This window comes from Gossypium hirsutum, chromosome A10 (assembly GCF_007990345.1).
Source record: "Gossypium hirsutum isolate 1008001.06 chromosome A10, Gossypium_hirsutum_v2.1, whole genome shotgun sequence".
NCBI classification, from domain to species: domain Eukaryota; kingdom Viridiplantae; phylum Streptophyta; class Magnoliopsida; order Malvales; family Malvaceae; genus Gossypium; species Gossypium hirsutum.
The window spans coordinates 77,533,482-77,605,570 of NC_053433.1; the positions used below are offsets into that span (position 1 = coordinate 77,533,482).

The 72,089-nt window shown below is 32.6% G+C and overlaps 3 protein-coding genes across 3 annotated transcripts; 2 read left to right on the plus strand and 1 right to left on the minus strand.

Moving 5' to 3' along the window:
- The first annotated feature begins 16,091 nt into the window (after window positions 1–16,091).
- LOC107896967 (transcription factor bHLH128) lies at window positions 16,092–21,914 on the plus strand. The gene is made up of 6 exons (XM_016822289.2): window positions 16,092–16,631; window positions 19,598–19,920; window positions 20,117–20,248; window positions 21,004–21,069; window positions 21,242–21,310; window positions 21,570–21,914. The coding sequence occupies exons 1-6, from the start codon at window positions 16,274–16,276 to the stop codon at window positions 21,621–21,623; spliced, it is 1,002 nt and encodes a 333-aa protein (XP_016677778.1). The 5' UTR covers window positions 16,092–16,273; the 3' UTR covers window positions 21,624–21,914.
- A 3,522-nt stretch (window positions 21,915–25,436) lies between these two features.
- On the minus strand, window positions 25,437–27,237 carry LOC121208024 (zinc finger BED domain-containing protein RICESLEEPER 2-like). Its single transcript, XM_041078552.1, has 4 exons — window positions 27,107–27,237; window positions 26,407–26,519; window positions 25,830–26,301; window positions 25,437–25,629 (listed from the first exon to the last, which is right to left on the minus strand). The coding sequence occupies exons 1-4, from the start codon at window positions 27,235–27,237 to the stop codon at window positions 25,437–25,439; spliced, it is 909 nt and encodes a 302-aa protein (XP_040934486.1).
- A 17,542-nt stretch (window positions 27,238–44,779) lies between these two features.
- Window positions 44,780–47,045, plus strand: LOC107896968 (ras-related protein RABA5c). The gene is made up of 2 exons (XM_041079209.1): window positions 44,780–45,245; window positions 46,482–47,045. Exons 1-2 carry the CDS (start codon window positions 44,912–44,914, stop codon window positions 46,793–46,795), a joined length of 648 nt encoding a protein of 215 aa, XP_040935143.1. The 5' UTR covers window positions 44,780–44,911; the 3' UTR covers window positions 46,796–47,045.
- Window positions 47,046–72,089: the final 25,044 nt, after the last annotated feature.

Here is a 72,089-nt window from a genome sequence, read left to right on the forward strand (position 1 = left end):
CAAGATGCAGAGTGTAGAAACTCACATGATGCTTCCTTGCCTCCTCAACTTAACTTTTTCGAATGCTAGAGCCTCATTCATCCTAGAAACTAAGCATGACAACCATGTATTAGTTAAACTAAGTGTGTTCAGCCTTTAAGACTTAGAATCCACAATTATTCAGAAGCTTTGGCAGTTCTGACTCTACTTCTTTTCTTTAATTCACAAGTATAGAGAGATAAAGAAACTTACTATTTCCTCAATTTCTCCCTCACCATACATAAATTCAAACATCCGCTATGACATATAGAACTTCCTTCATTTGCATCATTTTCTTCTTCAAAATGACTAAAAAATATGATGTTATGGAGAGGAGAATATTTATATACAGAATTGAGAAAATTTGTATCTCCACTCACGCCTATATATGCTCTTTGGGCATGGTCTTCACCAATCATTCCAACCATCCACTTTTAATCATTCTGTTTCCCACTTTTGAACCAGCCAATTCCAACCTAACTAAACTAGAATTGGAATCCAACTATTCATAAATCAGCTACTAATTTTTTACTATTTTTTTACTAGTTAGACAATTTACTAGTTCTTTCAATTCAATCCTAGCTTACCCAAATTTCGTGTCAATTAGAATAACCGGTTGTTAAAATTTTATTTAAATACCCTAAAGGTGGATAAATATAATGATATATAGATATATGATCTTTGTTGAAAAATTTAGTATTTGGTTTAGCAATATATTTTAATGCTAATATAGTATGTTTTTTTACCATATGTTTTTATGTATTGAAATCAAATTGTGTTAACACCACTAAGCTTTCAATACTCAGCATGTAAATATGTTTATTTTCATGCGTAGGTATCAGGTGACATTTGAATTGATCGTGTAGTTCATTAGCATCCAAAGGTATACATCTCAGCCCAACAAAGCCCTTATAATGTTCGTTTTAAAATTACTAAGTAAATGGCATGTACCTAAGTTATTAAGGAGCTTATTGAGTCTTAATGATGTTACGCGTTGTGGGTTACATTGTGGGACATGTTTTAGTCATTTTGTGAACTTTGATGATTGATTTATGTCTAAATATGGTTTGAGGTTAATAAAGTATTAATTATGAATATGTTGATGTTTTGGTTTAGCTACCGTGATATTAGAAGCTTTGAATGTTAAATTGATGCATATAAGATCGGTGTCATTTCAGTCTAAGTTAGGTACGGTTGGGAAATCAATTGCATGGCTTAAAATGTACATTATAGATAATTTTACATAGTGTCTCGAGACACTAAGAACATGTCTTAAAACACCAATAGTAACAATGACCATTTTGTGCAATTCTAGGTAAATGTCTCGAGGCACTAAATCCTAATCTCAAATGTCTTGAGACATGGAAGCTATTGTCTCGAGACCATAAATGTCGAAGCTAAGGGTCTAAAACAGGAGAGCTAAGGCTCAATACCTCTCTTGAGAGATAAGAGTGCAACTCTCGAAACCTGAACCCTATTGTCTGGAGGCAACATAGCTCAAAGCAAAAATACTAAAATAGGGGAAGCATGTCTCAAAACATGGCTTCATTGTCTTAAAACGCAACCTTCCACTTTGATAATTTGAGTTAAGATTCGTGTCCTAACTCCGTGTTTGACCCTAAGTCACTATGTGTGGGCCCATTTGACCTCATGTATGTGCAATCCACTTATATAACTTGAAATATCTGAATTATATTATGTTCACTAGTTTAATATTAATAAAAATGAATTATCACAATTTGAGTTGCTCTGGCAATGTCCAAGTTGGGTGTGGAGTGCCACAATGAGAATGTAAATTTTCGTGATAAATAAATAATTCATAGAAACTCAAAGTTTCACCAATTGTTTAGTAAATTATATCTCATTTATCTAAGTTATGGTTCACATTCTAAAGGACATTATAATTATTGCATTATATTAAAGTACTTAGAGTACCCAATTAAAATCATTTCTATTATTCTTTGAAATATGTGGGGGATTGTTAGGAGTATAGTGTATTTTAGAGAATCTCACATCCCTTAGTGAAGCCTTTTAAGTTTTAATTATATAGAATTACTTGGTATTGGGCTTATAAGAGCTAAAATAAGAAGATAGGCACTTGTGCACGAGAATTGAGCCAGAAAGCTCAGTCAAGCGAGAATCAGTCAATCTCCCTAACAATACAAGGCCTAGTCTATTTTTTTTCTTTTTGATTTTACTTTATTAATTATTTTTGTCAAATGAGATTATTTGAAATTCTATAATTTTCTCAACAACTAACACTCTAATTTCTAACATACATATTTTGCTAAATTTAGGCATGTATGGTGCTTATAAATACCATGCATTACCAACCTTCTAAATCATTCAACATTGAGCATTCTTCTTCTCTCTCGAAATCTTCTACCTTTTTCTTTTCTCTTATATTTAGCTAAATGATTCTTGGTTCGTTCTTCATGCTCCATGTTTTCTTTTTGAAACAAAAGTGGCTGTTGAATCCTAGGGGATACACTATCCGCAAAATATCCTTAATGACAGTGCTAGTTATGCCTCAATTATGCAACCACCTTTTCACTTTGACCACCTTTTTACAAGATTGGGTGCATTGTCTATGCACATGTTCGGATGCAAAGAGAAAGAAGCTTTTTTGTTAAAGGCAAGATATATGTCTTTCTTGGTATTAGTAAGAAATCTAAGGCATGCAAGTTGTTCATTCCATTAACAAAAAAGATTATGACCAGCAGTAGTGTTGTTTTTTTATGAAGAAAATACTTGGGAATAAAATGAGAAACTACTTACTAAAGTTTTATGTGATGATGAAGTTGAAAGAGTAGCTTTATTACCTAAAATTCCAACAAATGCTACTCCACTAACTATAAAAATTTTTCCAGCAGGAGAAAAAAAATAATGTGGTAGCTCAAGCACATCGTCTTGTTCGAAAAGGCCTACATGGATACATAACTATGAGACAACTAGAATTGACGCTAAGGATGATGCAATTACCCATTTTTCACTTATTGTGATTATGATCCAACAACTTTTTAAAGTGCTACCAAATAACCAAAATTGAGGATGACAATGGATGTTGGAACTAAAGCCATTGAAAGGAATGATATGTGGGAGCTAAATAACCTTTCGAAAGGTCATAAAACCATTAGTGCCAAGTGGGTTTACAAGACGAAGTTGAAGAAAAATAGTGATGTTGATAAGTACAATGCACGATTGGTGGCTAAAGATACAAGCAAAAGTATAGTGTAGACAACATGAACATTTTTGTTCCCATTATAAGATGTGACTTCGTTGTATCGGTAGACTAAACCTTTCAAATTGTTTCCCTTCAAAAATTTAAGAAAGTTGATAATTGTTCGTTCTACGATGTTTAATATAAACGAAGCATAAGAGCTTTCAATTTAAAGGAGGATTTGTTAAAAATTGTTAAGTGAATAACAACATATCTCTAAAACTTTCCTTTCTTAATTTGTTACAATTTTTTTATTTTTTTATTTTTTAAATAATGTAATACTTTTAAATGAATGTAAACTAAGTGTGCCAGATTATTATTTCAATGAAATATAAAACTCTTCTCTCTCTCTATGTCTATCTCTTTATACAAATGCTTAGTGTCACGGGGCTAGAACTTTAGTCTCGTAATTTGTACCGCCTTAGGCAATTATTTTGTTTCAAACACGCCTAAGTCAGCCTAACCACCAAACAATTAAGGATTCACAAAGAATTCCTCTAATACACCAATTTATATAGCGGAAGCAATACAAATCAAAAGAAGGTTTAATGAACAGAATAGCCATAGAAAACAATGCACGATAGGTGTTTGAGTAAAGGCTCTCAATAACTTCTTATTCACAAAGAATAATGAAACAATGGATGAATGGATGACTTACAAGTGAGGGAAAGGCTCTCTATTTATAATTGAGCTTCCCCAAAACTAACAATCTAGATCATGTTACATTGACGAATGAGATTAAGTCTATCCCTACAATTAAGGGATTTACAAGAATTACAATATCAAATCACATCTAATCTTACAAGATATGATTCCCCTCAATCTTCTAAGATTAGTTTCCCCAATTACCAAGGTAGCCTAACTTTTTATATTCGCATTATTGGGCCACCAAGGCTTCAAATAGACAAGATATTTCAATAGCTCTTTGAATCGAGCCAGCTCTTGTGGGTTTAAATGATCTCTATCTAAACGATAGACCTCCATGGGATGCATTTTGTGTTATGGTCACAGGATTTGAACTACGGCCCGTGACATTCTACCCCACTCATTCTCGTAACACCCTCGTTGTGCCTTCAAAATGAAACTGACTTGATTCGCATCGGAACTCTCTCATCGCCTTAGCTCTTTCCTGAAGAGTCTCACAATCGAGTCATCTATTCCTTCGAAACTTTTGTCTTGGCTTTCATCGCCTCTTAACTTGAACTATCCCACTTGTTAGTGCATCTCGTTGGCAAGAATCCATGGCTCTCACTTGTCCATATTCTGAGTCATTTCGATTAGAACCCTCTTGATTCTCACAACTAGGCTTCGGCATGCCCATAGTCCCTCAGCCTCATCACTTAAGAACTTTGAAAAAGTGCTTATATTCTTGCCAAGCCAACAAGTTAAAATGCAAAACACTATCAAAGTGCTTGAGATGTACCTTACTTGCAGCATTTACTTGAGATGTACCTTACTTGTAGCATTTACTCTGGTCAAGTGTCCAATTTGCATCACTACTTTTGCAAAGTCTGATACACAACCCACCTCTCCCATAGGTGGTAGCTCCTCTAATGAATCAATAGAAATAAGCCTCATTGATCCTAGCTTCAAAATTTACATCACTACTTTTTCCTCTAAGTTTGATGCACAACTCACCATTTCCTTGGGTGGAAGCCTCGTCAACGACTCAGCAAACTCCGTTGCTTCCCTCAAATTGAGCCTTATTAGTCTTAGCTTCAATGTTTGCATCGCTACTTATTCTTCTAAGTTCGATGCCAAACTTACCTCTTACTTAGGTGAAAGCCTCTTCGATAACTCAACAAGCTTCGATGTGCATTTTCCTTGACCACAGCTGAATTGGATTGCTTTGGACAGTTTCTCAACTCATGTGAACCATGGCACAAGAAGCATTTCACTCACTTCTTCTTGCTCTTATTTTCCCTCTTGGCTTCAACTTTTCCTTCACTCAGACCAAGCTTCTTAGGCACTTTGTCTGACCCATCGTCCCCTTTGATGATGAACTTCTTCGAACATTTTCGCAACCTATACAGACCATGACACAAGAAACACTCCATTGACTGCTTATTGCTTTTGGTATCTTTGGTTTTGGCACCTCTTGTGCTCAACCCAAGTCTCACGGCCTTACCTTCCGGCTTGTCCTTCTCAAAAAGCATGGATTTCTTCGGACAATTCTTCAACATATATAAACTTTCATAAAGAAAACTTTTGATCTTGCCCCTCTTTTGTTAGGTTTTATCTTCCCAACTCATGGTTTCCCATTACCACCATCACTATTACCATTACTATTATCTCCCCCATGGTTCCTGTAACACCCCTCGCCCGCATCCTACGCCGGGACAGAGTTCAAGGTGCTACCGGACTTAACTCAAGCATACACATATAAAATCGGGCCATAAAATTTCTTTTAACTTAAAACTTCTCATTCATATGCATTATGTCCCTTAAATAGGCTCACGAGACCCAAAACATACATTAGAGACGGTTCAGGACTAAACCAAGAACTTGAGAAAACTTGAAAAAAATTCATGCTTTAAAGCTCCACACACCCATGTGGGTATAGACCGTGTGGTCACACACGCCCGTGTAGCTTAGGACATGCCCGTGTCCTTAGCCCATGTGCAACATTGACTTTAAAACACGACCATGACACACGCCCGTGTGGCCTACCCATGTACAACACTGACTTTAAAACACGGCCATGACACACGCCCGTGTGGCCTACCCGTGTACTAAACTGACTTAAAGTTTTCAGTGCAGGGGACGCACGGCCATAACACACACCCATGGGAGTGAGCTGTGTGTCACACACGGTCTAGACACACGCCCGTATGCTTTACCCGTGTGGGCAAAAGGAGGCCATTCTTCCAAGCCATTTTTTCACCCATTTCATCCATAGAAAGAACATTATATGCATTATACTAATTTCACCACAATAGACACCAATTCATCCATAGAAAGAACATTATATGCATTTGCCAAAATGAATAATAGCCATTATTCTAGGCTTGATACAAAATGAAGGGCTTTTGACTTAAGCCAAAGTACATAACCAATTTCTCATTAAAACAAACATCCTAGTCTAGCCCTATACATGCCATACTCAAAAGAAGATTTATACTATACCAAGTGCTTCGATTGATAGTGTGATCGATATCTCTGAATTCAAGGGATCCTTGAGCTAATTAATCGGCACTGAAAAAAAAAGGGAAAGGAAAGAGAGTAAGCGTAAAGCTTAGTAAGTTGCATATAAATAAATATACAACAACAGTTTCACAATTAGTCATCATACTCATAGCTCAAAGGTAAGCATAAACTTGACTTACTCATTACTGTCTACTCAAATCACATTTTCTAATTTGAGCTCATTACTCATGCATACCAAATAGGTACCTATACCACTCACAACATTATTATACTTTCCTTATTAAATCACTTTCGTAATATTAAAGTCGAACCTTTCGAAATACTACTGGATATTCTATAAGCCTCAAACATGGGATAAGTTGTTGGTGCCATGTCCCAGACATGGTCTCACACAGGCTATCATCATCGAGGCCGATGCCATGTCCCATACATGGTCTTATACTAGCTCTCGTATATACGTGCTGATGCATGTCCCGGACATGTCTTACACTAGCACGATTCTTAGTCAATACATGTCCCAGACACGTCTTACACTGGCTATCATCATCGAGGCCGATGCATGTCCTAGACATGTCTTACACTGGCACACAAGAAATCCGAATGTTATGGCTTGAATATCCGGTTTGTTTCCTAGGGTCCGAACTAGATCTTTCTACTATCTCAATTATTAATATGCATCTTCAGTTCCCAATCTAGCAATTCATATGATATCAATTCAAAGACAATTCGAATACATACATTAAAAATGTAGTTGTATTATTTACATACAACTTACCTCAGGTTACAAAATGTACTCGACTAGTTGGTTTAGTCAATTTGCTTGGCTTTCCTCCGGTCTAGGTTCAGATTTGGCAATTCTTGATCTATGATGAAAAAAATACGCTCATTTAGTCACTAAACAAAATTAGGCAATCTAAAATTCACATCTTAGGTAAAATGACTATTTTGCCTCTAGACCTTGGCAAAATGACCATTTTGCCCCTATGCTCGAAATTCAATTTTTATTGAATTTCTTCGTATCTTAGTCCTAGCTGACCTTTTTTTACTCTTATAGCATCACCAAATTCTCACTATTTTACACCCTTATTACCTAATTTCACAAACTTTGCAAAATGGTCCTATAAGGGTTTTCATGAGAAGTTCTTTCACAAAAGTTGTCTATTACACAACTAAGACTCATTTTCTTCCATAAAATCAGCAAACATCACAACTATTTTCATGGTAAAACCCTAAAATTTCAATCATTTTTCAAAATAGACCTCTCATTAGAAAGCCTATGCTTCAAGGAGTCCAAAAATGTAAAAATCATTAAGAGAAACTTTCAAAATCACTTACTTGAGAGGCTTAATGTTGCTGAAATTTTTGAAGCTTTCAAAACCCCATTCTTTTCTAAAAATTTCAGTGGAGGAAGAAGATGGAAAGGGATGATATCATCATCCTTTCATCTATCTCTATTTTAGTCAAAATAAGTCACCTAACCCACCTAATTTTAAAATTTTTGTGTCCTCTTGACCCTATGGCCGCCTATACTCCTTTAAAAAGGGTTTAATTGCTCTTTAAAAGCCTCAAATTTTAGTTCTCTAGCTAATTGACACATTTGGGTACTAAAATGTAACTTTTGCCTTTTATGCGATTTAGTCCTTTCTCGCAATAGGGCTCAAAAACATTAAAATTAGCTCCCTATATTTCTCATGCACTACTATAATCATACTATAACCTCATAATAATAATAATAAAATAAATTTTCCAAACTTCGAATTTGTGATCCCGAGACCACTGTTCCGACTAGGCCCTAAATTGAGTTGTTACAGTTCCACCCACATACACCCCTTTCCTCAAATTCGAAAGACTCAAGCTTGTCTTTCTGTAGACCCAATTTGGCTATGGACTTTGCTACCAACATGGCTTTCGACAACTCTTGGACACCTCCTCGTTCTAAATCCTATCTGACTTACGGCTTTAACTCATTCTTAAAAGCAAGAAATGTCTCAATCTCGATCACATCTAAAATTTGAAGCATCAATTTCTCGAAATCTCGAACATACTCCCCCACTGTGCCTCATTGCGCAAGCCATTACAACTTTGCCTGAGCTTCATTCTCAACAAATTCGGGATAAAATTGCCCCTTCAACTCATGTTGGAACTCTTCCCACGTCCTAATCTCACTATGCCTTTTATCTATGGACTTGCCTTGCCACCATAAAAGCGTAATATTAGTAAGAAACTTAGAAGCAATGTTTACCTTAATTGCATCCTCCATAATGCTTTTGGCACAGAAGTAGTGCTCTACCCTCTACAAGAAATTGTTCACATCGCATGCAAACCTTGTCCCCACAAACTCTTTCAGCTTCGAAACATTTACATCGTAATTGAGTGCTGTACTTGACACTCCATTCCCCACTACTGCTCGACACAAAGCAAGTTCTCCATCGAGCTCCTCTATTCTTGTGGCCATTGTTTTCTTCTTCAAAGCCATCACTATGGCCTTGAGAGCTTCATTTCTCTCCGTCAGTTTATTCCTAGTGGAATTTAACAAATCTTGTACCTTTTCCACATTGGAATTAAGAGACATCATCACATAGTCCCTGAATTGTTTTTTCCAATCCTTAAGTGATTCTTTCACGTCCCCCATAGACTCCTCGAGATTGACTACTTATTCCTCTGTAGCCAAAAAAATTTCCTTCAATAGGATTGGTTTTCTGGCCCACCAATAGGTCTCCTTTGACTCATTTTGATCGGCAACTTCTTTCGACATCTAAACGGTGCCTTCACAACCCAAGCTCGGATACCACTTGTTATAGGGCTAGAACTTTAGTTTCGTAATTCGTGTAGCCTTAGGCGATCATTTAGTTTCAAACATGCCTAAGTCAACCTAACCACCAAACAATTGAGGATTTACAAAGAATTCCACTAAAGCACCAAGTTATATAACGGAAGCAACACAAATCAAAAGAAGGCTAAATGAACAGAAACAGAAAATAATGCACGAGAGGTGTTTGAATAAATGCTCTCAATATCTTCTTATTCATAAAGAATAATGAAACAATGGATGATTTACAAATGATGGGGAAGCTCTCTATTTATAGTTGAGCTCCCCCAAAATCGACGATCTATATCAAGTTACATCGACGGATGATATTAAGCCTATCCCTAAAATTAAGGGATTTAAAAGATTTACAATATCAAATCACATCTAATCTTACAAGATATGATTCCCCTCAATATTCTAAGATTAGTTTTCCTAATTACCAAGGTAGCCTAGCTTTCCATATTCGCATCATTGGGTCACCCAAACTTCAAATGGCAGGCTTCTTCAACAGTTCTTTGAATCGAGCTAGCTCTCGTGGGTCAAATGATCCCTATCTAAACGATAGACCTCTATGGGATGCATTTTGTGTTATGGTCACAGGCTCTGAACTGTAACATGTGACACTAAAACTACCTATAGCCTCTGCCTAACCTTAAATGGGAGGATAAATGTGCTTTAACGCTTTTGAACCCACATCCTCTTGCACTAAATAATGTCAATGCCAATGCCAATGCCAATACCAACTAAGCTAAGACTCAATCAACTCTTTTTCTCTCTAATATTGCATAAACCTTCATGTCTATATTTCTATATGCCTCTTGGTTCAAAAAAAATTTTCTATACACCTCTATTCTTTCTTAGGCGATCATTTAGTTTCAAACATGCCTAAGTCAGCCTAGCCACCAAACAATTGAGGATTTACAAAGAATTCCACTAAAGCACCAAGTTATATAACGGAAACAACACAAATCAAAAGAAGGCTAAATGAACAGAAACAGAAAATAATGCACGAGAGGTGTTTGAATAAATGCTCTCAATATCTTCTTATTCATAAAGAATAATGAAACAATGGATGATTTACAAATGATGGGGAAGCTCTCTATTTATAGTTGAGCTCCCCCAAAATCGACGATCTATATCAAGTTACATCGACGGATGATATTAAGCCTATTCCTAAAATTAAGGGATTTAAAAGATTTACAATATCAAATCACATCTAATCTTACAAGATATGATTCCCCTCAATATTCTAAGATTAGTTTTCCTAATTACCAAGGTAGCCTAGCTTTCCATATTCGCATCATTGGGTCACCCAAACTTCAAATGGCAGGCTTCTTCAACAGTTCTTTGAATCGAGCTAGCTCTCGTGGGTCAAATGATCCCTATCTAAACGATAGACCTCTATGGGATGCATTTTGTGTTATGGTCACAGGCTCTAAACTGTAACATGTGACACTAAAACTACCTATAGCTTCTGCCTAACCTTAAATGGGAGGATAAATGTGCTTTAACGCTTTTGAACCCACATCCTCTTGCACTAAATAATGCCAATGCCAATGCCAATGCCAATACCAACTAAGCTAAGACTCAATCAACTATTTTTCTCTCTAATATTGCATAAACCTTCATGTCTATATTTCTATATGCCTCTTGGTTCAAAAAAATTTTTCTATACACCTCTATTCTTTCTTAGGCGATCATTTAGTTTCAAACATGCCTAAGTCAGCCTAGCCACCAAACAATTGAGGATTTACAAAGAATTCCACTAAAGCACCAAGTTATATAACGGAAGCAACACAAATCAAAAGAAGGCTAAATGAACAAAAACAGAAAATAATGCACGAGAGGTGTTTGAATAAATGCTCTCAATATCTTCTTATTCACAAAGAATAATGAAACAATGGATGATTTACAAATGATGGGGAAGCTCTCTATTTATAGTTGAGCTCCCCCAAAATCGACGATCTATATCAAGTTAAATCGACGGACGATATTAAGCCTATCCCTAAAATTAAGGGATTTAAAAGATTTACAATATCAAATCATATCTAATCTTACAAGATATGATTCCCCTCAATATTCTAAGATTAGTTTTCCTAATTACCAAGGTAGCCTAGCTTTCCATATTCGCATCATTGGGTCACCCAAACTTCAAATGGCAGGCTTCTTCAACAGTTCTTTGAATCGAGCTAGCTCTCGTGGGTCAAATGATCCCTATCTAAACGATAGACCTCTATGGGATGCATTTTGTGTTATGGTCACAGGCTCTAAACTGTAACATGTGACACTAAAACTACCTATAGCCTCTGCCTAACCTTAAATAGGAGGATAAATGTGCTTTAACGCTTTTGAACCCACATCCTCTTGCACTAAATAATGTCAATGCCAATGCCAATGCCAATACCAACTAAGCTAAGACTCAATCAACTCTTTTTCTCTCTAATATTGCATAAACCTTCATGTCTATATTTCTATATGCCTCTTGGTTCAAAAAAAATTTTCTATACACCTCTATTCTTTCAATGTTTATTTTCTTTTTCTTTTATTGTAAAAGGAGCTAACATATTTATTTCAATGGCATAATGACTTATTTGGTCCTCCAACTTTACAAAAAAAAAGTCATTTTAGCCTTCTATTTAATTTTCACCTATTTTGGCCCTAAAACTTGCATTGTTTGTAAAATTCCTCCAAAACGGATGAAAAATTTAACGCCTATTAATTTTTCTAATGTGGCATATACGTAGATGCCACATCAATAATTAATTAATTTTTTTAAAATTTTTTACCTATTTTGACCCTTAAACTTGCATTGTTTGTCAAATCACTCCAAAATAGATAAAAAAAATTAATGTCTATTAATTTTACTAATGTGGCATATACGTGGATGCCACATCAGTAATTAATTAATTTTTTAAAATTTTAAAAATTAAAAAAAAATTTATAAAAAGTATTTTTTATAAAGATTAAAATTTATTTAAAAAGTATAAAAATATAAAAAAAATATTTTTAAATTATTAAAAATTAATTAATTGCTAACATGGGATTTACATGGACTATTACACGGATGTCACATCAGTAATGTTAATAAACGTTAACTTTTTTATTTATTTTGGGGTGATTTGACGAACAATACAAATTTAAATATTAAAAAAATTAAATTAAGAAATAAAAAAAATTTATAAAGTTAAAGCGCGAAAAAAATATTTTTTAAATAAGTCTAGGGACTTTTCAATTCAACATTCTTAGTCTAAAATTTGATATTGTTTTATTAATAAAACAATTATTTAATTTTAAAATATTAACATCGATCACAATAACATTTAGAATATGGGGAAGCCGAATTTGATGTTAGACTCAACATTTAAAACTACAAATCAAATCCATAAACAATTTAAATTGAAAATTCTTTAGTTATATAAAAGTAAAGTAGAAAATTATTTTATAAAACTTAATCAGAAGTCCAATCAAAAAAATTAGCCCATTTTTTTTGTTTTCTCATGTCACGTCTAATTAGACCAAAACCTCCAAATCACCAATTTATTTTTCTTTTATACAAAATCAATTAAAAACCCTAATCGCACATGATTTTAGAACCCATAATTTCAATTCCAAAATTCATCTTTCAAGCAATATTAGAAGTAGCAAATTAAAATACGTAAGTGTGTTTTTTTTTCAATTTAAAAAATTAAATTTATTTTTAAATTTTGAGTTAATCAAAATTGAATTATTCTATTTTTTTAAATTAATTCAAATAAGTAATTCATTTTATCGAGTTTGAGTTTAGTTAAATTTTATAATTCGAATAACTCAAATAATAAGTTGATATAAATATATCTTTAGTCCCTATCAATTTCGAAAAAAAATAGTCCCTTTAAAAAAATTATAAAGAATATATAAAATTTAGAACTAAAAATAATAATAATAAATTTGAGGATCTAAGTAGCTTTGAAAGAGATTACAAATATACATGATTTCAAATTTATGTGCTCTAACATGGAATTAATTATGTTATAACAATATTTTAATTTGACATTTTTTATTTTTTTTAATTTAACTCAAACAATTTCACTCAATTTGACTCAACTTGAATTTTATTTTACTTGAATCGATTTGAAAAAAAATTAAATTAAATTAGATTGATAAAATAAGGCTTATAAACTCAACTAACTTGAAATTTGTTCCTCCAATTCTATGGAATGCTCACCTCTAAATTTAAGAGGCAAAGAAAATAATGGTAGAAATAAGCAGTATACTAAAAAAAAGTAATTTTTTTTTGTAAATTTTTTTTATTTGAATAATTTTATTATAAGTTATAGATTCCGGTCATATTTGCTTTTTTTGACACAATGTATAGAACTATTCATAGTCTCTCCCCAACCCATAAATAGGAAGATAATGAGTTTCAGTACACTCGAACTCACGTCCTCCTGCATTGACAATAATATTCATATCAATCGAGCTAAGACTTTGTGTAAACTTATTACCAAAGTGATTTGGAGATGTTTGTCCTAGAAAGTAAATGATAAATATATAAATGAAAAATTGGAAAGAATCTAAAAGATGAATTTGTGGTGTGATGATTGAAATGGTATCTTATATATAAAAGACCCTCAAGACTAGTAGTTTGAAATGGTCAAGCAAATAGTTGAAATTGTTAAAAGAAAGTTCCTCCAAGATTGTGAAGTTTTGATTGGTTTATAGTTGTGAAAGTACATCACATGCACTTAAATTTCATTGGACTATGACATAAATAGACAACTATTTTTCCTAACACAAGATTTTTGTTAATGTTATCTTTGTTTCTAATTATTTTGTCCAATGGGAAAGGTAGTAGTGAGTCCACTTGGTAGTAATAAAATGGGGATGTTTGTTAATGAATGAATAAATAAATAGAATGCTTGCTAGGTTAACTCAACTTTCTCATAAGTTAGGTTTAATTCAATGTATGAGTATGACTCTTAAGCATATGGTCCCCCTTTCCATTTGTTTTGACTTCTTGGGAACACCATTTTTTCTATATAAGATTATGAATGCTCAATTATATGTGGGTAATTTAATTATAAGTTATGTGGAAATTAGATTATATTTCTTTTAATTAAAGAAATGGATGATTTTCAACCCAAATTAAGTAAAGATACTAATACATGAGTTTAGAGTGGAGAAGGAGCTCTAAAAGATTTTCTCTTTTAGGAAAAAATTAAGGGAAAAATATTTTATCAAATACTACTTTTTTTAATTATTTAAAATGATGATACATGAATTAATATACACTGATACATGAATACTTGTTGATTTGACTATTTTTAAATATATAAATGTATATTTTAAAAATAAATAAATATTACCAAAATTATATACTACTATATATGGAAAGCCCTGAAGTCTTTCTTTCTAGACACCAGGCGCTTTCTTCTTTTTTACATTCTTAATAACAATGGTTAATTTTTAATTTCGGTCCCTCTTCCTTTTGACACTTGCCTTGCTTCTCTTTTTCATTTTTGACAAATGACTAATTTTCAATTTTGGTTCCTTCTACTTTTTAATTATATAAAAATAGTCAAATTTTAATTTTAGTCCCTATACTATGTTAAACTTTGAGATTTGATCTTTATATTTGAATTTTTTATACATAAGTTAGTGTCTCAACGTTTATAAGATCATGAGTTAATCTAAATATTTTATTCTAATCAAAATGCTAATGTAAATTTAAAGAATTGTTAACATCGTTAAATTATTTGTTAAATTTAAGTCCATTTTTTAGTGACATGATTATCAAGTGGGTACTTTCTTTTTCTAAGTTTATAATGTCACACTAACAAATTTAAGTGAAGAATTTTAATGGTGTTAACAATTGAATCTAAATTTTTATGTTTGAAAGATAAAGGAACTAATTTCTTTAAAAAATGGAGATTAAATTTCAAATATACAAAGAGTATAGAAACTTGGAGAATGTTGTAACCATTAAAATTTAACTAACTAGTTCAAAATTAATTAACCCAATACGAAGCATGAGTTGAAAACCATACTAGTTATTATTAACATGTAAAGTTTATTTTATATGCAAATGATATCTTTTGTGAAAAATGAATTAACAAATTAGAATATAAATCTAAATATTACTTTTTTGCCCATTAAATTTATTTACTTTGTAAGATTAATGAAATTTTCTACATAAAATGGATTCTATTTTTATTTATAAAGTTTAGTTTTTAACTTCATCCCTTTGAAAATTGATAGCTTCTTTGTTAGAATGCTGTCTTTATAATTTATAAAAATTTAGAATTTAGTCTATATGGGTAATACTTTTAAACAAGTGCAAATAGAAAAATTAGCAGGGTCGAGATTTAATTATAATTTTTTTCATAAATTAAAATATAAGTTTTAAATGTATCAATTTATAATTTTTTTTATTGATAAGAGGATTAAATTAAAAAAAATTATTTTAGGGGACAAAATACAATTTATAAGAAGACTCAATTGAATTTTTTATTTGTTATTTTTGAGTTACCTATCCCCTTAGATTTACCTCTGCTAACTTAAAAATTAGTACGTAATTCAACAATTTATATATAATTAGTAAAGATGAATAATTTAAGAATTTATGGACAAGAAATTAGCAAAAGTAGAGGAATTAGATTAAGTTACTAATTTTTTATAAATTACGAGAAATTAAAGTAAATAAAAATTAGATGTAGTTATAATATAAAATAATAAAATAATTTTATTAGAGTGAGTGTTAAGCACGACTCGAATCAAAATTTGACAGTAAAATTATTTAAATATATTAATAATAAAATCAACAATAGTCCAACTCGGCAAAAGAACAAAAACGGAAAATCAAAGAGCACGTGAATTATGCCAACTCAGATAAGAACTAAAAAACAATTTAGTTGTGGTGACGTAACAAAAATCACCACCGTGTGATGGAAGCATAACCTCCATACGACATTTCCCCATCAAGCGTCCAAGCCATCCCTCCATTTTATGTACTCCTTTGAGCTTTGAAAAAAAGAAGATTTCTCCTTTTACTTGTATAATTTCCCTTCCTAGTTCTCCCATTTCTCCACGCTACCAAAGCCATGTATCCATCATCTTCGTCTCAAAAGCCCATGGGTCAATCCGGGCTCACCCGTTACGGTTCTGCTCCCGGCTCCTTTCTGGCCAACGCCGTTGATTCCGTCATCGGAGCGGACCCTAACCTCGTCGGCCACTACTTCTCCGCCGCTGACTCCTCCTCTTTAACTTCAGAGTCAACTTGTAAAGTCAGCTCATCCAACGATCCGCGAGAGCCTAAATCAGCTGCTGCTGCTGCTCCTGCCCCTCCTCATCCTCCTCCGCATCATCCCCATGGATCTTACCCTGCACCTTCTTCTTCCTCTCTGCTCAGACAACGCAGCTCCCCCGCCGGTTTCCTTAGTCACCTCACATCGGAAAACGGTAACGCCTCCTCCCTTTTTTTTCCTTTTGAAAGCGACCGTTTTGTCCTTGTTTATCTGATTAATCATTATCTACTTAGGGGTATTTTTGACTTTTCATGGCTTCCTTTCCTTTTGATTGGTGGCTTTCCTTGGCCTGAATAATTCACCGCCATTATTATGCTAAGCGTTGACGAAATGTTTAAGTTGACCCGAATGTCACTTTCTATTCAGTTTAATTATGAAAATTAGAGTAATAATGAATCTCACCTTTAAAGAAAAGATTGCTTTAATTTGATTTGGTGTCTTATGTAACTCATGATTTACCGTTGCAGATTTATTTTTATTAATCCTAATCTAGTTTACTTTGTTGTCTTTAATAATTATTAATCTCCAAAATGTTATATTTCAACGTCCATTTTCAATATTGATTAAACATTTTAGTTCTTGAATGAAGCAAAGCAAAACTGGGTTATTTCCATTTTAAAATAAAATTCCTAGCTTGTCAAAGTGGGTTTTTAATACTGAATTTGAATTTCCGTCTTTCAATTTTAATTTTATAAAATAGGGTTTGTTTTATGATTTTTTTCACTCTTAAGTTTTAATATTTTCTTCATGAATATTTTTACCAAAAAATAATTTTTCAAACAAATAAAAAATAATAAAGAAATTTTATATGGTATTTTTAAAAAATAATTTTGTACGTAGTATTTTAAATATAAAATATTTCTTTTTATATCATAAGAAAAAAATAAATTAATTATAAATTAAATAAAAATAGAATTTGATTTGGTTTGATCCAGTTAATCGGTTTGGATTGATTTTTATTTCTTCGATAATTTTTTCTCCACCCTAAACAGAAGTTGTCAAGTATCTTTAAATTACACTAAAAATAAAAATTAATAAATAAAATATACGTTAGCTTCTTAAACTTTGCTGATAATTATTTTTTAAATAGATGAATTAATATTTGATACTACTAATAATTTTTTTAACTTTTTTAGTAAGTTTTAAATAATTTTTATTCACAAAAGTTGAAATGATATAAAATTATACTATTTTCTTTTTGATCTATCTTTAGACTGCATAGTTAAAAAGCTAAATGTTGCAAAAGACAAAGGCACTTTGAAGTAAAGAAGTGTATATCAACATGGGGTGTTGTAGTTTACACTTTTAATCCTTCAAAAATTCATAATTTGTTTCATTTAATATATTAGAAATGATAGATAAAATTGTCAATTACTGTATTGAATGTGATACTTATTAATCTGTATATATCTGGCGCACAGATCTAATAAAAAAACATAGAAATAAATAATCCAAAAGCTTTGATATTGTGTTTGTGTGTTGCTTGAATGAATACAAAAAGGTGGGTAAAGAGCAAAAGAGAATGAAAAATAAAAGAAAGAATGAAATTAACGGTTGGTTAGGGAAAGTTATAGATAGCCAATCAATGCAACCCACAATGGTTTTTTGCTGGCCGGTGAGATCTTACAGGGCATCAATCACGTGCCACACATGTCCCCACCAATTTCTTAGGAATCCAAACATTATGCTTTTATTTTACTTTATGGAAATCGATAGAGATGCATAAAATATATATAGTATATTATGCCTTTTATGGGGGTGAATATTTTATGATGTGCAAGTTGGACAAGTTGAAATAAAGTAAAGATAGATGAGCTTTGTAGCTCGATCTGACATTACTTCAGTGGGGGTGAGAGGGACTTGAAGCTTAGAATTGTTCATATCGTCTAAATGCCCATTTGCACGAGGATGAGAGGGATCCCACTATACTATAATGTTTAATGTACCCTTTTTACTCATGTTATTCGGATTTGAAATATAAATATTAGATATAAGTTTGTGTTCTATACGATAGATTTCTCTTTTTTATTTTTTAAAATTTTTATGTTTTTTTAATGTTTATATCCTCGTTTTTAATCTGGATATGAATGTCGAAAATAAATGTTTCAAAACAATAAGGGTGAATTATATTAGTAGTCATTCAAGTATGTTTTCTTTTATCACTTAATTATAAAAAATTATAAAATAGTCATCCAAATATTAGTAAATTTATTTTTTATCACTCAATAATGAAAAGTTACAAAATGGTCACTCAACTATTCAATTTTGTCTTTTTTGGTCATCCAATTATCTTAAATTTTTTGGTGTTTCCATTTTTATGTTAGCTAGTTAGTGATAAAAAGAGACAAAAATTAAAATGTTGGGTGATCATTTTTCAACTTTTTATAATTAAGTGACCAAAAAAGAAAATTTCTAATAGTTGAGTGACATTTTATAATTTTTTTATAATTTGAAAATTATGAACTCAAGTTTGCCCAAAAATAGAAAAACTCATATTCCTCAGCCAATCCATGCATCCAAAGGGATCCTAGGTCGCAAGCCGTACATTTTAGAAAAAGTTATGTGTAGGATATTTCAGAAGATTATATTATGTCATATCCCTTCTTCACTTTTCTATCCAATATATATTTGGATTTGTGTATAAAGATGTAATTACTCAAGGACTTTCAAGTATATTAAAAAACTTTTAAAAAATTTTGTAAATATACCTGTATCAACACATGCTCATAATACTTAAAATTCAAATTCAAGTATGATATTGAATATATGCACGGCTTGCTACATATCTATTTAACCAGAAATTAAAAAATATTAAGTTAAAAAGTATTACTTAAATGGGCAGTTGTCATAAATTAAACCATGCCTATACCTATTAAAAGTTTACTACATATCTACAAGTCTAAAGTTAACTTTTCTGCTAGATTATAGATTTTATTGGTTCATATGAATTTCACAAAAGCGGATTTGGGTGTGAGTATCAAATTTGGATATGTATCCAATATGAAATATGTCTATACCTATGTTCAAGCAAAACATAATATATTTCAATTGTTCCAAAGCTATCTATATTATTTTTCTATGAATGACTGTTGCAGCAAAAACTAAACATGATCATTGCAGGTTTTTCTGTTACAATGGGCAACAGAAATTATAGCTCTCAAGGCAGTGGTAATGGTGGCCATGGAGTGTCAAGGTTGAAGTCCCAGTTGAGTTTCACTAGGCAAGATTCTCTTTCTCAGATCTCTGAAGTGAGTGAGAATCTTGTGGATGGTGTTAGCTCTAACAGTAACCACCAAAATCCTGCACATTCGTTTGCTGCTGCTGGCTTTGGAATGGATTCATGGGATAATACAAACTCCATTGTGTTTTCTGCCCCATCAAGCAAGAGAGCTAAAAATCTTGATGGCGATATTTATAACTGTTTCAATGCCTTGGAAACTCAGGTACATACTCCATCAAGAATTACTTAATGTTTTCTGTTTCCCAAGAAAATGAACATTCAGGAGGCCATTATATCTTATTCTTAGCTTAATGGTTCTTTGCCAAATAGGAACATGATTTGCAGTAAATAGTAATGTGCTTTGCAGTCATTTACTTCTTACTATTGCCTTATATGCTTTCGTTCGTTCTTTATTTCAGTTTAGCTTGCCCCAAACGACACTCGAGATGGCCACAGTTGAAAAGCTGCTACATATTCCTGAAGATTCCGTGCCCTGCAAAATCCGAGCCAAACGTGGTTGTGCCACTCACCCTCGAAGCATTGCTGAAAGAGTAAGTTAAAATTCAATAGCTGCCTACAAATCGAATTGTTTATTCTTAGTAAAATCTGTAGATGTATAGGTTCATAAGACCAACCTATAGTCTTTTAAATAGCCAGTTCTGTCTCATAACATTTTTCAGGGCTATCCCCTATAGTTTGTATGATGCCGATGAGTTTATTACATCCATGAATCCCATCCTTCATTATTTCTAACATAGTTTTCTAGGATGAAACGTTTGAGATTGATAGGCATGATCCTGTAAGGAAGAACCAGTTTTAGATATTTTTATTTCCCTTTATATATATATACCCTTGTCTTTTGACTCGAAGTTTTATTTGATGTGCATATAAATGGAAGTTACCAATGATATACGTGAAAGAAAAATGGCAAACAAGGTACTTGATACATTGCATAAATCATATATCCTGATGCATCACTGAGGCATGAAATTATGGTAAAATTTCTGCTCCTTCAAGGTGTAGGTGACAAGTATGATAAGACAAGACTACTTCTAATGAGTGCCAGAACATTATCTGCATTTGTATTTGTTGGTTCTATAGGCATAGTGGACAGCTTGTCTAATAGTCATAAATAAATAGTGGTCCGATAATTGATAATGCTCGTCGCCACTTGCTCGTATGGTTGACTTGAAGAGTATGCATATAATTATAGAGTGTACATTATTATGATACATGAGGAAAGAGTAATCCTCTAAAGAATGAGAAATCATATTGAGCATCATTAAAACTTCTTATATATGTACAGGAGAGAAGAACAAGAATAAGTGGGAAGCTGAAGAAATTACAAGAGCTTGTTCCTAACATGGACAAGGTAATCACGTATTTCTATTCTAGCCCTTAGATTGAATCTATATTTAAGTTGCTTCAAATCATTCATTACCTTTGTGATTTATGGTTTTCAAGTTACCATGAATAGGATACAAATTGTAATGTATATATATTTTTTTAGACAATGATGACATATCGTTAAAATCTTCTTGCAGCAAACGAGCTATGCAGACATGCTGGATTTGGCTGTGCAGCATATTAAAGGCCTTCAAAACGAAGTTCAGGTTCGTAAATATGTCATGCTGAGCTTCAAACAAGATCGTTATCATGCTTCTGAATATTATATGGATAATGATACGGAATCTATATGCGTGTGTGCATGTGCATGGTAGAGTATATTCAATTTAATTTTCTCATGGCCAAAAAAATAATATCATTAGGGCTTGGAATCCAAGGGCGTTGTACATGGGGACTTAAATCCTTAATTTCCAAGTGTTTTTTGTGAGACAAAATCTTAAGACATTTATGGTTGTACTTTCGCAGAAACTCCACAAAGAATTGGAAAGTTGTACATGTGGGTGCAAACAAAGCTCATGATGATGAAGGCTAACCAGGTTTAAGGAAACAAGAAGTTTGTCTGATTTCCAAATTTTGAAGCCAAGACTAATTTAGTTGGCTTAGTTTGACTTAATAATGAAAAAGTAGAGGTAAACAACTCGAAGATGTATATAAATGGAGTCACATTGTTTCCCTAGTTTGAGAAGTGATTGAGTTGGAAAATGAAAAAAAAGAAGCAAATTGTTAGTTTTACCTATTAAAGTTCAGTGTCTGTAATGTAACATATGTTTTGGCTTTTGTATTTTAAATGGGAATGAAGAATTCAGTTTACATGTTTGGGTATTTAATTTAATATTTTGAGTTTCTTATATGTATAAAAAAGTTGCAATGTTTTGAGATTTTTCAGGGTAAACTATAATTACAGTTTTGATTTTATTTTGGTTATTCAAATGTTAATTTTTTAGATTTAGTTATTTAATTTTTTCAAATTAAATATTTTTGTCATTCTGCCTTTAGTTGCTATTAGTTGAATGACGAAAACGGTGATGTGGTCTTTTTTTATTAGTTTAATAATAAATTTAGTTCTCTAATATTTATACATTTTATTAATTTAGTCTTAAATTTAAAAAATTAAACAAATTAATCATTACAAAATTTATAATTTTAGTTTTAATTTTAAAAGTTTCAATAAAAAGGAAAAATTAAAATAAAATCATTTTAGGATTAAAAAAATAGAAAAAGTGATTTCAAAATTAAAATGTATAAATAAAAACCAAAACATAAATACTAAAAAATAAAAAATATATATATCAAATAATTCAAAAAGAAATGACACTGTCGAAATCATTTGTTTGAAAGAAAAAGGTTGACTTAAAAAAACGAAAATGGAGTCGCCACAAATCATTTTTATTTAGGTGTGACCGGATCATCTAGAAATTTGGTCGTTTTAATAAAATATTTCGATTTATTAAAAGAAATAATTTTGGTCTACGAAAATCGAGAAAACGGGTTCGGGAGTCGGTTACGTACGAGGAAGGGTTAGCACCCTCGGTACGCCCAAAATTGGTATCTAATTGATTAATTAAAGTCTTAATGTCGAGAATTGAAAAGATTTTAAGAGAAAGTTTAAAATACGATTCCTTTTTATGAATGTTAATTTTAAAACACTTGAATTACATTGAAACGAGCATCAAAGGTCCACTTGTCCCGAGATAACAAAACGCCACGTCCCATAAGTTAGGATGTGATACTTGAACCCTCGGGAATTAGTTTGCCTTTAATTTTTATCGAAACTTCGTATGTTTTGAAATCTAAAAGGATATTTAGCTATTTAGGTTTAACAAGAAAATCGAAACCCCATAAGTTAGGGTACGATTTTTCGAATTCCCGAAATGCAAACTATTGCCTTATTTCGAAGATTTTCTTTTTGAATAATAACGAGTGCAACATTTAGTGATGTGCGTTTATTTTGTTTGGAGTAAAATAAAATGATCCATATTGGATAAGCATGTTGGAGCTTAATACACGATATGATGACATGAAATAAAAATATAATAATGTGCATAGAATAATAATGCACGGATACAATATTATACAAGTGAATAACAATGATATGAAAATACGGATGAATGAATTATAAAACACACAATGGCAATAATCACATGGCATACGTCACTTAAATACCAACAATAATAATCAAAAGAATGAAATAAATAACATAAAACCATTTAAAATAAATAATGAAACAATTTTAAATAAGTAATACATAAAAAATGAGTTTAAAATAGATATTATAAAAAAATAATTTAAAGTGAATAGTATAATACAATCTAAAATAATTAATACACAAAGTAATTTAAAATAAAATAATGCACTCTTAAAATAAATAATATATATAACAATTTAAAAGAACACATAGAAAGTCTAAAATAAATAATACGTGAAAAATAAATTTAAATAAATAATATATATAAAAAAATATAAAAAAATAGCTTAATAAAAGTAATGTATGAAATCTTAAAATAAATAATAATAAAAGGTTTACAATAAATAATAAAAGAATTTAAAATAGTTTACATATAAAATAGTATAACAAAATAACATATAAGAAATTTTAAAATAAATAATATACTCATATAATAGTTTAAAATAAAAAGATATATAAAAAAATTCCAAAATAAGTAATATGTTTAATAGTTTAGAACAAATAATACATGTAACATATTTAAAATTGACAATAATTTAAAATACATGATATGTAAAAAATTAAAAAGAATAACATTAACAGTTTTTCTTTTTTTTTAAATAAATTAATTAATTAAACAGAGGACTAGGTTGAAATCGAATTAAAAATTAAGGTACAAATTATAAAGTAAAAAGCTAATGAGGATCAAAATGAGACGGACTGCAACAATCATGGACCTGATGGAAAAATAAACCAAAATTCGGACACGTGCCCGTTTCCAAGAGTTCAACGTGCCAAGGGACTAAATCAAAACATGCGAGAAATATTTGGGCAAATTTTAAAAAGAAAAGAAAATAAATAAAAAACTAAATCAGAACAGCCCATAAAGCGGAGGGAGCGAGCGCGCAAATAGACCATAAGTCTAAAACGCGAGAATCCCCTCCGGTTATGGGTCGGGTCACGCGGGTTCCCCTCTAAACGACACCGTTTTGAGTCATGTTCGGGGGTTGCAAAACGGTAACGTTTTGCATGGCTATTAAAGCTATTTTTTTTTATTTTCATTTCATTTCAGCCCCATTTTTAAAAAAAAAAAACCATAGAGCCTTTTTGCTCTCTCCCTCTCCATTTTCTCTTTTCTTTTAGGGTTTTGAACTCTAGCTTTTTACGCCGCCACCATGGCTTCCACCTAGGGATGTTCATTCGATTAACCGACCGGTTAACCGACCCAAAATATTATTAACCGAATTAACCGACCTTTCAAAAATTTTAACCGTTAACCGAACCGAATTTTTTTAAAAAATATTAACCGAACCGAAATTTTTCGGTTAATTAGGTCGGTTAACCGAAAATTATATTTTTTTATTTTTTGTTAAAAATTAACCAAATTACCCGGATTAACCGAATTAACCGAATTAACCGAATTGACCGAATTAACCGAATTGAATCACTACACTACATAATTAAAAATATTACATAAGTCTTTGAATTACTACATAATTAAAAACATTACATAAGTCTTTGAATCACTAAATAATTAAAAACATTACATAAGTCTTGAAATTAACACATAATTGAAATGTCAGTCTTTAATATTTTCCATTTGTATCCATTTCTTCTCTCCAAAATATCTCAATTTGCATTAAACCTACAAAAAAAAACATGTGCAACAATTTAGCATATAATAGAAATATATGCATTTAAAAAAATCAAATAATATAAACAAACAAATAGATTATAAGTTAACAAGAATAAGATAGTAAGCATACCCTTCAACTCACGAAAGCTCATGAATTTAGGGTAGGCTCTAATGCATTCCAAGAAAAGTCTAAACATTGAATCAAATAAATAAGTAGGAGTGATAGGAGTGATATGGTAAAAAAATTGAAACTATTAAAATAAAACAATAAATATACCATTTTCAATCTTGTCAAGCTTTTGGATTTGTTCTTCAATCTCTTTGATGTTTTCTTGTGATGATGATTTTCGAATCCAATCTTGAGTACACACAAGAGCTTGTACAATTTTAAGAGTTAAAGAACTCCCATATTGATCAAGCACACGTCCCCCGGTGCTAAATGCAGACTCTGAAGCAACCGTGAAACTAGTATAGCTAACACATCTCTGGCCATTTTTGAAAGAGTGGGAAATCTAGGGCTATTCACTTTCCACTACAATAAAATATCAAAATCTTCAACAAATTCCTCATTAGCCTCAGCTAGATATTTATCCAACTCAGATGTTTTATCCTCACCACAAATTTCCAACTCACGCTTTTTATACAAAGCTTGCATTCGCCTTTTCATTTTTTGTTGTGGTTCGCCGAGAGAAACATGTGTTGGCACACTCGATTGGCTACAAGTACTATGAAGTGAAGGCTTATACTCATCAAACAATTCATACAAAGATTCCTTCAACTTTGCATCATTTCAGAAGCTTTTTCAGAACTAGACATTTCACTAAGTGCAAATTCAAGATACTTTAGTTTTTGTCTAGGATCTAAAACACAAGCAACAAACATAAGCAAATTCATCTTATCAATATCACCCCAATACTTATCATACTTCTCTTTCATCTTGATGGCCATAACATTGAAATCAACATTACTATTTAACTGAGCATCTCGTAAAAGAATATCAATTTTAGAAAGCTCATCAAAAAAATTATTGGATGTGACATATGAAGTGCCAGATATACTCAAAGTGACTTCGTAAAAGTGTTCCAAGAAATCCCTCAAGTCTCTAACATTAGCCCAATCGTCCACACTAGGCCAACCCTCTCCCCTTTCAAGTTCAGCCCTAAAGTTTGTATCTTGCTCCTGAAATCTCTCAAAAGCTCTCTCAAAGTTTTGAGCAGTGTCTAACATTAAGTAGGTCGAGTTCCACCTAGTAGAAACATCAAGACACAACATCTTCTTGCACTCTATCTTTTCCACCACAACACACTCTTTAAACTTTTGTAATCTAGCTGGAGATTGTCTCACATGTCTAACAGCCCCCCTAACACGTTCAACAGATTTATTCATTTCTTTTAAGCCTTCAACAACAATCAAATTCACAATGTGTGCCATGCATCTCATATGAAGATATTTACCATTTTGAACTAAACCCCCTCGAGGGTTAAATTTCTTTCTCAAATAACCAATAGCAACATCATTTGAACTTGCATTATCAACAGTAATAGTAAACAACTTATCAATCCCCCAATTCAACAAGCATTTCTCAATCATCATCCCAATGGACTCACCCTTATGACTAGAAATTGGACAAAAGTTTAAAATCTTTTAATTCAATTTCCAATCGTTATCAATAAAGTGAGCAGTGATACACAAATAATTAACTCTTTGAAAAGAAGTCCATGTGTCAGTAGTTAAGCAAACTCTAGAACAAGAACTTTTCAAAAGTTGTTTTATCTTGACCCTTTCATTTAAATACAGTTGATAAACATCCCTAGTCATAGTAGTTCGTGAAGGAATATGAAACCTAGGACATGCCACAAACAAAAATTTCTTAAAGCCTTCACTTTCAACAAACTTGAAAGGTAATTCATCAATCACAATCATTTGTGCTAATCATTTCCTACATGCTTCTTGATCAAATCTCCAAGTTGAAAGATGCCCTTCCCCCCCCCTTCAACTCCCTTTCTAGGTAAAACTAGTTGTCCTTGACTAGTGTCAACAACATTGCTAGGATTTTTCTTACATGCACCAATATGATATTTCAATGACCCTGTACCATTTCTTTTCACATCACAACAAAATTCCTTTTGACAATAATTACATTTAGCCTTACTTGCACCCTCACTATTAATAATCTTAGTGAAGTGAGACCAAACTTCTAACCTTTGAGGAGTGGCTTTTCTTTTCCCAGTAGTCACATTTGCTTGGCTTGAAGCTCCAACTCTCGAATTTTCAAAATCTATCGAAGTAGGAGGTGTAACACTACCCTCAATAGATGTTGGTTCGGTGGACATTCTGCAAGAAAAAAAATTATATAATAAATTAAAATATATTAATAATATTAAACATATTTTTATACTGCTTTCCTTTATTATGAAATCAAATCTTTCATTTGACCAAAAGAAAAGTACAAAGATTAACCTAAAGTACTATTACGGTCTTATACTATAAATATTAACTTATTCAATTTTAAGTAAAAAGAACAAAAGTACAAACTCTCTTTTAATTCTTTTACCTATTACTTTATACATATATATATATGTATAACCATTATTTTTTTTCTTTTAAATATATAACTTATCAAAAGCTGCTGTTTGTTTTTTATACTAGAAGGTATTTTAATCTTTTTATTTTAATAAAAATTAATAAAAATATGCATATGATGGAATTTGAACTTAAGTAAATTGGATTAATAAACTTTTAAATTTATCATCCAATCAAAACTTAATTTTAATATACTTTATACATTATTATTTTAATATACACAATTCACTATATTCATCAGTTGTATGTCTAATACTATTTATTAAACCCTTAATTGAGTTAGTGTCACCCTTAATCGACTTACAAATTAGTAAGCAAATTATAAAAATGTACTTCTGTAATTAAAATAAAAATGTACAAATTAAATATTTTATTTCAGATTTAATAAAAAATAATCTAAAATATTATATAAAAAACAATTTTTAAATATTTAAAAATTTGATTTGATGCAATTATATATGATGCTTAATTTGATTTTTTTAAATTAAAATACTAAATTTGAGAAAATCAAAAACATGAGCCGACTGTGAGTTAATATGTTATGGCCCAACTAGCTTGTTTTTTGTGCAGATATAATTGAGCTATATCCTTAAAAGTTAAAAAGTGGGGGTTTAGTCAAGGAAAATGGGCAAAGTCGCATAGGAGCAGAGGCAGAGGCAAGGCAAGGCATGCTTTTTATGTCTCTATCATACTATTGTTTTCTAGTTACTGTTCCAGTTCTTGTTATCTCTTGCTTTTACATTGTACTTTTGTTTTTGTTGGGTGTTTCTTTTACAATTTTAATTGCTCTTTCATGTCTGGTTTCTTCTTTAAAGAAAGGATTTTTGGTGTTCTTTCTCTTGTAGATTTTTTCATGAGAGAAACTTTATAATGGCCTAAATTCAAGGTTATCGGAACAATGGTTTCGTAACCATAGATTCGATTTAAAGAGTAATTTATTTTAATATTTTTTCTTGAAAATTGATATGATAGGAAAATCGTATGAAAATATTGATAGAAAAATTTTACCAATTTAGTGATTAGATAAAAAAAGAAATTATTGAAGAAATTGGGTAAAAACAAGGTATCGAGACCTCTATCTCATAAAACCGAGTCAAAAAAAATTTTATAAATATTTATGAAATGTTATTAATGTGGTATTAAAATTTCGTTAGGAAATTTTAATGTTTGGGTAGTAAATTAAATGAAAAGAACTAAATTGTAATAGGTGTAAAAGTTGCTAAAGTGATTAAATAGCTTAAGAGTCTAATGAGAAAGGATTTAAAAGGAATTAGACCCAAAAGTTATTTGGGCTGGACGGCAAGGGTATGAAATCAGCAGAAAAATTGATAAATTCGGGGAAAAATTGGAATATTGCAATATTAACTAAATAAAGCTAGGACTAAATAGGAAATATCTAGATTTCTCTTCATTTCTCTTCAATTCCAGCAGCTAAAAATGCCATAGGAGGGTTCTATAAGCTGATATTTCATAATTTTTGCACCAAGTGAGTTAATCCTTGCCTTTTTCTTGTAATTTTTGTGTTTCTAAGACTTTTACAACTAGGTCCTACTATTAAATTCATTAGTTTTTGATTTCATGGATGAAATTGAAAGTCACCATGGTTGAGTGTTGTAAGTTTATGATGAAATATAATTAAATTAAAGCTTTAATTTGTTTATGAGATGATTTTATTAGGTAATTTCAATAGAAATTGATTTTTAGGACCTAATTGTGAAAATGCTTGGAATTAAATTCTATTGCTGAAATTCTGATTCCTAAAGGTTATAAACTAGTTTAAGGTAATATAATAAAATGTTAATTAAGAAAATCAGCTCAATTGAGAGGTTAATTGAGTAGGGATGAAATTATCATTTATTAAAAGCTTAGGGGAAAAATGGTAATAAACAGCTTGCACAAAAACAGTTTGGACAGCAGCAGTAGACTAACTTTGAAAAATCACCATAAATTGTAGAAATCGAATTAGAAGATGAAAAAAATATGGGATTAAATCTTATTGAGTCTAGTTTCTCATATAAGAAATAGTGTAAGCAATGGATTTGTAAATTTTGAGATATAATGAATTTTGTGAGACAAGGTCAGAATGAATTCGGGTTCCCCTATTCTGACTTTGAAAAATCATAAAAAATTTAAGAAAAACAATTATGGGCTTAAACTTATATGTCTAGAATCCTTAATGAGTCTATTTTTAATAGAAATAAACGAGAACATTATTTTAATTCTGTATGAAGAGATAATTAATTTTTAGTGAATAAGGGTCAAAACTGTTGACAGCAGAACAGGGGTGACTTTAAAGAATAAACTGTACTTATTGGATAAACCAAAAATTCTTAAAATTTTATGGTAAAAGTATATATGAGTCTAGTTTCAGGGAAAATTATCGGATCTTAATTTGGAGTTCCTTAGCTCAAGTTATAAACAATTTAGTGACTATGACTCAAGTAGACAACTTTGAATGAACTATAAATAATAGTTGAATTATAGAGAATGTTGCATATGAACATGAAATGTATTAAATTGATAATTAATTTATTTATTTAGATCCGGAAGATTCAAATACGAAGCTAGATCGAGGAAAGAAAAAAGTTCGGGATTAGTAGATTTTTACTGTTTACAAACAAGTATCAAGGTAAGTTCGTGTAACTTGAATTATATTCTTAAATGCTTGAAATGCATGTTTTTGATATGAATATGATTTGAATGTTCATTATATGGAAATTTATGAAACATTGATATATTTGATAAAATGGGAAGAAATCTCGTTTGAATGAAAGGAAAATTCGATGGATCTCTGAAAAGGAATTGACGGTAAAAAGGATCTAGCCCGGACGGGTGATCCTATCCTGATATAGCCCTCCCGAAGAATATGTGTAAAATGGATTTAGCCCGGACGGGTAATCCGAATTAGGGTCTGAATCTAGCCTAGACTGGTAATTTAGATCCAAGCTCATTAGAGTAATTGTCGTTGCAGGGGATTTAGCCTGGACTGGTAATCCCGACAATACTCTATGAGTTTATATTGCAGGGGATTTAGCCTGGACTGGTAATCCCGCTGCAAGGTTGAGGTTCGCGGGACTGTGCTCTCTGAAATGGATATGTGCACACATGAATATGAATTGACGGACCCAGAATTGTACAATAAATGTGTACCTCTGAAAATCCATCGAAATTCCAATAAATTCAACGGGATAAATATGGAAAAATAGCAAGGAAATGGAAATCATGGTATTGACGAGCTCATCAATCATGGTATATATATTATTGATACATGGAAATTATTGTACTAACTTGAATGTTGAGTTTGTGCATGTTAGGGTAATAATGCATTGAATGGATATATGAATGTTTATTATATTGTATTGAAAATATTAGGTAAGTATAATTCTTGTTACATGAGCTTACTAAGCACAAAGTGCTTACCCCGTTTCCTTTTTCCCTGTTTTGTAGTGTTAAGAGCTCGGAGGTCGGATTTGGTCGGAGACACATCACACTGTCAACCTCAGGATTTCGGTATATAAAGAAACTTTATTTTGGAAATCAATGGCATGTATAAGCTAACAAAGAAAATGTTAACGTGAAATGAATGTAAAGTTAGCCATTAGTATGGTTAACAAACCTGGTTTTAGATATGTGATGATGTTATCTTATAAATATGCATGAATTTATCTTGAAAATATGTTGAATTGATTTGGTTGAGTGGATTGGTCTCGATTTAATATTGCAGGGAAGGTTAGATATTTATAAAGGGGCTATATTGAATATAAAAAAAAAATTAATTCGTAAACTCCGGTAATGCCTCGTACCCTATTCTGGCAATGAATACGGGTAAGGGTATTACAAACTTTGAGTTGAAAAATGGGTATTTTGGTTTTGCTTGTATCTGCCTAGTTTTGGGGTTTTCTTTTAATTCACTTCTCTAAGATCTATGACTATAATGGTGGGTATCTCCATTTTTTGTCTTTCACTTTGCCGATTAGCTTGAAATGCAAGTGAAAAATAAAGTTTCTATTTTTATTCTTAATAAAGTTCAAATCTTTTACCAAATGAAGGTTATTTCTAATGTTAAGATCAATTTAATTTGCGGATTGTTGAAGATGATGGCCTTTTTTATTTTTTAGCTCAAATTTATGTTTATGTAACTTGCATTGCATTTTCTTGTAGGACTGTAAATGAATCAATGGGATTATACTGAATAAACTGTATATTGAAACCTGATTTTAAATTTTAAATACATATATGATTAAATATCATTATAAAAATATTAAATAAGATCATAAAATACCTCAAAAATCAAGAAAACAAAGATTTTTCTTACCTGTAGGTAACAGAGTTGCTTGCCTGCTTCCGTGCTTCGACGACAACACCAGCGGGCAGCTATAGCCTCAGCCTCCAACTATGATACTTTTGAAGGTTTTTGGAGATTTTGAAGGTTTTGAAGGTTTTGAGAGATTTGAAAATTTCAATTAGGGGTTTGAAACTTGAAAAGTTAGGGTTTTTTTGTTTTTCTGTCGCGCGCGCGTGTGTGTGTGTGATTAGTGAGTGAGCAGGGAAGTTTTAGTTTTACCATAGTTTTACTTTTAGATTTTTATTTTTATTTAATAAATTATTTGTATTTGGTTGGATAATTAGGTTGGGTAAATAGGTTGGGTTGGGTTGGCCACTTAAGTTTAATATATTAGATTGGGTTTTATGTTGGATTGGGTTTGGGTTTGGGTTTTATTTATTTTTTTTGGTTAACCGAAAAAATTCGGTTAATCGACATGTTTCGAACTGAATTAACCGTTAACCGAAAATTCAAAAAATTATTAACCGACCCCCGACCGAAAAAATTCGGTTAACCGATCGATTAACCGAATTGGGTCGGTTAACCCAATTTTTTTCGGTTTTAACCGAATTGTGCACACCCCTACTTCCATCGTCGACGATGGTCGAGGCCGCATGAAATCGGGTTTTTTAACCCTTTTTAAAATGAACTCGAAGTGAGGGCTTCCTAAACTGAAAAAGATCAAAAGAAAAGGAATCCCCATCCCTTCTTTGGGCTGAATCCGACGACGAAGAAGAGGTCTCCGACAACAGGGCCACGAGGATTCGGGTAAGTTTTTCTTTCTTTTTCCTTTATTCACTTTTTATGTTTTAAAGTAAATTAACAAATAAAAATAAAAGAACGTAAAATAAAATAAAACAAAAATAAACAAGAAAATCGAGATAACACAGAAAAAATCAAAGTTAACCTTCTAAGTTTCTATTATGTTTTTATTTCTGATATGCGTAAAAAATTACAAATGAAAATCATGGCCTTTATAGCTGATTCATAAACTGTTAGTTTTCATTTTTTATCTTTTTGCATGTTATTTCTTCTGCTTGTTCTCTTTCGCTTGCATGTTGCAGGTGGTTGTCAGAAAAGTATGGAGGAGGCGTGCAGAGGAGCAGCGCGTAAGGTGGGGGGCTAGGGTTTGTTGGCTGAAATGTTTTAGGATAGTTGGGCTAGGGTTTAGTTCGGGCTTGTAATTGGGTTTGGGTTATTATGTAATGGGTTATTGTCTGATTTGTAAATTGGGCCCTGATATTCGTAAAAATGGACTTTTATTATTTATTTGGTGGGTTTTTATCTTTTGTTTTATTGGTTTGGGCCAAAATTGGCTATTACAGCTGCCCCTCTTTGCTCATTGTCGTGTAATGAGAATGGAGCAAAGACTTCAAAAGGGCCAATTTTGCCTAGTCTCGTTGAATCTTGACTTCTTTGGTGCTTTTGTTCTTCGAGTAGCCTCATTCTATCCCATTGTATCTTCAGGGGTATAGGAATTGTTTGATCCACTCCATTGCAACTTTAGAGAGATAAGAATCGTAACTTCAACCTGCCCCACTGCAACTTTAGGGGGATAAGGTTTGAGGCTTCAATCTGCTCCACTTGAACTTCAAGGAGATAAGATTTACTATCTTCGATCTACTCCACTGCAACTTTAGGGAGATAAGACTTGTAACTTCGACCTGCCCCACTACAACTTCAGGGGGATAAGGTCTGTGGCTTCAATTTGATCCATTACAACTTCAAGGAGATAAGATTAATGGCTTTAATCTGCTCCACTGCAACATCAGGGAGATAAGATTCGTCATGATAGATTTGATCCGACCTACTGCAACTTCAAAGGTATAAGACTTGTAACTCGCAGTTTTAATCTGTTCCACTGCAACTTCAGTCTGCTCCACTGCAACTTCAAGGAGATAAGACTTGTAACTTAAACCTGCTCCACTGCAACTTCAGGGAGATAAGGTTTGTGGCTTTAATCTGCTCCACTGTAACTTTAAGGAGATAAATTTCGTCATAGTAGATTTGATCCGACCTGCTGCAACTTCAGAGGTATAGGATTTATAGCTTTAATCTGCTCTACTGCAACTTCAGAGAGATAGGATTCACTATTTTCAGTCTGTTCTGCTGTAACTTCAGGAAGATACGACTTGTAATTTCAACCTGCTCCACTATAACTTTAGAGAGATAAGGTTAGTGGCTTCGATCTGCTCCACTGCAACTTCAGGGAGATAAGATTCGCCATGGTAGATTTGATCCGACCTGCTGCAACTTTAGAGGTATAAGATTTATAGCTTTAATCTGCTCTGCTGCAACTTCAGAGATATAAGATTCGCTATTTTAAGTCTTCTCCGCTGCAACTTCAAGGAGATACGACTTGTAACTTTAACCTGCTACACTGCAACTTTAGGGAGATAAGGTTAGTGGCTTTAATATGCTCCACTGCAACTTCAGGGAGATAAGATTTGTCATGGTAGGTTTGATTCGACCTACTGTAACTTTAGAGGTATAAGATTTATAGCTTTAATTTGCTCTACTGCAACTTCAGAGAGATAGGATTCGCTATTTTCAGTCTGTTCCGCTGTAACTTTAGGGAGATACGACTTGTAACTTAAACCTGCTCCACTGCAACTTTAGGGAGATAAGGTTAGTGTCTTCGATCTGCTCCACTGCAACTTTAGGGAGATAAGATTCACCATGGTAGATTTGATCCGACCTGCTGCAACTTCAGAGGTATAAGATTTATAGCTTTAATCTGCTCTACTGCAACTTCAGAGAAATAAGATTCGTTATTTTCAGTCGTCTCCGCTACAACTTCAGAAAGATACGACTTGTAACTTCAAAGTGTTCCACTGTAACTTGAGGGAGATAAGGTTAATGGCTTTAATTTGCTCCACTGCAACTTCAGGGAGATAAGATTCGCCATGGTAAATTTGATCCGACATGCTGCAACTTCAGAGGTATAGGATTTATATTTTTAATTTGCTCTGCTGTAACTTCAAAGAGATAAGATTCGCTATTTTCAGTCTGCTCCGCTGCAACTTCAGGGAGATACGACTTGTAACTTCAACCTATTCCACTGCAACTTTAGGGAGATAAGGTTAGTGGCTTCTACCTGCTCCATTGCAACTTCAGGGAGATAAGATTCGCCATGGTAGATTTGATCTGACCTGCTGCAACTTGATTTATAGCTTTAATCTGCTCTACTGTAACTTCAGAGAGATAAGATTCGCTATTTTCAGCCGTCTTCGTTGTAACTTTAGGAAGATAAGAGTTGTAACTTCAACGTGCTCCACTGTAACTTCAGGGAGATAAGGTTAGTGGCTTTAATATGCTCCACTGCAACTTTAGGGAGATAAGATTCGCCATGGTAGATTTCATCCGACCTGCTGCAACTTCAAAGGTATAGGATTTATAGCTATAATTTGCTCTACTGCAACTTCAGATAGATAAGATTCGCTATTTTCAATCTACTCCGCTGCAACTTCAGAGAGATACAACTTGTAACTTCAACCTGCTCCACTACAACTTTAGGGAGATAAGGTTAGTGGCTTTGATTTGTTCCACTGCAACTTCAGGGAGATAAGGTTAGTGGTTTCGATCTGTTCCACTACAACTTCAGGGAGATAAGATTCGCCATGATAGATTTGATCCGACCTGCTACAACTTCAGAGTATAGGATTTATAGCTTTAATCTGCTCTACTGCAACTTCAGAGAGATAGGATTCACTATTTTCAGTCTGATCCGCCGTAACTTTAGGGAGATAAGGTTAGTGGCTTCGATCTGCTTCATTGCAACTTCAGGGAGATAAGATTCACCATGGTAGATTTGGTCTGACCTGCTACAACTTCAGAGGTATAGGATTTATAGCTTTAATCTGTTCTATTGCAACTTCAGAGAGATAAGATTCGCTACTTTCAGTTGTCTCCGCTGTAACTTTAGGAAGATACGACTTGTAACTTTAACGTGCTCCACTGCAACTTCAGGAAGATAAGGTTAGTGGCTTCAATATGCTCCATTGCAACTTCAGGGAGATAAGATTCTCAATAGTAGATTTGATCCAACCTGCTGTAACTTCAGAGGTATAGGATTTATAGCTTTAATCTGCTCTACTGAAACTTCAGAGAGATAAGATTCGCTATTTTCAGTCTGCTCCGCTATAACTTCAGGGAGATACGACTTGTAACTTCAACTTGCTCCACTGTAACTTTAGGGAGATACGGTTAGTGGCTTCTATCTGCTCCACTGCAACTTTAGTGAGATAAGATTCGCCATGGTAGATTTGATCCGACCTGCTGCAACTTCAGAGGTATAAGATTTATAGCTTTAATCTGTTCTGCTGCAACTTCAGAGAGATAAGATTCGCTATTTTCAGTCTTCTCCGCTGCAACTTTAAGGAGATACGACTTGTAACTTCAACCTGCTACACTGCAACTTTAGGGAGATAAGGTTAGTGGCTTCGATCTGCTCCACTGTAACTTTAAGGAGATAAGATTCGCCATGGTAGATTTGATTCGACCTGCTGCAACTTCAGAGGTATAAGATTTATAGCTTTAATCTGCTCTACTCTAACTTCAGAGAGATAGGATTCGCTATTTTTAGTTGTCTCTGCTGTAACTTTAGGAAGATACGACTTGTAACTTTAACGTGCTCCACTGCAACTTCAGGAAGATAAGGTTAGTGGCTTCAATATGCTCCATTGCAACTTCAGGGAGATAAGATTTGCCATAGTAGATTTGATCCAACCTGCTGTAACTTCAGAGGTATAGGATTTATAGCTTTAATCTGCTCTACTGCAACTTTAGAGAGATAAGATTCGCTATTTTCAGTCTGCTCCGCTATAACTTCAGGGAGATACGACTTGTAACTTCAACTTGCTCCACTGCAACTTTAGGGAGATAAGGTTAGTGGCTTCTATCTGCTCTACTGCAACTTTAGTGAGATAAGATTCGCCATGGTAGATTTGATCCGACCTGCTGCAACTTCAGAGGTATAAGATTTATAGCTTTAATCTACTCTGCTGCAACTTCAGAGAGATAATATTCGCTATTTTTAGTCTTCTCCGCTGCAACTTCAAGGAGATACGACTTGTAACTTCAACCTGCTACACTGCAACTTTAGGGAGATAAGGTTAGTGGCTTCGATCTGCTCCACTGTAACTTCAAGGAGATAAGATTCGCCATGGTAGATTTGATCCATTGCTACCTCATTGAGATAAGATCTGTGAATTTACCAATGTTGCTACACTATCTTCTAGGGACATGATCTGTAAAATCGGTTTCATATACCTATGCTTATGCCAAATGATTAGAATGCTATGATCGAAATGAATCAAATGTTCCTAACTAGATGTGTTATGAATGATTTATGAATGCAAAAATGAGAATGATCATTTTTTTTAAATGCTTAAGGTATTATCGCTGACTATTCTTTCAAATTTTACCCAACCAAGGCCATTTTTGTTCAACAAGTTATACAATGGTCTAATTACCATTTAAGGACCTTCGATTTAAAATTTCATAAAAATTAGACACTTCTAACATGTAGAACTCAACTTTTGCACTTTTTATAATTTAGTCCTTCTGACCAAATTGAGTGCCCAAACGTCGAAATTTCTGAACAAAATTTTCACGAAATCATTTTGTGAAATTGTAAACCATAAAATATAATAAAATAAATTTTCTTACATCGAATTTGTGGTCCCGAAACCACTGTTCCGACTAGGCCCTAATTCGGGATGTTACATGGGCGGTTCACACGATTGTGTGAGATTGGGAATTAAGGATTTGGACGAATATTGGTTCTACACGACCGTGTGGATGAATTTTAGGGATTTTAATCAATTTTCACATGGGTGTGTGCCTTGGTCACACGGTCGTGTCCTTTAGCCACACAGGTGTGTGAGATTTCCACACGGTCGTGTCTACTTTGCACCTTGTTTTATCAATTTTGGACAAAGAGTTACTTGGGCTATTTACCTTTCCATGTAACTAGGTCACACAAGCATGTGTCTCCTCCACACCAGCATATACAACTTGCACATGGGCGTGTAGACCACTACATGGGTATGTCGACCTCCACATGGCCTAGGCACTTCCACCCGGCTGGGGCACATAGTCGTGTGGTCCTGTTTCACAAGTTTTTTTTTTGTGTGTTAAAATTTAACTTATTTTGTGTTTTTCTATATTCCGGCCCTCGGTTAAGCCTTAGTAAGTGTGTTTGGGACTCAGTCAAGTTTGGATTCGTGATTAATTATGTAATTATAGGCTTTAATTTAATTGTTCTTATATATGGTGTAGAAGTTTGAATTTATTGTTGCTTTCATAACTGAGCATTGAAATATTAGTGCAATCAAATCTGATTCTATGCAACTGGAAACGTGAATGTCTATTTCTGTATGTATGTCTGCATACTGTCTGCATTGCTGCCTTAGCATAAAAACTTTGGAGTTTGGTTATAGAGAGAAGGAAGTCTGATCCAATTTGGCAGTTTAACTGTAATACATCTGTACAGTGGTTTACCGCACTGTACTATACATATGCTAGCTCAGCTACATTTTGTTAATTTAGTGGCTTAGTTTCACATTGTGAAGTGTAGAGTTGATGAGCCTTTTATGGTTCTATATGGTGTGCAGGGTGGACGGGCCTTCTGTAGCCCCTATGTGGTGTGCAGGGTGGACAAAGCGGTGTTTGGTTGGTGGGGTAGGATTTTTGACTCGTTACATCTGTTGCGCATCTGTATATGTATATCTGATTATGTGGCCATTGGAATATTGACGAAATAGTTAATATATTATAACAAATGTGTTACTTAATGTGTGTTTAGAATGCTTTGAATACAATTTTGTATATTGAATGTTATCGATTTGAGTTCCCTTCGTATGTGATTAGTGTGCAATTACTAATCTAAAATACTTAATGTGTTACTCTGTTGGCTAATTACTTTTGGTTTCTAACTCATACTGAGCTCGTGTACCTTCCCTTAATGTTTCTTCCTTTCAGGTACTGTCTGTGTTTTGGAAGCTGGACTCGGTGTATTGAAGGTCTCAGAAAAATGTGATTTGTTTCGATTTAAGTAAAATTACATAAGTTTTATACGTTCGGTTTTAAGTCGGTTGTGAAACGATTATATAAACTATGGTACAAAATTTTTATGCGAGTCTTTCGTAAAATGTTATCTAAACTGAACTTTAGAAAATGTGGTTTTATTTCTGAATGTTTCGATGCCAGTTTAAGGTTGTTTCAATCATAACGAACAAAAAGGGTTTTCTTGGTGTGAATTAAAGTTTTTGTTTCCGCCACTTTTGGTGGCCAATGTAACCTTCGGAATATGGTCTAAACTTCTAGGTTGAGTTTTGGGGTGTTACAATTTTAACATAAATAAGCTCTTTTATATCTATTTAAGTTATTTTTTGGCTTACTTTAAAGTTTGGTTACAAACGGGGTCATTCTGGGTTTAATCGGAACAAAACAGGGTAAACAGGGTTAATGTTACGACACTGAAAACAATAGGCTTAAACTCACATGTCATGACACTAGCTTCGAATGTCGCGACACTGACTTGGATGTTGCAACACTAAAGGTTGGATGTCGCGACACTGAGACAAATTATCCAAAACACCTAAAACTAAGTCAAAACCATTTTCAAACACCTTATATCATATCTAAACACTTTTTATGACTTGAATTATGTCATTTTAACATTCAAAAGTTCCATATAAATCATAAGTATACCTATCTAAAGAATTTCATTCCAAAGTGAAGAGTTTATTTTTCCCTGTATATGTTGTGTTCAAAAAATGTCAAAAGGGGAGAATTTTGACAAATTTGGCAAGGAAAAATTTTGTGGTTGTTTCTGTGGTTGAATAGTGGCCACAACTTCAGTCACTATTTCATTGTTGTACTTGCCTATTTTCAGAGTTGGAAAATTTTAGAACAAAGAATTGAACTATTTGTTCTGGAGATATTTGAACGAGTTAGAGCCCAAAACATGAAGATTAATTGAGTTGAAATTGAAGATTTGAAGATTGATAACTTGCAAATCAAGTAAAGTCACTTTCTATATTTGAAGACATTGAATTACACCAAGACTCTTATGAAATCATGTCAAGATTATTCTATGTTGATTTTTAACTTTACTTAATAGAAAAGTGATTAGACTATGACTCTTATGTAAGAAAAAACTAAGTAGTATATAAACTTATGTTTTATTTAGGTTAAGAAAAGATCGAGAGATTGAGAGAGCACAAATTTGTTCAAGTAAGGAACGTTCTATGTGTGCATTATTTTTGTAAGCAATCTAAAGAACCTTTTGTATAGCAAAATTAAACTTTCAAGGGGGAACCTTGGTGAGAGAGTGACCTAGCCTTAGTACAACAATGAGGTTACTAAATTGGTGAGAGTTAAATTGATGTTAAGACTTAAATCATTGGTTGGACTATGAGAAAGGAAATGGACCATTGCTCTGGGCAAGGCTTTGCAGACGTAGACTAAGGTCAAACTAGGTAAACAATCTCAGTGGTTATCTTTATGTTTTTTCACTTTTGATTTCGTGATTGAAATTGTGGCCATAGTTTCAAGCATTATTTTAGCCATAGTTTCTGTTTGCTAAGTATGTTATTAAATTTAAAATTTTAATTAATAAGTTTTTATATAATTAAATTTCAAATAAAGCATACTTTTCATTTCTAGTAGCATGAACACAAATATATATAATAGCTTTTTTAGATTAAAAAAAAAACACTATAAGAAAACTTTCAAAAGTTGAAGTTGGTTCCAAACATTCATTATTTGGTTAAAAAGTTTCATTAATACTAGAACACGTCCCTTGCTATGCTTCAAAAAATCATATTAAAATTTTAAATATTATATTTAATTAATGTATAAAAATGTAAATATAAATTTTTTTCTTTTTGTTTTTTCATAAAGAAAATATTAAATATTTATCGTAGATGATAAATGACAAGCTCCATTAACATAACAAAAGCTTCAGCCTCAGTCTTAGCCTCAGCATCAATAGCACATTATGACACGTTGACAATTGACTTTATTATAACTTAAGCACAACATATCTAGAATGATTACAAGCACTTAATACAATAAATAATTTTTTAAATAAATACGTCATGAAAAATAACATAAACCTAATATAAAAATATTATCTATAGAAAATGAATTATTAATTTATAAAAATCTATATAATTTGCCAATTTAAATGAACACAGACATAGATTTGTTTTTCTTTAAATTGAACCGATATTATAAATTTATATAAAATATGATATGCATTAAGACACAACATGAGAACGGTATGAACATATATATTATTCTTTAAATTGAGTCATGAGGATAAAATATGGCATTACATGTAAAATAACATGTATATGGCAAACATACAAAAATATGTCAAACAAATAATTTAACTTATAAAAAATTATTATATATAAATTTATAATACTCTAAAATAAAAATATGAAATATAAACACAATGTACATGTAATGTTTATAATATGCATAAAAAAGATTTTTGTCGAAACTTATTTAAAATAGGAATAATTCAGATGGTAAAAAAATAGGCTATATATATCCACGTTAATTGGGATCCTGAGACATTATAATGATTGCGTATATAAACTTTTGAAATATAATATTTTATAATGTTATAAATATAATTTATGATTTAATTAAGAGGAAGAAATTTTGAAAGATGAAACTGATATAATATGTAGATATAGAATTAATGATTTAGAGCATGATATATATGATATAAAATTTTTTACCCCTTAATAATTAAATATCACTAAATCATTTTATAAGTTTGTTATAGTTTTTATGAATGATGTAAAAAATAATTTAAAGCATATTATTGTATGAAAATATTAAAATTAATAAGTCATATTATTAGAAAAGATGTAAAATAGAATTTTGAATATAATATGAAAGGATACAATTATTTTATTCTATAAATAAATACTTAGAATAAGTGATATAAGTATACTTCTTTTTATAAAAAAGGTTAATTACTCAAATAAATCTTCAATGCTTTAATGTAGCAAGCTGTAAATAATAATATGTTAGGAAAAATATAAAAAAATTATCTACTTTTTTTTTTTTTAAGTTTGTAACATTATCATAACTTTTAAAACATATGTTAAAACATTTAAACTTCATATAAATTTTTAAATATATTTTTATTTTTATTGATCGTTTTAGGGTTTAAATATTTTTAAAATAATTTTAAATGTTTTTTAAAGTATTTATTTTTTTGAATGTTTTAGATAATTTTAAAATTCATATAATTTTTTTATTTTTATTAATATTTATAAATAGTATTTGATGTTGTTTTCAAAAATTTTAATATCATTTATAAAAAAAATAAAATACATATAAATATTTTAAAAATAAATGAATAATTAAATAATATTTTATTTTATTTTAAAAAGTTTTTAGCAGTATTTGTTTATTTTTTCAAAATTTTGTATAAATTTAAAAAAAAATCTAATAAAAATTTTAAACATTCTCATATATATAGAAAGTATGAAATCCTATAAAATTTAATATTTCATTTTGATTTTTTTAAGGGAAATTATTTGTTACATTATCAATGAAGTTTTTAGACTCAAGGTCAGGGGTTGACAAATATTCTATAAAGTATAGTAAAATATTAAAAAATAAATATTTTAAAAAAGAGACACCTGAACATTTTTTAAAGTAGCTTATAGTATAAAAATAGTACACTGCCAATGCGCCAAATATTAATCCTATTTTTTAAACACTATTTATTTTTAATTAATTAATTAATATTTATTTTTAAAATTTTCTTTATACGTGTTATATTTTCTTTTTTGTCAACTTTTTAGTAGTATTGAAAAAAATTAATTTTTGTATAATTTAATGATATATTTATAGCAGTATTTTAAATTTTAGGGGTTTCTGAAAGGACAAATTATTGTGAATTATTTTTATTAAAAATTTTAATGATTTATTTTATTAAAAAATGAATGGATAATTTTAAAACAAAAATATATATATTATATGTGCAGGGATTTAATACACAGTGTAAAATTTAAAATAATTTTATACATTTTTGTAATTATTTATATGATTATTATTTTGACAATCCAAATATAAAATTTATCAATTTAATTATATTTGTCATGCATGTAAATTTTCAAACCGATTTGATATTTCTATCATATCGATTTAAAATAGTCTGTATATTCAACGGTTGAAAATTATTTACATAAAAAAATAGTTAGAAGTTTTAAATTGACATAAAATTTGACATAAATGATCTACATGGAAAGACAATGAAATATTACAATTGGATCATATAAATAATTACGAAAGTGTGTAAAACTATTTTATTTTTTACACGGTATAAGTGAATTCCTTCCCGTGATACATATGTATGATAAAAGAAGAAAAACAAAATACTTTAATTAATTAATTAATTTTTTATTTTTAAATAATATTATTTATTATCAAACTTATAATTAATTAGTATCTCGCTAGCACAGGTTTAAAATGAATCGACAGTGAACTAACTTTAAAAAGAAAAAAAATTAATGGTGAATATTTTGTAGGCTTTTCAATAGGGTAATGTTAAATAATAGTTGTATAAAATTTTACAGAAGCGAACATTTAAAGTGAATATTAAGACGATATTTAGAAGAAATAAATGTTTAAATGTGATGTCTTACACTTGTATATATAAAAGTGAAAGTTTGAATTTATTATGTGGATGATTTAAATCTTTTTAAGAAAAATATTATTATTATATACTATAAATGATAAATAAATTATTATAAATTAATACATAAATACCGTGTCTGTAAAATAATCTTAAAAAACAATGAACACCGATTAATTAAGAGAAAACTGTCAAAAGCCCTAAGAGATCCACCGCATCCATAATGCACAAAAGGTCAAGTCTCAGATGACCTATCTTACTTATCATCTCGGATCTATCACCATCATAATGATCTATCATGATAAAGCCCTTCAAGAATAGGTTCTTAATAGATCTAACGACACCCTTATATTGATAAATCTCACATATACATCATAACATAATTAAAAATTAAAAGTAAAAATAAAATCGCATATGTTTTCATAAAAACAGATTAGACAAAATAAAAACCATAAAAAATGTAGATAAAATAAAATCAAGAATCTGTAAACAAAATCACAATAATGTAGACTAAAATTAAAATAAACTATGAAAAATATTAAAAAAATCGTACCCAAATCAAAAGTTAGTGCAGCCACCGACAAAGAAAATAGTTAGTTTTAAAAAGTCGAGTGACTAAGATTTCTTTTTTATGAAAGAAAAGAAGGTTGCTAAATTATTTATTTATTTAATTTGATTTGATTTCATTTGATTTTTTTATCTTAATTAATTATATATTTAAATGTTAATATCCTCGTCTTATAACATTAATTTCAAAATGGAATTAAATTGGGAGTTTTAGCAAGGAAGTTCCTTGATCATAAATACTTTCTTTATCTACCATCTTAATTACGTAAGACCAGAATAATTCATTCCAAAGATATCTACATCCTAATTATAGAAACTTATCATTAATTAGAATAATTTAATACATTATTCAATTCCTTTGGAGAGAATATTTTAATTAGTGAATATTATTTTTTATTTTTTTGATATATTTAGATTATGAAAATATTATGATATTTAAAATTTTAATCAAAGTTACATCTAGTCTCATACATACAATAAATATAAATATATGTCAGGTATCAAACATATTGAATCATAAATGTAAAAACTGAAGATGTTTACCAACTGAGGAGTACTTTAATTTTTATATCATGTACCATAATCTACTAGTTTAGTAATACATGAATTAGAATGTATATAAAAATATAACAAACTACTAAAGTAATTAAGTAGCTAAGTACATAAAAGTAGTTAATTAGTCGGTAAAAGTAATAATAAATAAAATAAAATAAATAAAAAGAATCCTATAAGAATCAATGATGAACCCACTAAATAAGCCGTATGAGTTTTGCCAGCTTAGCTTTTCAGACAAAGCATCATCGCCCCAAATCCTATTCACCTGTCTCCTGTCTCAACACCCAAATCTGAAGGCAAAGTCATGTCGGACGACGAAGGCACTGGAGAAGACTACCTTTTCAAGATTGTAATAATCGGGGACTCAGCCGTTGGCAAATCCAACCTCCTTTCCCGCTATGCCCGAAACGAATTCAACCCACATTCCAAAGCCACCATTGGAGTCGAGTTCCAGACCCAAACCATGGAAATCAATGGAAAAGAGGTTAAAGCTCAGATTTGGGACACTGCTGGTCAAGAAAGGTTCCGTGCCGTCACTTCTGCTTATTACAGAGGCGCTGCTGGTGCTCTTATTGTTTATGATATTAGCCGCCGCACCACCTTTGACAGTGTCGGCCGGTGGCTCGATGAACTCAAGAGTAAGTTCTGTTAACGCTTTGTTTGCTGGTTTTTTAACTTGCCCTTTTTTTGGTTTTCGTTTTCGTATCTGGGTTTTTGATCTTTTCTAGATGGAGTGAATTTATATGGATTTTAAGCAGGTTCAATGATCTTGCTTTGTAATGGGAGAGTTTGGTGTTTTGTATCTAATGGTTAATTGTGATCGTAACGGTTCAAGATTCGCTTTTGGTGGATTTGGCACTAAAAAGGAGTCTTATAAGAAGATCCAATTGAATTTTTAGTTTGATTGGTGGTTTTTTTTTTTTGTTCCTTTTTGTGTCTTTTTCAGGATTCTATCTTGTGTTGAAGGCATAGATCTGATGCTGTAATGATTGTAGTTTCAGGTGATCTATATATATATATATATATATATAGACATGAGTACGGGATATCATTCTCCGATGCCCTACAAATACATGGAAAAACTTAAACAAAATTGACCATGCTCCTGTTGAACATATATCCGATATTCATACTTAGAGATCAAGTAACATAGGAAGAAAGGTGAAAACCTTTGTAGAAAATAGAAAACAGAGGGCAAGGGACTGATTTCTTGATGCTTTTTAACTAGTTTCATTCCCCCTTGGCTTGATTTCATTTGTTCAAACAGGGTATTTGATAACTTTCATGTTGCAAATTCTTACGTAGTGTGTGCATGTTGCTAGGTACTTTCACCTTCTCAGTTGTAATTATACATTAGAACAAATAAAGATGTTAGATTTAGATTGTTCAACTTTTCTTTGGCAATGTGCACTCTCGTTTTCTGCCTTGTTTCTGGTGATATTTAATCTTTATGTCTTATAGAATGAGCCAAGGTTGTTAAAATTAGGATTTATCCTGAAACTGTTCAATAGAGAATGCTGATAAATAGCACAAGTGGCAATGTCCAGTGTAGGTTCTTGGAATCTGCTACTCAAATTTCTGTATTTAGAAGAACTAAAAAAACAACTATACGTGTATGATAACACCAGAAATAATACTTCAATACTCAATCTCCAAAACCATACTTTATTCTTTTGTTGTTCCGTAAAACTCCGGAGCATTGAGACAGTTTCATGCTTTCCATTGCCTTCTGCACTCTTCTTGCATATTATTTACTTCTGTATGTTTACTGTATTTGTGATTTCTGGTCTGCTTTTATGCTCAACATCTATTTATATTTGCTTTGAACTTGGGAGATGTTCAAGGGTCATGCTTATTTTAAAACTGTTTTGCAGCTCATTCTGATGCGACTGTAGCAAGGATATTGGTCGGCAATAAATGTGACTTGGAAACTATCAGGGATGTGAGTGTTGAAGAAGGCAAAAGCCTTGCTGAAGCAGAAGGGTTGTTTTTCATGGAAACATCGGCTTTAGATTCAACAAATGTCAACAAGGCTTTCGAGTTAGTTATACGAGAAATTTACAACAATGTCAGCAGGAAGGTCCTGAATTCGGATACTCAAAAAGCTGAATTAACCGTAAACCGGGTAACCCTTACCGAAACTGATGGGTGGAAGAAAACCCAAAATTTTTCTTGCTGTTCCAGGTGATCTTGTACGTTGGAAGGGGGTAAAGAGTCAAGGTCTTCCCATGTTTTGTTCATTCAATTTGGTTGGTTTTACAGAAAATATCACATTGCATAGTTAAATTATTGTTTTGTGGTTAAAGAAAATAAAGACACTTATTTCTGGTTTGGCTTATGGATACAAAGATGTATGCTGAAAGTGAAACAGGCAGCCATCTGATTTCACATTGTAAAACTATTTATTTTTAATTCAGTATCTTAGCAGGCTTGCAGTATTTGTAATTGTATAACTCTCTTATTTGGAGGATTCTTAGAAGTTTATATCCGTATGGAAAGGCATGGGACTAATTACTTTTCAAAAAAAGAAAAAATGGTAACAACATATGTTTAATTAGGGGTTGGCAGATGAGTCTTGGAACCTGATTAATGCTTGGTAACTCGTTCCTGGATATTCTTTAGTTGTTACTTATCTATATTACTAAAAATCGACGAGTTTGAGTGTCGGATATGGTATGCATCCAGCATCGGTTGGGGCCGTAATTGAGGGTAAGGTAGGCTCAACTTCAAATTTTGTAGACTCTTTTTTTTTTTTAAATTATGGTGTATTTGTTTGAAATATATGGCAAAATTGTATTTGGCCCCTAATTTTTTGAAACGTTTATAAAATTATATTTGGCTCCTCCAACATTTTACAAGTTACTCCTAAAAAAATTTGTACTTTTAATTATGCACCATTTGTTACTTTTAGTTTAATTTTCTCTGCATTTTTAATTAATCTAATGGATACATTTATGTTTTAGTTATATTTTTATTTTTATGCTCAGCATGAAAATTTAAAAAAGAAATTAAACTATTACAATATTTAGTACAATTTAAATATTATTTATTTTAAATGTATATAATATTTTTTTACCAAAAACTAGTATTATGTTTTTTAATAATATTAAATAATTTTATGCGTATAATCATATTATAATTTCTTAAAAATGGAAACTTTAATAGTTATATGTGACGACAAAATATAATTTATAATATTTTTTAAATTGAAAATATATTTTATGATAAGGTTTTTTTAATATACTATTGGTAATTTAAAGATTATATAATATAATTATAACATCACATTTCATACTTATTATAACACCCATAACTTGGTTCAGTCGTCGGACTTAAGTTACGAAATGCTACAAGAACAAAATGCATTCAATTCACATCGATTAACTCAAATAAACATAGAATACTTCATAAATACATAATTATTACTCAAATTAAACAAAAATTATCCAATCATAGTCAATTCAATTTATAATTAACAAATATGCCATTTCTCATATCATATGCAGGCTTATATATGCTCCAATATCATCTAAAATTTAACTAGGACTAATTTGCAACATTTTCAAAATTTCAATTCAATTATATCTTAAACAATTCCTTCAAATAATAATTCATATCATAAACACTCAAGTATTATAATATATAATTAGATTCGAGTATCGAGCTTACAAAAGTTCTAAAAATAATTCAGAACAATTTAATTTATAATTATGCATTTATGAAGTATTCTATGTTTATTTGAGGTAATCGATGTAAATTGAATGCTACTGTAGCATTTTGTAACTCGAGTTCGACGATCAGATCAGGTTATGGGTACTACACTTGTAATTTAAAATAATGTCCAAAGTGATATTTATGCATTTTAAATGTTCAATGTAAAATTTAAATTATTATTTTGTGTATTATTATGAATCAAGAAGGGGAAATGTAAACAAATCAATTTTAGAAAATAAAAAAACGTAAACGCTATCGTCCACCATGTTTTGCTTGAAATTTTATTAGAGAATTAAAAGAGTAAAAGTCTAGGGTTGTGTATGGATTTGCAATTCTTTCAGCCGGAAATTTCTTCAATTTTCTTAAAATTTTTCAATATCTATAAGAACCAAAAAGTTTCATTGAATAACATGTTTTTCAACTATGTGATTCTCTAAATTTTTCTTTTGAAATTTTTGGGCTAATTTTATATTAGAAAGAAGAAGGTATTGTTTTTGAAAATGGAGAATCAAGAATTTAGGGTTTCGTTTGAAGAAAAAGGTGAAGTTTACGTTTTCCCATCTTTAACTTTACTATTTACTTTACTGTTTACATTAAAGGTAGTAAAGGAAAATAAAAGAAAAGAAAGTAAAAGGTTTATTGATAAGTTTGGCAACAAACGTTTGCATGTTTTATCAAAATAGCCCTAATTGTATTTTTTAGTTTTTTTTTCGTCAACCTTTGTTCTTTTTCTCAATTTGTTTTTTCTAGCAAATTTAATAAAAGTACCGTTAAAAAAGTTAATAGGGATTATGTGGAATATTTTTAATGAGGTATAATTTATTACTTAGATAACCTAATAAGATAATTACATATGAAAAATAATAAATAAAATAAATAATACATTATATTAAAAAAACAATTCTTAATTTAAAGAAAATAAATGTAATTATCTAAAAAAAATTAACTCAGTAAAAAAACTTCACAATAAACAAACGTAGGAAAGATTGAAACCTTTTGAAAGAAAAGAAAGATTGAAACCTTGAATTTTTCATTAAATCTGTTAGAAAAAGCGATATATATATATAAAAGAACAGAGATTAATGGCCAAAAAGGCTCAAAAATACAATTAGGGTCATTTTGACAAAATATGCAAACTTTAGTGGCCAAATTTGTCATTAAGCCAAAGTAAAATAGTGGAAAGTTAAATAACGTAAATAATAATTTATTATCTTGTCTGGATGGGTAAAACTATTTTTTATGCAATGCACGAATTGATTGTATGTATTAATTAAAATATTTTATATTAAATTATTAAAAATTAATACAAAATTTGTAACATTTCATAAATAATATTATTGAAAAGTAAAAATAATATAAATATTTAATTTTTATAATGATAGATAGTTTAAATTACAATTAGGGGTGAGTGTTTAATCGAATAGAGTGAAAAAAAATCAAGTTAGTCAAGTTCACAAGTCTTATTTTATCATCCTAACTCAATTTGAAAATTTTTTGAATTGATTCGAGTGAAATAAAATTTGAATCGAGTCAAATCGAATCGAATTGAGTGAAATTATTTGGGTTAAATTAAAAAAATTAAACATGTCAAATAAAAATATTATTATAGTATAACTAACTCCATGTTACACATAAATTTGTAACCATTTATATTTGAAAAAAATTTCAAAGCAAAAAAAAAAACTTGAGTGTGATAATTTTGAATTATTAATTAAGTCCCAAAATTATTAATTTAAAAAAATTTTAGTGCGGGTTCATATCTCATGATTTTTTTATTGAAGTAATGATTGAGCTAAAGCTAAAAGGAACTTAATAAAGCATGAAATTAATCATGCTACTTGATGTATGGAAATGATTCTAAATGAAAATAGTGGAAGGTGGAAAGGGAAAGGGACTTAGGAAACAATTTAATCAAAATAATGAAATGCAAAAAAGAATCGGAGAATGCCTGCACTTTAGCTCTACGCTTGAAAGAAAAGACAGAAAGAAATTACATTCAATTTCCAAGTGTGTTACAGTGTGTTTTCAAATGCTATCAACACTAATGCCATGTTTGGTTGGATGGAATTGCTATTCCATTCTTGCCTTATTCCGCGCGCTACAGTGAGTCATATGTTTGGTTCACCGTTTAGGTGATTCAGCAGCTTAGCTATGACAACCACATTCCCTCACATCCTGTAATAGCTATTCAGCGGTGAGGGCTCTGAATTGATATTCAACACACATGCCGAATACATTTTCAAATTTTGGGACCAAAATAGCATGCTTTCTTCTCCCCAAAAATCTGCTCCAGATTTCTTCCAACCTTTTTCCCTAAATCAAGCATCCATCCATCCGCCCTTCATCTTCATCTCCTTAAAGGTACATTTTCTTTTTTTTTACTTCAAGCTCTGATTCTATTTCTCCTTCCTCATAACTACTCCAGATTTCTTGTTTGCGTTTCAAAGTTAAGACCTTTGTTTAGATTTCTTGTCTCCGATTCTAATTCTTCTTTTGCGGTAGAATTTCAGATCCCTTGGAAGAAGGTTTCAAGCTTCGCCCCATTGCTAGTAGAGGGCAGGTATTATTTCAAATTAATGATAGTCAGTGTCTGCTTGACTGAAGTGCTACACATTCTGTCTATTCTCCTGAGTTGATAAGTTTGCTTTGTATGCCAGTAGTCATTAATTCTGTTGATGATGGGTCACCAGTGTGATTTAGTTTCCTTTAAATTCTAAACTGAAATTGGCTTTACATGTGTATGTGCTAGTGGTATTTGCTGTCTCACTGTTGTAGTCTTTGTTTGGTTTAAAATATGAGACCCTTTGGTTTAGTTCAGTTATTTCACGTGCTTTGTTTGAACTGTTATCATATTTTGATTCATTTCTTAATTTTAGCTTTCTTATTGTATGAGTTCTTTGATTGCTTTGAAACTGTTGTTATCTTGGCGCAATGAATTCTTTGTGAAATAATGTGCAACTTTAAATGAAAATAAGAAATCATGGCTTTTCTTATGATGGAAAAAAAATCTTTTGGTTTCACATCTGACAGAGGGACAATCCTCTTGCTTTGGTTTTAGTATATATGTGATATTGGCCTATCATTCCTTGTTCCTGCTGAGATACTGGTTATTCTGTTGAGAATCAATTAATGGTGTAAACCTTTTTCACAGATAATGGGTTGAGATCCCCTTCTCAAACTAATAGCTGTTGACTGGTTCAAAGTTGATACAGCCACAGATAAAATTGCATTGCATCCAAGGTCTCTAGTTCAGGTATTATATTAGGGTTGTATTTTTCTCCCCTTTCTTTGCAACTGTGTTTTAACATTGTGTGAAATTGATTCGCTTTTAGCAATTTTGCTACATTTGTGATTTTTGGTTTTTCTTTTTTCATTTACTTTGACTCATTGTGCACAAAAGCCTTACTACTACAATTCAGTGTTATCCTTTTAGATCTTTCATTTTACATTCTCAAAATTTAATGGTAAAATGTATAAAGTAAACAGTAGCTTCCTGTATTCATAATTTTTACTACTATGGGTTAGCTATTCCTATGCTAAAGGAATACTTTTTATTCTGAGCAAAATTGTATATATTTTGTAGGTTTTTCTTATAGGATACATTTAGCCTTACTTTTGTAGATAATTAAATAAATGGACTAGCATTCATCTAGCAGAAAGTCGTATTTAGTATGCTCGTTCCTATTTATTACGTTTACTTTGACAGTTCTAAGTGAGGCTGTAATATAGTTAAATTGAGCATGAATAGTGGTAAGCTTGAGCTTGATTTGGAACTTGTGGCTCGATACTTGATTTTATCAAGTATCATTTGCTAAGCTTGAGCTCAGCTCGAGATAAATTTGAACTACTTGAGCTTGACTTGATTGGGCTTGTTTACTAAATTTCCATACTCAAGCTTGATTAACCTTTTGCCTTGAAAAAAAATTATAATTAAATCTAAGATCATACAATTTTTGAAAAAAAAAAGTAGATAAAAAGTATTCCATTTGAAAAGCATTACAAAGAATAATATGGATGATAGTTTAAAGATTGTATTTTTGATTTCTTTGTTTCTCAGATTCTTAATTTTGTCGTTTTTGTCTGTGTAAATGTGTTAGTTTATTCTGATAGTTTCGGGTTATCTTCAACTCCAAGCAGATTTCATCAATTCAATCACTCTTCATAATCATCTCTTTTTATTTGAGTTTGACTGTTTCCTTAGAAAGGAGGAATGAATTAGTAATAGCTGAGTATTCTGGGCTTTGTTTTCTTAGGGATAATGTGAATAAGAGCTGTAAGATGCCTTAGGTATTCTTTGTTTTCTTAGGGATACTCCGAAACTAATGTTAGGATTAGGATAAGGATTATAGGTAACCAACTTCGAAGAAAATGCCTAAAAAAAGTCTGAATTTCGAAGGTTTCGAAAGCTATTTAAGCTAAGCTTTAACTGCACCTATTAGATGAACAGATTCCTCTGCTCTTTCCGGTTCATATTAATATAAAGACCTGCCTCAACAATTCTATACAATTTTGCTTGTTGGGGGATGTCATTTTCTATGGAAGTATATCAGATTGTGAGGTAAGACATCTTCAATTTTGCAGCCTCATGTAATTCTTATACGATCATCAGATTTAGATGGCAAATTTGACTGAGTACCCAATGTATTGATTGTCAATTTAGGAATGATTTTAATATGGCATATAGGGGTTGGCTGTATAATATGCACAATGCAGTTTATTTGATACGCTTTTGTGATAGTAACCAGCTCCTTAAATCCAAATTTGGTGGTGTGAAAAAAAATAAAAAATAAAATAAAGAACACACAAATTTTACGTGGAAACCCTTTCGGGAAAAAAACCACGGGCAGAAGAGAAGAAAATTCACTATGTCGAAAAATTTGAATCAATACAAGAGGAATAGACTATGTCTATTTATAGGCTTGTAAAGCCATATTCTAGTAGGATTGAAACACCTTATCCTAATCAATATAAAATAGATGGAGTTTAATAAGGTTTAAAAAACCTTATTCTAAAATAAAATAAAAGAAGTCTAATTCTATATGGATTTAACTTTTATTTTATTTTCCATTGTATTTTATTTAAATAAGAATTCGGGTCACTTAATTCTAACAATCTCCACCTTGACACAAATTTTCAATGACCAAGTTCTTCATCGCGAACTTTTAATGAACAAGTTCTCCACCTCTTCCATAAAACCCCTTAAGGGTTTCACTTCAACAATGAACACCAACCAAGTCTAAGCAATGCTCAAACTTGGTTATAGGAAGTGACTTAGTCATCATATCTGCAGGATTTTTATGTGTACTAATTTTGCTCACAATAATATCACCACGAGCAATAATATCACGAACAAAATGATACCAAACATCAATATGTTTTGTTCTCTCATGAAACATTTGATCTTTTGTAAGGAAAATGACACTCTGACTGTCACAAAATACTGTACTGATTTGAAGGTCTTCATTAAGTTCACTAAATAGTCCCTTCAACCAAATAGCTTCTTTATAAGCCTCAGTAATCGCCATGTACTCAGCTTCAGTGGTAGACAAAGCGACTGTAGCTACAAAGTGGCTTTCCAACTAATTGCACAACCTCCGATTGTAAAGACGTAACTTGTGAGAAATCTTCTTCTATCAAGGTCTCCAGCAAAATCAACATCAACATACCCTATGACTCCATCTTTAGTTCTTCCAAACTGTAAGCAAACATCAGTAGTGCCTCGTAAGTATCTTAAAATCCACTGAACTGCTTTCCAATGTTCTTTACTGGTATTTGCCATGTATCTGCTAACTGCACTGACTGCATATGATAAATCTGGACGTGAACAAACCATAGCATACATGAGAGATGTGACACCCCTAAAGTGACCCTAGTCGGAAAGTGGTTTCGGGACCACTAAACCGAGTCATAAAGATAATTAACCGTCATAGTTGATGCTCATTATATGTACATATGCATGTGTGAAAATTTCATGTTTGAATTTTGTTAATGGTAAGTGAATTTTATCAAATAGGACTTATGTGAGAAAATTTGGAAATGTGCTAGGCAAATGTAAAGTGGCCTAATAATGCATGTTGTGAAATGATGGGTTTGCATGTCAAATTCCCCACTTTAGAGGAAGTGGCCGGCCATGAGGGTATGGGATACAAAGCATATGCATTTTGTATTAATATTATAATGACTACATGGTTTTATAATAGGAAATAAGTATTAAAAAAAACATATTAAAGACATTTTATGCTAATATGTGTGGGAAGAATAATAAAATATGAGGGGAGTGGGAGGAGAAACCAAAGTTGTCTCCCCCTTACTCCCCATTGCCGTGACTAGAGAAAGGGGAGGAAAAACAAAATTCTTCCTTTGTTGTTCAACATGGCCGAATGGAAGGAAGAAGAAGAGGGGAAGTTCGGCCAAGGTGGTTCTTGAGATTAAGGTATGTTCAATGTTGCTTTTGGAGGTTTACACATCCTTTGGAGGGTTAGCCTACTTCTATTTATCTCATGGATGAAATTAGAGTTGTTGGAGAGTTAGGATTCAGCTAAGAGGCTTCAAAATTTTAGTTGATGCCTTGATACTACTAGCATGTTAGCTATATGGATGTGTTAAATTACTTGAAATGCTAGATAAATTTGAACTCCCTACCAAATTCTTTAGGCAACCCATGTTAGAAATTTCGGTATTGAGATGTCTAGATCTTTCGGCCATTGTAGCTATGGAGGAATAAAGTTTTTGTTTCTTGTTAAATTGGATGAATCTTGTTGTATGAGTGCTTAAACAAACTATGATTAAATGGATGCATAAATTCAAAGTGGGAAGAAATGGGCTATTATATTTGATGCTAATGCCGAATATGAAGATGATGAACTTGAATAAATAATATTCAGCTAGCATGATAAGTTATGAAATATTAAGTAGATGATATAATTGATTGATGAAGTGGCTAATAAGGATTTCTAATGAAATTGTTGCCAAGGCCGAATGTATCATGAAGTAAATAAAAAAATTCTAAATGTGCATTATGTGCTTATATGTGTATTCGGCCAGGGAAGTTTGACATGAAACTTTGATAGGTTTGAGAGATGAATGACCGAATGAGCTAGAGGTTATGTATGGGTGAATTTTATGCACATGTGTGTGTGTGGCATTAGTAGCTAATGGCATTCGGCATTGTTTAATTAAAATTAGAAATGAATGCTTGAAAGTTAAATAGGTCACTCTAATGACCAAATATGCTAAAAGCTAATATATGGACAAATGATACGAACGAATTGGTTTTTGAAATGTATATGGTTGCCATATATATGTGTTTGATTGAGAAGTAAATTTGTTTGATTTAGCTCAAGAGCCTAGAGGATCAAAGTTGGATAAGGGAAAGGAAAAAGTGATCGAAGAGCCGTCGTAATCGTTCGGCAACTTCCGAGGTAAGTTTTAAGTGTTTAAACGTTGAGTAAATTCAATTATAATAGGACATGATGAGCTGATTTAATAAGATATGATGTGGCCATGATATGTTCTAAGCTCAAATGGTAAGTTCTTAAGTGTTTGAGCTTGGGAATTTAAAGGTAATTTGAAATAGTCTGCTTCGGACAGTAGCAGTAACGTGACTTTAGAAAATCACCATAAATTTATGGACTTGAATTAGAGGCTGAATGAGACATGAAATTAAATCTTAATGAGTCTAGTTTCTTATAAAAGAAACCGTGTAAGCAAAGGAATTTCCGATAATGAGATATTTAAAGTTGTATGAGACGGTGTCAGAATGACTCCGAAATCCCCTGTTCTGTTTTTAGAAAATCATTATAAATTGTACAAAAATGGTTATAAGATAAAATTTATATGCTTAGACTCCTTAATGAGTCTAGTTTCAAATAAAATCAAATACAACACATTTTGAATTCTGTAAAATGAGAAATTTGATTCGTAGTGAAGAGTGGTCAGATTAGTCAAACAGTGGAACAGGGGAAACTTTAAGAAAAATCTGGTATTGATTGGTCAAACCTAAAATTCTGGAAATTTTATGGATGGAAGATATACGAGTCTATATTCAGGAAAAATTAACGGAAAGTGATTTGGAGTTTTGTAGCTCCAGTTATAAATGATTTAGTGACTATTGCTCAGGAAAAACAGCTTGTGCTGAATTTGAGATTGTGTTGTAAACCTTGATAAACTTGTTCTAGTTGCTCATAAGCTATCGATTAAACCCATACGTGAATTCTAAATTGTGATATTGGAAAATGATAGATGTAGATTCAGCCAAGAGAGTGTATATGTGTGATAAGGCCTAATAGCCGATGTGATGAATGTGAAAGTGTATATATGTAATAAGGCCTAATGGCCGATGTGATGAATGTGAAAGTGTATATATGTAATAAGGCCTAATGGCCGATGTGATGAATGTGAAAGTGTATGTATATGTGATAAGGCCTAATGGCCGATGTGATGAACGTGAAAGTGTATGTGTATGTATATATGTAATAAGGCCTAATAGCCGATGTGATGAATGTGAAAGTGTATATGTGTGATAAGGCCTAATAGCCGACGTGATGAATGTGAAAGTGTATATGTGTGATAAGGCCTAATAGCCGACGTGATGAATGTGAAAGTGTATATGTGTAATAAGGCCTAATGGCCGATGTGATGAATGTGAAAGTGTATATATGTGATAAGGCCTAATGGCCGATGTGATGAATGTGAAAGTGTATATATGTGACAGGGCCGAGTGGCCAACGTAATGGATGTGAAAGTGCATAAATGTGATAAGTCCCGAAAGGCATTTGTGTCAGTACTATATCCGGGTTAAAATCCCGCAGGCTTTATGCGAGAATATTATCACTGATTAATGTCCTTAAGCTTCGTGCTTATACTATATCCGAGCTCTAAAGACCCGATGACTACGTGTGGGGATTTTGTCCGGGTAAGACCCGATAACTTCGTGTGGAGATTATGTCCGGGTAAGACTTCGTAATAAGAATTGCTTATAAATATATTCAATGCGAAAGGTTAAACAGGTATGTACTTCAAGTTTATATGTGAGCTTGATTTGCACTAAATCATAAGGTAGTTATGTGATGCATACGAAAGCAATCTATGAGACTATTCCTATGATTATGTGACATCGGATCAGTGTGAGAGGTGATGTGAAATCATACGATATATCTATGTCACATGAGCTCACTTTTATGTGAAAGTTTATCTGCCTATTGTATATGATGAGATGTGCAGATTCGGTAAAGGGATTGTATGCCCGAAGGAAGAGTGAAATAAAAATACGAACAACTATGTTATAATTTGATTGTTATCTGTTGACACTGCTTAAAACTTACTAAGCATTGTAATGCTTACTTCGTTTACTCTGTTTCCTCTGTTTTATAGATCTCATTGCGAAGCTACAGGCTCGGGGATCGTCAGCAACTAGTCACACTATCACTATCCACTGTTTGGTACTGCTATGTTTCGGATTGTCTTATGGCATGTATAAAATAGACTAGTGGCGGAAGAATATTTTGGTTAATGTATATAGCCATGCGAAAATGGCTTGTATATGTTTGAGCATAATGTTATAATCATTTGGTATGGAATGGTTAATCGCTATCATGATTTGTGCTATTTATGCTAAAAGGGCTAGTTGAATCATGGAAACTATGAAATAGGTAAAGTCTACCTTAAAGGCAGATGCTGGCAGCAGCAGTGATGTAGATTTGGAAAATCACTAAAAATAGTAGGATTGGAATTAAATAGTGAATAAATTATGTAAACGAACCTTGATGAATCTATTTTCATAGGAAAGTAACGAAATGATCATATGGACAGTATGTTAAGATATATTCAGGTTCTCGTGAGAAAGGGCCAGAATGGTTTCTGGATTCCCTGTTCCGACTTTGGAAATTCATTATAAATTAACCAGAGATAATTAGGAGTCATTCCATATATGTATGGATTCCTCTCTGAGTCTAGTTTCTATAGAAACAAACGGCATCAGTATTGAATCCCTGTGCAGGGAGATATCCAAGTCGTAATGCGCAAAGGTCAGTGTAGTCGATCCCTGTAACATGGGAGACTTTGACTAATAAACTGTACTAATTGGCCTGACCAAAAATTCTAGAAAAAAATATGTAGATGGGCATATGAGTCTAGTTTCAGGGAAAAATTACGAAACTGATTTTCAAGTTGTGAAATTCAAGATATGATTTTTAAAGCGACTAGTACGCAGATTGGCAGTGTCTGGGAAATTTTTTTTATAAGTGGTTAAAGTCTGCTAACACCTCGTGTTCGACTCCGGTGACGGTCTCGGGTTCGGGGTGTTACATTGATTGGTATCAGAGCCACGGTTTAGTCGATTCTAGGACTAACGTAGCACGCGTGAGTCTATTTATACATGCCATAAAGTGATAAAATGATAGTGTGATGATTTTTTGGCTATTAAAATGTGTTTGCTGTATTGTAATGAATCTTGATCCCGATCGAGCTGTAGCAAGCTTCTGACTATGAGAATTTGCGATATAACTTCATTTAGATATGCCTAAATTATTAAGTTGATCAGGTACGTATCATGTACTCGTATTTGAATTTCGATTTAGATTGAATTATAAGGGTATAAGTGATGCAATTTTGAAGGAGTGTTATGACTATAAATGTGATTTTTGTATGTGGCTATGGAACTGGAAGTTGAATGGTCGATAAGCATGTTGTGTTTGTATTCAAGTAATGTAAATGATATACTAATGTGTATTGCTATATGTGTATATGTATGTAGAGACGAAATTGTCGAATGTAAAAAGGCAGTGAAGCGTATAGAGTGGTTGGTTTTCAGCACTAAGTGTGCGGGCAATAAGTGTTCGCGGTTGTGAGATTGGCACTAAGTGTGCGGGCAATAAGTGTTCACGGTTGTGAGATTGGCACTAAGTGTGCGGGCAATAGGTGTTCGCGGTTGTGAGATTGGCACTAAGTGTGCGGGCAATAAGTGTTCACGGTTGTGAGATTGGCACTAAGTGTGCGGGCTTGAAATGCATGACACTAAGTGTGCGAGTTTAAAGTACATGGCACTAAGTGTGCGTGGTTGATTATTAAGCACTATGTGTGTGAACCCACTATATATATATTTTCTATCAATTATTTATATTAAGGGTGCGACCTTACCGAGTCGATTTCGGACAGCGGAAAGGGGTAAGTTCTTGAGTAATAGAGCTTAAATTATGATTTGATTAGATCATGTTTTAAGCAAATCAAAATCATGCTCTTTGTGTGTGGCTATTGAGCCGAAATTGCAAGAATGATAAGTGTCTTGTGTTTGAGTTTTGCTAACGAAAATGAAATACGAATGTGCCATGATTTGTTGTTAAATGTGCATGGTTATTTGAATGATGTCCGGGCTAAGTCCCGAAGGCTTTGTGCTAAGTGACCATATCCGGACTAAGACCCGAAGGCATTGGTGCGAGTTACTAAATCCGGGCTAAGTCCCGAAGAGCATTCATGCTAGTGATGTATCCGGGCTAAGTCCCGAAGAGCATTCATGCTAGTGATGTATCCGGGCTAAGTCCCGAAGAGCATTCATGCTAGTGATGTATCCGGGCTAAGTTCCGAAGAGCATTCGTGCTAGTGATATATCCGTGCTAAACCCCGAAGAGCATTCATGCTGGTGTTATGTCCGGGCTAGGTCCCGAAGAGCAATCATGCTGGTGACGTGTATTCGGGCCTTCGTGCCTAGTAGGCTTCGTGCCGGTAATTTGAGCAAAGTTTAAGTATTCATTACTATACGAATTCAAATTTAAATGAGATGATATGTTTAAAAGTGTTCATACATGATGTTTATAGACTTGGTTAAGTCATTTCAATGTGTAATAACGAATGAATAAGAGCACTATGTGTGTGAATGATTAGAGGCACTGTGTGTGTGCGAATTCCTTTAACCGAGCACTATGAGTGCGAGATCGGTCAGTGGGCACTAAGTGTGTGAAGTGGAATTCATGTAAGACCTCGTTTGGGACGAAGGCATTGATTTGAGATAGTGTGTAAGACCATGTCTGGGACATGGCATCGGCTCGATATGTGAGAATATGTAAGACCATATCTAGGATATGGCATTGTAAGAGCTATATGTACTATTGCTGAATGGACACTATTTTGTTAATCTTGTTTAAGAAATTATTTTGATTAAGTTTCGACATTCGAAAGTTTGAAAGAATTTTGATGAATGTTGATAATTTTTGATATACGAGTTATGTGCTAGAATAAATCTCATGCCAGTGTATTATATTAGGCTTTATGCCTATTCGACTGTATACGGGTAACGTTAACTATGATTGAATGTGCTAAATGAACTAAATGTTCAGGTACGTGGAAGTTGACTTTTCTTTTGGAAATGAATTAAGTTGAATATTGAGATGTGATAAAGTTATAAAGGATATTTATTGGGATGTTTGAGTATATGTGTACTTTCGGTTAGGTTACAGCTTATTCATGAATGAAAATGTGGGTTACAAATATGTGGGTTGATGATGTGAATTATACATGTTAATATGTGTTTGAAATGCATTTGTGAATTAAGTTAAGTGATTATTGCTTATGAAATCAAGAAAATGAGATATTTGTGCATACTTGTAGAAATGTTTATGTATTTGTTTTAAGATAAGAAAATGATTTTATAGACCGATGCGAAATCAATAATGAATTACAATTGCTATCAATGAGCTAATGTCTTTGTGGATATAATTCAATAAGAGGACGTTATCCTAAACTATGCATCGGTAGAAATTTTCGGGGACGAAAATTTCTTAAGGGGGGAGAGTTGTGACACCCCTAAAGTGACCCTAGTCGGAAAGTGGTTTCGGGACCACTAAACCGAGTCATAAAGATAATTAACCGTCATAGTTGATGCTCATTATATGTACATATGCATGTGTGAAAATTTCATGTTTGAATTTTGTTAATGGTAAGTGAATTTTATCAAATAGGACTTATGTGAGAAAATTTGGAAATGTGCTAGGCAAATGTAAAGTGGCCTAATAATGCATGTTGTGAAATGATGGGTTTGCATGTCAAATTCCCCACTTTAGAGGAAGTGGCCGGCCATGAGGGTATGGGATACAAAGCATATGCATTTTGTATTAATATTATAATGACTACATGGTTTTATAATAGGAAATAAGTATTAAAAAAAACATATTAAAGACATTTTATGCTAATATGTGTGGGAAGAATAATAAAATATGAGGGGAGTGGGAGGAGAAACCAAAGTTGTCTCCCCCTTACTCCCCATTGCCGTGACTAGAGAAAGGGGAGGAAAAACAAAATTCTTCCTTTGTTGTTCAACATGGCCGAATGGAAGGAAGAAGAAGAGGGGAAGTTCGGCCAAGGTGGTTCTTGAGATTAAGGTATGTTCAATGTTGCTTTTGGAGGTTTACACATCCTTTGGAGGGTTAGCCTACTTCTATTTATCTCATGGATGAAATTAGAGTTGTTGGAGAGTTAGGATTCGGCTAAGAGGCTTCAAAATTTTAGTTGATGCCTTGATACTACTAGCATGTTAGCTATATGGATGTGTTAAATTACTTGAAATGCTAGATAAATTTGAACTCTCTACCAAATTCTTTAGGCAACCCATGTTAGAAATTTCGGTATTGAGATGTCTAGATCTTTCGGCCATTGTAGCTATGGAGGAATAAAGTTTTTGTTTCTTGTTAAATTGGATGAATCTTGTTGTATGAGTGCTTAAACAAACTATGATTAAATGGATGCATAAATTCAAAGTGGGAAGAAATGGGCTATTATATTTGATGCTAATGCCGAATATGAAGATGATGAACTTGAATAAATAATATTCAGCTAGCATGATAAGTTATGAAATATTAAGTAGATGATATAATTGATTGATGAAGTGGCTAATAAGGATTTCTAATGAAATTGTTGCCAAGGCCGAATGTATCATGAAGTAAATAAAAAAATTCTAAATGTGCATTATGTGCTTATATGTGTATTCGGCCAGGGAAGTTTGACATGAAACTTTGATAGGTTTGAGAGATGAATGACCGAATGAGCTAGAGGTTATGTATGGGTGAATTTTATGCACATGTGTGTGTGTGGCATTAGTAGCTAATGGCATTCGGCATTGTTTAATTAAAATTAGAAATGAATGCTTGAAAGTTAAATAGGTCACTCTAATGACCAAATATGCTAAAAGCTAATATATGGACAAATGATACGAACGAATTGGTTTTTGAAATGTATATGGTTGCCATATATATGTGTTTGATTGAGAAGTAAATTTGTTTGATTTAGCTCAAGAGCCTAGAGGATCAAAGTTGGATAAGGGAAAGGAAAAAAGTGATCGAAGAGCCGTCGTAATCGTTCGGCAACTTCCGAGGTAAGTTTTAAGTGTTTAAACGTTGAGTAAATTCAATTATAATAGGACATGATGAGCTGATTTAATAAGATATGATGTGGCCATGATATGTTCTAAGCTCAAATGGTAAGTTCTTAAGTGTTTGAGCTTGGGAATTTAAAGGTAATTTGAAATAGTCTGCTTCGGACAGCAGCAGTAACGTGACTTTAGAAAATCAACATAAATTTATGGACTTGAATTAGAGGCTGAATGAGACATGAAATTAAATCTTAATGAGTCTAGTTTCTTATAAAAGAAACCGTGTAAGCAAAGGAATTTCCGATAATGAGATATTTAAAGTTGTGTGAGACGGTGTCAGAATGACTCCGAAATCCCCTGTTCTGTTTTTAGAAAATAATTATAAATTGTACAAAAATGGTTATAAGATAAAATTTATATGCTTAGACTCCTTAATGAGTCTAGTTTCAAATAAAATCAAATACAACACATTTTGAATTCTGTAAAATGAGAAATTTGATTCGTAGTGAAGAGTGGTCAGATTAGTCAAACAGTGGAACAGGGGAAACTTTAAGAAAAATCTGGTATTGATTGGCCAAACCTAAAATTCTGGAAATTTTATGGATGGAAGATATACGAGTCTATATTCAGGAAAAATTAACGGAAAGTGATTTAGAGTTTTGTAGCTCCAGTTATAAATGATTTAGTGACTATTGCTCAGGAAAAATAGCTTGTGCTGAATTTGAGATTGTGTTGTAAACCTTGATAAACTTGTTCTAGTTGCTCATAAGCTATCGATTAAACCCATACGTGAATTCTAAATTGTGATATTGGAAAATGATAGATGTAGATTCAGCCAAGAGAGTGTATATGTGTGATAAGGCCTAATAGCCGATGTGATGACTGTGAAAGTGTATATATGTAATAAGGCCTAATGGCCGATGTGATGAATGTGAAAGTGTATATATGTAATAAGGCCTAATGGCCGATGTGATGAATGTGAAAGTGTATGTATATGTGATAAGGCCTAATGGCCGATGTGATGAACGTGAAAGTGTATGTATATATGTAATAAGGCCTAATAGCCGATGTGATGAATGTGAAAGTGTATATGTGTGATAAGGCCTAATAGCCGACGTGATGAATGTGAAAGTGTATATGTGTGATAAGGCCTAATAGCCGATGTGATGAATGTGAAAGTGTATATGTGTAATAAGGCCTAATGGCCGATGTGATGAATGTGAAAGTGTATATATGTGATAAGGCCTAATGGCCGATGCGATGAATGTGAAAGTGTATATATGTGATAAGGCCTAATGGCCGATGTGATGAATGTGAAAGTGTATATATGTGACAGGGCCGAGTGGCCCACGTAATGGATGTGAAAGTGCATAAATGTGATAAGTCCCGAAAGGCATTTGTGTCAGTACTATATCCGGGTTAAAATCCCGCAGGCTTTATGCGAGAATATTATCACTGATTAATGTCCTTAAGCTTCGTGCTTGTACTATATCCGAGCTCTAAAGACCCGATGACTACGTGTGGGGATTTTGTCCGGGTAAGACCCGATAACTTCGTGTGGAGATTATGTCCGGGTAAGACTTCGTAATAAGAATTGCTTATAAATATATTCAATGCGAAAGGTTAAACAGGTATGTACTTCAAGTTTATATGTGAGCTTGATTTGCACTAAATCATAAGGTAGTTATGTGATGCATACGAAAGCAATCTATGAGACTATTCCTATGATTATGTGACATCGGATCAGTGTGAGAGGTGATGTGAAATCATACGATATATCTATGTCACATGAGCTCACTTTTATGTGAAAGTTTATCTGCCTATTGTATATGATGAGATGTGCAGATTCGGTAAAGGGATGGTATGCCCGAAGGAAGAGTGAAATAAAAATACGAACAACTATGTTATAATTTGATTGTTATCTGTTGACACTGCTTAAAACTTACTAAGCATTGTAATGCTTACTCCGTTTACTCTGTTTCCTCTGTTTTATAGATCTCATTGCGAAGCTACAGGCTCGGGGATCGTCAGCAACTAGTCACACTATCACTATCCACTGTTTGGTACTGCTATGTTTCGGATTGTCTTATGGCATGTATAAAATAGACTAGTGGCGGAAGAATATTTTGGTTAATGTATATAGCCATGCGAAAATGGCTTGTATATGTTTGAGCATAATGTTATAATCATTTGGTATGGAATGGTTAATCGCTATCATGATTTGTGCTATTTATGCTAAAAGGGCTAGTTGAATCATGGAAACTATGAAATAGGTAAAGTCTACCTTAAAGGCAGATGCTGGCAGCAGCAGTGATGTAGATTTGGAAAATCACTAAAAATAGTAGGATTGGAATTAAATAGTGAATAAATTATTTAAATGAACCTTGATGAATATATTTTCATAGGAAAGTAACGAAATGATCATATGGACAGTATGTTAAGAGATATTCAGGTTCTCGTGAGAAAGGGCCAGAACGGTTTCTGGATTCCCTATTCCGACTTTGGAAATTCATTATAAATTAACCAGAGATAATTAGGAGTCATGCCATATATGTATGGATTCCTCTCTGAGTCTAGTTTCTATAGAAACAAACGGCATCAGTATTGAAGCCCTGTGCAGGGAGATATCCAAGTCGTAATGTGCAAAGGCAGTGTAGTCGATCCCTGTAACATGGGAGACTTTGACTAATAAACTGTACTAATTGGCCTGACCAAAAATTCTAGAAAAAAATATGCAGATGGGCATATGAGTCTAGTTGCAGGGAAAAATTACGAAACTTATTTTCAAGTTGTGAAACTCAAGATATGATTTTTAAAGAGACTAGTACGCAGATTAGCAGTGTCTGGGAAATTTTTTTTATAAGTGGTTAAAGTCTGCTAACACCTCGTGTTCGACTCCGGTGACGGTCTCGGGTTCGGGGTGTTACAAGAGATCCCACTGCACTAGAGTATGGAACATGTGACATTTACTCAATCTCATCATCTGATTGTGGAGACAAAACCGATGAATGTCTGAAATGGGCTGCTAAAGGAGTACTAACAGGCTTAGCACTCTGCATATTGAACCTGCAAAGAACTTTCTCAATGTACCCCTTCTGACTTAGGTACAATTTACTTACTTTTCTATCTCTGAGAATCTCCATACCAAGTATCTTCTTTGCTGGTCCTAAATCTTTCATCTCAAATTCTTCACTTAGTTGGGCTTTGACCTTTCTTATCTCTCATTTATCTTTTGCTCTATCAACATGTCATCAACATAAAGAAGTAGATACACAAAAGAACCATCACTGTTTTGCTTAAAGTAAACACAATTGTCTAAACTACTTCTTTTGAAATCATGAGAAGTCATAAAGGAATCAAACCTCTTGTACCACTGTCTTGATGACTGTTTCAAACCGTAAAGGGACTTTCTCAGCAAGCAAACATAGTCCTCTTTTTCTGAGAATATAAAACCCTTTGGTTGTTGCATGTAAATATCCTCCTCAAGTTCTCCATATAGAAATGCAGTTTTTACATCTAACTGCTCAAGCTCCAAACCATGCATGACTGCTCAAGCTCCAAACCATGCATGACCATAATACCAAGCAAAGCTCGAATCAAACTATGCTTAACGACTGGAGAGAACACATCTGTGAAGTCCACTCCTGGAATTTGACTGTAACCCTTTGCAACAAGTATTGCTTTATATCTAGGTTCTTCAACTCCTAGAGTCCCTTCTTTCTTTTTAAACACCCATTTACAACGAATAACCTTTTTACCTTTAGAAAGTTTCACAGGGTCCCATGTTCTGTTTTTGTGGAGTGATTCCATCTCTTCTTGCATAGCAAACATCCACTTTTTTTAGTCTTCACAGCTAACCGCCTTAGAATAATTAGATGGCTCTTGATTTGCATCTATATCTCCAGCCACATTTAAAGCATAAGCAACTAGATCAGCCTCTGCATACTTCTTTGGAGGTTTAATTTCTCTTCTAGTTCTGTTTTTGGCGATAGAGTATTGTGGTGAAGAAGCAACTCTATTCTAAATTTTTGTACTAGCTTGAGGTTTAATTTGATGCTTCACCTGCTTTTGATTTTCTTTATTGGAAGAGTATTTAAGAGATAAGTGAGATAGCATAGCAGTTTCACCAAAAACAACATCTTTGCTAATCACAACTTTTCTATTTTCAGGATACCATAACTTATACCCTTTTACACCAGCTTTATAACCAAGAAAAACGCATTTAATGGATCTCGGTTCCAATTTTCCGTTATCAACATGAGCATACGTAGGACATCCAAAAATCTTTAAATCAGAATAATTAGCAGGATTACCAGACCATACCTCTTGTGGAGTCTTTTTCTCAACAGCAACGGATGGAGATCGGTTGATCAAAAAACATGTAGTAGAGGCTGCTTCTGCCAAAAATGACTTCGATAAGTTGGCATTTGACAACATATATCGAACCTTCTCTATGATCATTCTGTTCATTCGTTCTGCAACGCCGTTTTGCTGTGGAGTATGACGAACTATCAAGTGTCTCATAATCCCTTCTGACTTGCACAATCTATTAAACTCATCAGAACAGAATTCTAAGCCATTATCTGTACGGAGGTATTTTATCTGTTTTTCCGTCTGTTTTTCAATCATAATTTTCCAAGACTTAAATGTAGAAAACACATCGCTTTTCTGCTTCAAGAAGAACGCCCAAATTTTTCTGGAAAAATCATCAATAAAGGTTAGCATATAATTAGCTCCGCCTCTCGAAGTCACTCTGGATGGCCCCCACAAATCAGAATGAATAAACTCCAACGTTATCTTCGTGTTACGGATTCCTCTAATAAATCAAACTCTCTTTTGCTTCCCAAAAACACAGTGCTCACAGAAATTCAGTTTGCAAATTTCTTGCCCATCAAGAAGTCCTCTTTTGCTCAATTCTGCCATGCCATTCTCACTCATATGCCCTAGGCCATATGCCAAAGTTTAGTAATATCATCATCTGACAAGGAAGACGAAGCAATAGCTGTATCACCAGTAACAGTAGAACCCTGCAAAATATATAACTTGGCAATCTTTCCTGCCTTTTCATCACAACAGGGGACCCTTTGGAAATCTTTAAAACCCCATTTTCAGCTGTGTATCTGTACACTTTTGAATCAAGAGTACTTAATGAAATTAAATTTCTTTTCAATTCTGTAACATGTCGTACGTCACTAAGTGTTCTGACAACTCCATCAAACATCTTAACTTTAATTGTTTCAAATCCTGCGATTTTACACGAAGCATTATTTCCCATCAAAACAACACCTTCAGACACTGTTTCGTAAGTTGTAAACCAATCCCGATTTAGACTCATGTGGAAGGTGCAGTCTGAATCAAGTATCCACTCATCGCTTACTTCAGAATCATTGACAGAAGCGACTAGAAGTTCACCATCGCTGTAATATTCTACAACATCAACTTCACCGGAATTTTCTGGTTGTTTTCCCTTTTGATTCGCAGCCTTCCTTTTAATCTTATTTTGTAGCTTATAGTACTCAGATTTAATGTGCCCTTTCTTCTTGCAGAAGTTACAAGTTTTACCTCTGTTTGAAGACTTTGATCTACCCTTAGATTTACCACAAGGATTCCGTTCCTGTGTCCTACCACGATCATCATCAGCATTCCGATCTTGTCTCCCACGAATTGTAACGCCCCAATTTTCGGGAATTCTGTGAATGTTGGCATAGGTTTAATTAGGTTTAATTAGATAGAACCCGGTAATTTTAGTTAATTTTTATTCCATAAGAAAAAGTGAGTGAAATTATGAAATAGGACCTATGTGAAAATGTTTGAAAATGCTATAGGCTAAATTGAAGTGGCCAAATAAATAGGAGTGCAAAATAGGAGGATTTGCATCACAAACCTCCCATTTTACATGAAGTGGCCAGCCATCATGTTGTTGTAGACAAAATGTGCACTTGATATCCATAATTTATGGTACAAATTGATACAAATTGATAATGGGTTAGGTAAATGTTCCATGATAATGGGTTAGGTAAATGTTTCATGATAACGGGTTAGGTAAATGTTTCATGATAATGGGTTAGGTAAATGTTCCATGAAATTTTATTAAAAGAAAAAGGGGTGAAAAGAACAAAGTTTTGTCCATCTTTGTTCATCATAGCCTAAAGTTAGAGAAGAGAAAGGAGAGGAGAAAGCTCTTGAATGTTCAGTCACTTGGGGAAGAAAATTGAAGGTAAGTTCATGGTAGTTTGCTTCTATCTTGATGTTCATGAGTTCTTCTTGATTCTACCTTAACTCTTAAAGCATATTTTGGTTTTTGGTTGTGTTGCGAGCATTTGGTCATGAATTAAAATGAAGGAAATGGTTGTTGTTTCATGTTCTTTTGATGAAAAATGAAAGATAGGTGAAGTTGAGCCAAACAAATGAGCATGCATGTGCCTTAGATGCTAAGGGGAAAAATCGGCTAACATGTTGTGCTTTAAAATGATGAAATGGAGACTATACTTAAGTAAACTCATAGATATGTGATGATTGATTGGTGATATACATGTTTAAATAACATGCATGCAAGTTATGTGTGAAAGAGTGATTTCGTAATAAATCTGCTTGGGACAGCAGCAGTAACGTGACTTTGGAAAATCACCATAAATTGTGAGAGATGAGTTAGAAGGTGAATAAATTATGTAATTAAAGCTTGTTGAGTCTAGTTTCAAATGAAATAAACGAGAACATATTTTGAATTCTGTACAATGAGAAATTTTATTTGTAATGAAGAGTGGTCAGATTAGTCAAATAGTGAAACATGCGAAACTTTGAGAAAAATCTGGTATTGATTGGCCAAACAAAAAATCCTGAAAATTTTATGGATATAAGATATATGAGTCTATTTTCAGGGAAAATTAATGGCACTTGATTTGGAGTTTCGTAGCTCCAGTTATAAATGATTTAGTGACTGTTGCTCAGGAAGACAGCTTGCAGTGAAATTATGATTATGTGGTAAACATTGACAAAATTTTTTTAATGAGTTGCTTATTGATTTCTTATAAGCTTACTATGATTTGTAGGTGTGGTTGGCCGAATATTGTAAGGGGTTAATACGTAGTTCGTATTTGAATAGTTAGATTAACGTGTTAGTAATCCAATTGTAGGCGGTTCGTGTGTGGATCTTGTCAGCATATCGTCGCAAACAGGTGTGTAACTAACACCCTCTTTCTTAGTCTGGATCGGCAAAAGTCGAAAAGTTGAAATGCCGAAAACCGGTATTTTGTAGATTTGCGAGTGTGCGAATGCTTGTGAGGTAAATCGATTAATGTTTTTGGTAAGCTGCAAAATTTGGACTGCAAAGTGCATGATTTCTGTGCCCTCGATATTTTTAGGCTTAATGGGCCAAAATTGGAATGATGGGCCAACGGCCCAATTCGGTAAGAACCCTCGGTACGTGATTCTGTTAGTACGTGAAAAGTAGGAATATGTATGAAAAACCCTAAAATAGATAAATTACTGAAATACATTTAAAAGTGGAAAATTTACAGTTTTACCCCTAGTAGATAAATTATCGAAATACCCCTAGGGTTAAATTGACCTAAATGCATGTTTGACTGTTGTTATTTACTGCATGCCATGTTGTTATTATCTGATGCATGGGATTGGGATATTGATGGAGGAAGTACTGAAAGTGGCTTGTCCACGTACTGGAGGCTTTGCCTCAATTTACTGTTAACTAAGCAGCAAGGCTGCAACTGTGGAGTGTTGGGCTGGGTGGGTTGAGCTATTCCCCACATGGAGTGTATGGCTGGTACGGGTGGAGTGTAGTGGTTGGTGGGTTGAGTAGTCTCCCCAAATGGGCTTGCATATGTTTATTGGTGTTGCATGTATTTTGAAATGGGCCTATGGGCCATACTATTATCTAAATAAGGGGCTAAGGCCCAGTTTATTGTAATCTGAAAAGGGCTCTGGCCCAGTATCACTGTTACCTGAATAGGCTTACGCCCAATGAGCTTGAGCTGACTTGGGCTTTGAATGGGTTTTCCTTACACACTGAGTTTCCCTAAACTCACCCCTTTTATTTTCATCCACGCAGGAAATCCCTAACCATAGTGGGCTTGGAGCTGTGAGGGAATTCGGAGTGGCCACCCGTTCTGAAAGTTTGGTTTTCTTCTGGTGAACTGGACATCCTATTATTTACGTTGAGGTTTGGGTTTTTAAATGTAATAAAGCCGCTTAATTATTTTTGATGGTTATAATATGTGTTACTAAGATAGGTATTACTTATTTTAACTGTTGAAATTGGATAGCTTTAGGGCGCGTTTTCAAAAACAATAATTGATTTCAAAATAATACGACAACAAGTAAAGCTTCCGCAATGAAAGTATTTTCCAAAATTAATCATTTTTCCTAAAAATGACTTAATCAAAATCAGTTTCCTAGAAATATCAATGACGTTAAGGTGTGGCAATGGTGGTATGCATGTCTAGGATTGGATCCGAAGGGAGCTTGGTACTTAAGCAGTCCGATGGACTCACCACCTCTTTTCCGATTTCCTACCTGGTGTACAGCTTCCATTCACTTTAACCTATAATGAAATTATCTTTTAAAACACTAAGTAAGTTTTTTCTGGATCAACAATATAAAATGTTTTGAACGCTTCGATGTGGCATGTCGGATCCAGTCATAACGTCTGGGCCAGGTTTGGGGTGTTACACGAATAATAAGACCCTCTCCTTGAGAGTTAGGTTTAACCACAAGATGCTTCATCTTATCATACAAGGTTAAAGAATCATAAACCTCATCAACTGTGAGAGACTCGCGGTTATATAAAATCGTGTCTTTAAAGGTTGAATAAGACGGGGGCAACGAACAAAGTAGAATCAACCCTAGATCTTCCTTATCATACTAACCTCCATGGCCTCCAAGTTTGAGAGAATTTCTTTAAACACTATTAAGTGTTCGTGTACAGACGCACCTTCCTCCAAACGATGAGCATAAAGACGCTGCTTCATATGCAACTTGCTTGTTAGAATTTTCGACATATATATTTGTTCTAGCCTCTTCCATAATGCAACAATAGTCTTCTCTTTCATCACATCCTGCAAAATTTCGTTGGACAAATACAGATGTAATTGTGTTAACGCCTTTCGATCCTTACGCTTCTTCTCTTCATCTGTTAATGTCGAAGGCATCTTATCTATCCCTAGCAGGGCATCCTCTAGATCCATCTGCACAAGAACTGCTTGCATCTTAATCTGCCATAATGCAAATCTGGTGTTGCGATCCAACAGCGGAATTTCATACTTCAAAGACACCATTACTGTGATTGAGATGAACAACCTGAAAGCTCGGATACCAATTTGTGAAAAAAAATAAAATAAAATAAAATAAAGAACACACAAATTTTACGTGGAAACCCTTTTGGCAAAAAAACAGCGGG

What these genes read in the sequence shown, in the direction of transcription:
- LOC107896967 (XM_016822289.2), top strand. Translation starts at nt 16,274, where the DNA reads ATGTATCCATCATCTTCGTCTCAAAAGCCCATGGGTCAATCCGGGCTC. An exon ending in CTCGAAGCATTGCTGAAAGA is followed by an intron (nt 20,249 to 21,003) that starts GTAAGTTAAAAT and finishes ATATATGTACAG; the next exon opens with GAGAGAAGAACAAGAATAAG. An exon ending in TTGTTCCTAACATGGACAAG is followed by an intron (nt 21,070 to 21,241) that starts GTAATCACGTAT and finishes ATCTTCTTGCAG; the next exon opens with CAAACGAGCTATGCAGACAT.
- LOC121208024 (XM_041078552.1), bottom strand. Translation starts at nt 27,237, where the DNA reads ATGTCCACCGAACCAACATCTATTGAGGGTAGTGTTACACCTCCTACT. An exon ending in TTCAAATGATGTTGCTATTG is followed by an intron (nt 26,302 to 26,406) that starts GTTATTTGAGAA and finishes TTGTTGTTGAAG; the next exon opens with GCTTAAAAGAAATGAATAAA. An exon ending in GCCATCAAGATGAAAGAGAA is followed by an intron (nt 25,630 to 25,829) that starts GTATGATAAGTA and finishes TTCACTTCATAG; the next exon opens with TACTTGTAGCCAATCGAGTG.
- LOC107896968 (XM_041079209.1), top strand. Translation starts at nt 44,912, where the DNA reads ATGTCGGACGACGAAGGCACTGGAGAAGACTACCTTTTCAAGATTGTA. An exon ending in GTGGCTCGATGAACTCAAGA is followed by an intron (nt 45,246 to 46,481) that starts GTAAGTTCTGTT and finishes ACTGTTTTGCAG; the next exon opens with CTCATTCTGATGCGACTGTA.